This window comes from Crocodylus siamensis, chromosome 2 (assembly GCF_052110815.1).
Source record: "Crocodylus siamensis isolate JL-2025a chromosome 2, ASM5211081v1, whole genome shotgun sequence".
NCBI lineage: Eukaryota > Metazoa > Chordata > Crocodylia > Crocodylidae > Crocodylus > Crocodylus siamensis.
The window spans coordinates 121,429,072-121,501,160 of NC_143396.1; positions in this window are offsets into that span (position 1 = coordinate 121,429,072).

Consider the following 72,089-nt stretch of genomic DNA (forward strand, 5'->3'; position numbering starts at 1 on the left):
ACTTTCAGCACATTTTGAGAAGGGCATTTGTTGGAAGCTTAACTAGGTTGATACAGCACTGAAATGACCTTTTCACTACTGCTTGGTGCTGCATCAGTGATGCCAATTAACAGAAATAGGGAATATTTTGGGATACTAGCCAACTGCCTGTCAAGAATGTCCAAATGCTTCTTCACACTCTGATTGGCTGTTTGTCAGCCAATCAGAGCACAAATAAAGCATTATGGACAAACAGACAGATTAAGGCTTTTATAATATTAGATATATTCTGAAATGGAATTCAGAGCCCATCTTTCCTCTTCTTAGAGGGTTAAGACCTGATAATTTTGCCATCTAAACCTCCCAGCAAAAACTTGACTGTATCCAGACGTACAGCTCCCCCTTGTTCTGCCAGCAGAGCAATGTCTGCTGTGTGAGCAACAGAAGGATTCTCCACCTAAAGGAAGCTGCAGACTGCATGTATAGACATGTCCACACTTCTTGTTAGCAGATCTGGCCCTTGCAGGCACACTGGCTGTATTGGAGCCATGCGCAACCACCGGAAGCCGTGTGGGTGGGAACACGCTTTGCCAGCTTCCCTGTGGCAGTAGTTATTTGCTGTCAAATCTTGTAATGCACACAGGCTCCAAATCAGTGCCAGGTGAGGCAGTGGCTGCAGATTACCATAATATGAAGGCTGTGATGGTTTGTATGAAGTGTGCTGGGCAACCTCAGAGGAGTTTTGAGGGAATGGGTATTCCCACCGTACTGATCACTGCCCTTGTTGGTTGTCACTGGAAAAGAGACAAAGAATGGGATGAGCCCAGAGTTAAATCACTTCTTTACCCTGGACAAACCTCTCTCTTGAATGAGGCTGAAGCATATTGGCAGGGATTGCTTTTTCTGCTGCTGTCTGTGCCCGACCTGTTCAATACAAAAGATAATTTGTTTTCAGCAGCTTGATATGCGTCAACAACTGCATGTTACAAGTCCTAAATTTACTTTATCACCACATGCAGTTGTGCAAAGTGTGTACAAGTCAGCACTTTCAAAGCTGTTTATACTGCCTTTCTGCATTGGAAAGTGACTGTATAAAAATAGTAACTTCCTTACTCAAGAAGACTTGCTTCCATCAGGCATAATTATTTTCTTTCTTATGCCAGCCTTATACTACAATAATGTCCATCTACTGATTTAGGGTGAGTCCACACAGCAAAATGAAGCTGTCACTGTGGCATGTGTTTGCATAGCTCACTGGTATCAAAGATCCACATTGCAGGCTAGATCCAGCCCTTGAAGCTGTTTCATTGAGCCCACAGGTTTCCAAAAGGGGCTTCAGATTCAGGCAATTTTCCAGCTATAGAGCCTCATTGGGAATACATATAGGGGGAGGGGGGAGGGGGAGGGCCACCACCACTATTTGCCCCAGTGCCGCTGATCCTGCTGCTGGTCTGAGTCTGCCCTATAAGGCTCGTTCTTCATGGTCCAGATATGGCCCACAAGAAACCCTGCAGTGCACATGTGGTCAGGTCCAGGTAAGTTTGACACTACTGGCATAGCAGTGCCAGCTAGTATGGGCAATGGTAGCAGTGAAGACCTGGCCTTACAGGTTGAGTATTCATTATCAACCCAAGTACACATCCCCCAGGGAATCTGGGCTGTGAGGTTGGGGTATATGTTGTTGCATCTTCACTGTTGCTGTTACCTATGCTAGCTAAATTAAGCTGGTACTAGTATGCCAGCATATGCTATAATAATACCTTCATTTTACAGTGAACACATACCATTAGTCTGGTATAAGGGAAAAGGGGAAAAAAACCAACGTGTGGGCATTGCTACCTTGATACTTTGTTGAGTTTTTGCTTGTTAGTCCCCCAGAAACTCAAGAAGTTTTGGGAGAATGAACAGGGTTCTGTTCTGCTTCATGAATCATATAAAGCTAGGGTAATAAAATACAGTCTGTGGGCTGGGTCCAGCCCAGGGGGTTGGGTTACTCAGCCCATGGGCCCCTCACAGGCTGGACCACCAACCTCTGCAGGCTGGATTTGGCTGCAGGGCTCATTGCCCTGGTTGCTGGAGTTCCTGCAGCAGTGGCAATATTATTGGCTGTTTTGGCACAGCGTTGGTACCCATGGGTTAATGCTGCTTGCTTCCTTTGTCCCCCTTACCTGCCATCCAAATCAGGGTTTTTAGTGTCTTTTGATGATTAAAAGTGGGAAGCAAGCAGTAGCAGTGTTAACTCCCTAGGTTTCATAGCTTCACTGAAAAAGCATCTGCTTACTTATCATCCCACCCACAGGAAGCCCTGCAATCCAGATGCAGCCTGTGGGATTACATGAGCTAGACACCCCTAGTTTACCATTTTTAATGTAGATCTAAGATTGTATCCCTCCACTGGCTTCTTTGTTGGACCAAACATAACTCAGTGGCCTTCCCTTACAAGGCCCTTTAGAGCCTAACTCCATCCTGATACTCATAACTTATACACTACCGAGCTCCTGACTCCTTGTCTCTGCTCTGACAGCAGTGTATGGCTTTTTTTTTAACATAAATTTATGTGAAAAAATTATACATTTATCTTGTTTTCATTGTAAGCCATCCTGTACCTTTTTGGGGGAGGGTGGTATATAAATCCAGTAAATAAAATACTTGCCAGCTGTTATGATCATTAGTTCAACTTCCTTTCAATTCCCCTTTGTGCCTCCTCCCATGTTCATAGATTCATAGATTCATAGATGCTAGGGTCGGAAGGGACCTCAATAGATCATCGAGTCCGACCCCCTGCATAAGCAGGAAAGAGTGCTGGGCCTACATTACCCCAGCTAGATACACATCCAACCTTCTCTTGAATACCCCCAGGGTAGGGGAGAGCACCACCTCCCTTGGGAGCCCGTTCCAGAGCTTGGCCACTCGAACTGTGAAGAAGTTCCTCCTAATATCTAATCTAAATCTGCTCTCCTCCAGCTTGTGGCCATTATTTCTTGTAACCCCTGGGGGCGCCTTGGTGAATAAATACTCACCAATTCCCTTCTGTGCCCCCCTGACGAACTTATAGGCAGCCACCAGGTCGCCTCTCAACCTTCTCTTGCGGAGGCTGAAAAGGTCCAGTTTCTCTAGTCTCTCCTCGTAGGGCTTGGCCTGCAGGCCCTTAACCATACGAGTGGCCCTTCTCTGGACCCTCTCCAGGTTATCCGCATCTTTCTTGAAGTGCGGCGCCCAGAATTGCACGCAGTACTCCAGCTGCGGTCTGACCAGCGCCCGATAGAGGGGAAGTATCACCTCCTTGGACTTATTTGTCATGCATCTGCTGATGCACGATAAAGTGCCATTGGCTTTTCTGATGGTTTCGTCACACTGCCGACTCATGTTCATCTTGGAGTCTACTAGGACTCCAAGATCCCTTTCCACTTCCGTGCCACCCAGCAGGTCATTTCCTAGGCTGTAGGTGTGCTGGACATTTTTCCTCCCTAGATGCAGCACTTTGCATTTCTCCTTGTTGAACTGCATTCTGTTGTTTTCTGCCCACTTGTCTAACCTGTCCAGGTCTGCTTGCAGCTGTTCCCTGCCCTCCGGCGTGTCCACTTCGCCCCATAGCTTAGTGTCATCTGCAAACTTGGACAGAGTACATTTCACCCCCTTGTCCAAGTCGCTGATGAAGACATTAAAGAGTATCGGTCCAAGGACCGAGCCCTGCGGGACCCCACTGCCCACACTCTTCCAGGTCGAAACCGACCCATCCACCACAACTCTCTGGGTGCGACCCTCCAGCCAATTCTCCACCCACCGGACTGTGCAGTCATCCAAGTCACAGCCCCTTAACTTGTTCACCAGTATGGGGTGGGATACCGTGTCAAAGGCCTTCCTGAAGTCCAAGTATACGACATCCACCCCTCCTCCTGCGTCGAGACGTTTTGTGACCTGGTCATAAAAAGAGACTAGATTGGTCAGGCACGATCTACCTGCCACGAACCCGTGCTGGTTTCCCCTCAGCATAATTTGTCCTGCCAGGCTCTCACAAATGTGAGCCTTGATGATTTTCTCAAAGATTTTGCCAAGGATGGAGGTGAGACTGACTGGCCTATAGTTACCCGGGTCCTCCTTCCTCCCCTTCTTGAAAATGGGAACCACATTGGCCCTTTTCCAGTCCTCCGGGACTTGACCCGTGCGCCACGAGCGTTCAAATATTCCCGCCAGTGGCTCTGCAATGATGTCGGCCAGTGCCTTCAGTACCCTCGGATGGAGCTCATCCGGGCCTGCCGACTTAAAGGCATCCAGTTCCTCCAAGTGACCCTGCACCACCTCAGGCTGGGAAGTGTTTTCAGTAATGATTTGCCAAGCCAGGAATAAGGCTATGGAGGAAGCCTAAAGAGAAAAACAAATGGAGCTGGCGGGAGGCTGTGCCGACCTGGAAGTGTGGTGGGAGCGGAGCCACAGCCAGGAAAAATGCTGCACTGGAAGAAGAAAAAAAAGAAGAGAACAACTGGTCCGCTCCTGTGCCAGCATGGGCATGTTTTATGGCAGTGTGCTGGTGCCGATTCACTGGCTAGCCCCTTGAAAAGGGAATAAAAACCCCAATGGACAGTGGGCAGGAAGAACTGAAAGTAGGTTCTCTGGTGGGCCCAGAGCGGCCCAAAGCAGAGCAAAGCCCCACTGAGAGAAAGTGGTGGCAGCCCCAGGAAGGGGCCTCCAGAAATAATATAAGCCCAAGAGGGCTAAAATACTCATCTGAAACAGAGCTGTGGACTCCCAATGTTTTCGGAAAGGATTGGATACACCAGGAACCTGAGGAGAGAAGAAGTGATGGCCATCTGAACCATGGTGAATACAAACCAGTGAGAGAGGAAATGGCTCCGAGAAGCAAGGTAACCCGGGGTCAGGAAAGAGTCTAGGCAGTCCCACTATGGCCCAAGCAAACCAGGATGAACTGACGTCCAAACGCATGTACCACAATTTGAAAGGCCAAGATAAATATAACCATACCGAAACCAAACCCAGAAGATTGGAGTTCAACATTCTTTGTTGGCGTTAAGTGAGTTGTAGGGGAGGTGGAGCCCCAAAAGGGAAGACGAATGGGAAGACTGAAGGAGGGGACCAGGAAGAATGGGACATATCATCTTCCTCCCAATGAAACAAATTTATTCCAGAAGACATGGTAGGTGAGAACCCGCAAGGACCCTCTGGACTCTAACCCAGCAACAGGCTGTCCTTTCCCCAAGCAATGGCAAAGTCTGAAAAACCCATATGGACAAGATGCCATACTGAATGGCACAGGAAATTACACCATCCATTAAAACTTTGTCAGGTTTATGACACAGGAGGTTCTCATAGTTTCAAGCTCAAACTCATAATTTGAGGGCAAAACTCAGCAAAATATCAAATTGTATTCCAGATTTAAGCTTGCAAGACATTCAAAATTTGAGGAGTAGAATGTGGGGCCTGATCCTGTAATCAGTTACATTTATAAGGACTATTCCTGTGAGTACATGTGCTTCTGTATATAAGTACTTGTAGGATCAGAAACACTCTTTCTTCTGGAGACCATAAACAGCTTCTAGGCAATTAAAACACTATTCCAGTTTGCTACAATGTGGCCAGGGTTTTGAGTATATAACAAAACATACTTGGCCTAGTTTCTAGTTTGTTATGGTCTATGTTCAACTCTGCAAAAAAAATCTCCCTGGGGTCTGAATATATATTTTTTCATACCAGAACATGACACAAATATTGGGAGTAACCGTATTTTTCTCATTTCAGGTTTCATAACACAATCAAAAGCCAGACAGGGAATGTGTGAGTTTTAGGATTTGCAATTTACAACTTGTTCATGAGAATTATAAATGGGATTGTGTTGTACTAAATTTAGTTAAGGGGCGGGGTAAATGAAAATGAAATGATCAGAGAAACTATTCCAGTCTCAAATCCTAATTTATTGAACACATAAGCATTACCAACTTTTTAAGCAAGGCTTGAACTATAACACCTAACTTCTAAGCAAGTCCTAACAGTCAATATAGATATTATGTGAGGCTTCCAATGGATACAGTGATTTCAGCTGGCCAGGTGTCCGTCATGGCACTAGGGTTTGAGTAGTTTTTGTTAGGGCCACCCAGAGGGGTTATGGGGCCTGGGGCAGGTGTGAGTTGGGGGGCCCCACCGCTGCCCCGTACAAGGACCCATGTGTGTATGTACAAACCTGGGAGACCATGTGCGAAAATTCTTGCATGCACGCATCACATGTGAGAATTCTCACATGCGGCTCCTCCTTCCCTTGCCCTGGCTTTCTGCTTGTATGCCCTTTTCAAGAGCTTTATCAATGGCTCTTTTTCCACTAAGAGTATTTGCAAGAACTTTCCACTGTAAATAATGTTGAAGATGACCAGAATTGGCCTCATGACACTTCACTTTGTCATACAGTTTTCTTCAGTTATCATTCATACTCCCATGGCAGAATCTGGAATGGTACAGGGCTTGATTTTTGTTCTGGTCTCAGAAGAGACAGCATGGAAAACATAACAGGCCAGCTGCCTTGTGGCTCCAAATGAGTGAGTCCCTTTTCATACTCTCGTCATTGGACAGAGTCTTTCAGAAAACATGTAGGGAATGACCGTTTGCAGGAATCATGTAGGAAGCTTGCAGGTTTGGGTGGTGGGGCCTTGGACACAATTAGATCCTTTTGTAACCTATTGAGATGCCCCCAGGTGGCTGGGTCATTAGAGAACATTTCCTGGTGAAGCTCAGGTGCAGAACCAGAAACCAGATCAATTGTCTTGTTTTTCTCATTTGATGCTATGTCTCCTTCAGCTTGCACCACTAAACTTGACTGATTTTCACATTCTCCCGATACATCACTCCTTACTTCCTTTGTGATGTTTTGATGATCAGAATATTCTTCATCCCCTGCAAGTGATGTGCCACCTGCATCATCTGTTCCATTTCCAACTTCCTTATTTCCTTTCACCACCCATCCAAACTGAAGCAATGTCTGCTTCCCCTTTTCATCCCGAGCTTTTTTCTTCATCTCCTTTCTTTTTGATGCCCCAGATTGATAGGTACACTTCATTTTTTCTTACACGGGGATAAGGGGATAGGAATAGGGTTGTAACTCTCCTGAGCACCTCCAAATTCCCAACCCCTTCTGGCAGAGCTTTTCTTTCCTTCCAGTTTCCCGGCACCCGGCTCAGTCTCACAGGTCTTCTGGTTGTGGCCTGCTGGCTGGCCTCCTCTACTACTCAGGAAGGAACAAAGGAATCCTCCCTTAAGGCCTGGCTTCACGCCACTTCTAGGCTTTTCTCCTGTGGTAACTGCCACAGAAAATTACTCTCCAGTGGGACCTTACCTGGCAACCTTAGCTGGTGCTCATGTAACCCCCATAAGCTGAGTTGTACTTGGCTCAGGCTTGAGGGTGTGGCAGAGGATAAGCAGGCCCTGCACCGGCTTAAGGAAAAAGAAAGTAACTGCAGAGAGAGCAGACAGAGGAAGGAGGCTTGTCTTTGTGCTGTTGCTGGAGAATAAACTTGTATATTTAGCCTTTAACCCCTTGATTAAGGGCACTGTGAGACTGTTCATATTCTTAAGCAACCACTGCTGTTTGAAGGACCAGATAAGAGCAAGTCATCTCTGCAATACTGAAAGCAAGATTTGCAGTTTGGAGCACAGGCTTCTTCAATCAAGAAGGACTTTAATATTTTTAGAGTTATCTAGACACTTTGCATTTAAGTATGTTTTGAAGTGGGAAAATAGGTGAACCTGAATATGTGTTATGTCTAATGTTGTTATTTTCCTTGACAAATCTAAAGAAAACAATATATAACATTTTAATTATTATTTTCTTGCAAATTTCTGACTTCGGCCCTTAAGAACCAGAGAGCTGACATTCACTCACAACTTGAACTCTTTCCCCTGAGGTCTTCCTGTGACAACAGGCCAGCTCTGCCACAGATCCCTCCTTAAACCTACCCTGTTCCTCCTCTCACCACAACAGACTCGGTAACCAGGGCTACTTGGCCTACGGCCTAGGCTAGGCCAATCATAAGTCTGCCTGATCAATCTCATCTCTATTGCTGCCCAGAGATAAAGAAATGTTACCTCACCGTGATTGGTTTAGACTTGCCCTTGGACATCAGTGCAACAATCACTTAAGCCTCAAATTCCTGTTTCACACACAACGATGTATAATATTTACTTCATGGTTGGGGACAGGTCCCATAATGTCACAGTGACATGTTGAGAATGATTCAGTGTCATCTTACACTTTAATACACCAATTTCCTCTTTTTTATGAAAACAAAATACCAAGAATTATGGTAAGCAATGTTGCAGGGCAGGGCCCAACGGTACACACAGGAGCTGAGGCAGGAGGCCCTTGCTTTGTAGGGGCCTGGGACAAATTGCCCCAGTGGGCAGTCCTGGTTGTTGTTTCTTTTCCTATATATTGCTGTCCCCCAAATTTAAGATTTTGTTAGGTTTTTATATTCTTTTCCCCAGTTTTCTTTTGTATGTCCCATGTACAGTTATGTCATACAGTGGTCATCTTTCTGTCAGGCTGCATCCTGTTATCTCAGACAGGTAAACTGCATTCTCTTTTAACTTTTTTGCTGACATGGGTTATAAAGAGGTGACCCAAGCTGTGATCTACTTGCTTTGCTTTTAGTTAGGGGTGTTAATTATGTCAAGGCACAAAATGCTGCTGCTCATGCTAAGCATTTTGCTAAGACAGCTTTCAGCCCTAACTTGAGTCAAAACTTCAGAGTCAAAATCCCCAGAATATGAACCTGGATCTGAATCCGAATTCTGTGCCTGTATGGTACACCAAATAAAAGGTCTATTAACCTCAAACTTTGAAATGTTCAAACCCCCTTCCCTTGCTGCCCCCCCAAATTCCTGGCCTGCAGTGATCAGTTACATAGAGAAATTCAGCTGTAACAATCCTACAGACCTCAGTCAGATCAAGATTTGGACCCTACAGAAGGGAAAAACTAGTAACCTCACACTTGGTATTATCCATTTCAGTCTAAATCAATAGATTCTTCGAAGCTAAGGAATAGTAAAACACATTTTGATTTTTACTTTATTTTAACAGTAAAACTATTTTAGCCAACTGAAGAGCAATAAAGAATCATCTTTTCGATAAAAAGATCCTTTATAAACATTGTTTTGTACATCATTAATTATCCTAACAATGGCATCCTGTCCACAATATTGTTAATGCTATAAAATAATCTCTGTAAATTGGATATTTGAGGACAAGCAGCTTCCAAGCTAGACAGATAACTGGTTAATTATAATTTACTCTATGATAAGAACATAAAATAGGACAAGTATATTTAGTGATATCTTTTGGGCTTGTATTTATGTGCAAGCTCAATGACCAAGTGCCATCTGGTGGTCAAAACTCATTCTGCTTTGTTTGTTTCAAACACCCACCTGACAAATGGATATTTGTCCTTTGTTTCTGATCTAGTGCTCAGATATTTAGATTTCTCAATAGAAATGTTGGGCTATATCCTCACAAGCAGGGGCATGTAGTTGCTGTGGGGAAAAAAGAAGCAGCACAAATTCATGCTACTGCTTTTTGTCCTGGTGCACACCCTTGCATATAGGGTTAGCCCATGGAAAATGCACCTGGGCTGGCCCCAGCAGCCTTACATAGGGTCCTGGGGGCCTCCCAGGGCTCCATCAGCAGCAAGCAAACAAATTTGCAGTGTGGTGAATGCCTACATGTGAGGTGTGTGTGTGGCTTGTGGTGTCGTAGACACGTTTGTGGCACTGCAAACCACTCATCTGGACATGTCCTTACTGTCTTTTTAAACTAGCCTTTTCTTACTGGGGGAAGTCTCTTTGTGAGTAGGGAGTTTGCAAGGCTTTTCACTCCTGCTGGAAAAAGGACTGCAGGCACTTCTTTCAGGATTCTCAAGTTATTCAGTATTTAAGGTTAGCTCAAGCCCTTGCCTTATTTTTTTAACCATGATCACCCTAACAGTCATGTAGGAGAATGACTACAGGTGCAGCATACGATTAGTTCTGGTGCGGAGTTGTGGAAGTGTGAATTTGTTGACAATTAAGAGTAGAGCAGTGGTGGATAGTTAAAAAATTCTCTCTGAGGGTCCGTCTCCACCAAAGTAGTTCTGCCATTGCTAGTTACAAAAGTGATTTACATTATTAAACCTTTTCCTATAAGGATTTTGCAGGAATCTGATTTTTTGCTGGATAGCCAGTGTCTGTGGCTTTCAGGACTTTTATAAAGTGAAAAATGTTTTTTCAGGGATTGGAGTAAAGGGGAGTATATCACATCTAGGCACCTAATTCCACTTAGGCATGTAATAGATGGAACAGGATCTTATGTTTTATGGTCATTAGGGCCCTTGATATATACAATATCTGCAAATGCCCTTGCTCTTATAAATCTTTTCAATATAGGAAGCAGAGAAACTTAATTTAATTTTAAAATGAAATTATTTCAACCAACTGAAGAACAATAACAAATAATGTTTTTCAGTGAAAAGATCCTTTAGCTCATATAAACATCCTGCTTATTGTACAAAGCTGATTATTCTAATAATTCCATGCAGTCCCTGCTATTGCTGATTCTGTTAATCTGTCTTTATAATGGAGTTGGATAATTTGAGAGCTGCTGAATTAGATAGATAACTTCTTACTATTACTAGTAATAAATCTTAATAACTACAGCTCGGTGATAGGAGTTGGGGCCTGGGCTTGCGACAGTGGACCAGCAGTCCCTCTAGCCCACCCTCCTATGAATGGCCAGTATTGAAAGCTTCAGAGGAAGGCCCAAGAATTCTTTATGGACTAAGCAACCATAAAAGGAAGTTTCAGCCTAACTTCTTACTGATAAGCATTGGCCTTAAAGATAAATAAAAAAATAAATACAAGAACAATCCCATTTTAAGCATTTCTACCCGTGCTAGAGCTTCTGCTTGCTGAGTTTAATTTTTAATACAGTTACTAATTCAACTCAACTTCAGCTATCCAAACTCCAGCTACCTAGAAACCTAAAGCAAGATACAATCTAGAACTTCGTCATTAAAAACTTCTAATAGGGGAAAAAAAAGAGGACAAGTTAAATGGAGCATACGGTTAGTCCTTTAAGATTTGTCATGCCCCTGTCTTTGGCATAATGAGAGGAATTAATGCATGCACAAAGAATAAAAGTTTGGCATGAACACACAGAAGGCCAAATGTACTGTTCCATACAAAATGGCAACAAACCTATTACAGTATTAAATACAAATAGTTGTACAGGTTGAATACACGTGAGATAATTTCTCAGCTTCACAAGAGCTTTTGGTTCTACTGATAAATTAAAAAAATGAATGTTGAGCTGTTAGAGTCCATTGTATCCAGGATATGTATTCATACAATAATTTAACATGGTTTATTGTTCTGATGATTATTGAAGGATAGCAACTCTTGTATCATATTAGTTATCATAATTGGATTACAAGCCAGATGCAGTTAACAACCACTGTAACATTTAGAACACGGAGACAGAACATCATACTGATTATAGTTAGGGGACTCTGTAAGTTATGCTGGAAGTGCCTTCTGCAGTAGCTTCTTCAATGTTTTTCATTTTGCTGCTTGCTCCCACCTTCTCTGCCCGATTGGTGGAGGTTTTAAATATTCCATGATTTTCACTTTCCTGGTAATCAGTGGCAAATAACTCGGTCGGTAAGGCCCTCCACCAATCTGGGGCAGAGGACAAGTGGCAAAATGAAAAACATTAAAGAAGCCACTACAGGGCGCACTTTTGGCATGATTTACAGAGCTCCCTAATTATAGTTTATGTATTATTCATGGTGTAGTCTAGGCCTCAGTGATCTAAAAACAATCAATAATATTTTATTCTCTCATTGCGTGGCCCCTTTTACATCCTAAAATGGATAGCCCTGCTCTAACCATCCCTATAAAACATTTTTTGTATTTGTTCATCCCATTAACAAGAGATAGGAAAGAAAAATAAAGGTTTTAATGTTTCTTTTGTGCTTGGATACCTGGAAGCTACTTAAAGGTATCCACCCACAGGAAAGCTACACTATGTTTTATGGCCATATCAGTTTCCCCAGATTGCCCCGCTCATGGGGCAAATTCTAGGATAACTTACTAAAGGTGGTCATTCAGTTTTCTCTTCTCTTCTGAATTATCAATAACAATTACAAAGGATAACCACTGACAGCCATTGTTTCTAAGTCATGACCATTTTTCCAATGGGACCTGGATTGAGATCACCTACTTGATTTCACATAGGCCTTGAAATAGCAGCAGCTTTCAGGGATATAGGTTGGATTTGAAATAGAAACTCAGGCAATGACCCCTTCTGTAGTTTGTCACCAATTCCCTGCACCCTCCAGATCCAAATGTACAATGTGATTTTGTGGCTGTCAAGCCACGTCATAGGCAGTTAGGTCTGAAGAAGCACCCAAAGTTCAAGGGGAGCATGCCGAATCAGAGTGTAAGGAAGAGAGTAGCCAGAAGATCAATTGTCCAGACACTTCCTCTTTTGTATCAGCAGTTAATACTGCATGAGGGACCAGCTTATCCTGCCTGGCCATTTCAGTGCCAGGGAGTGGGTGTGTGGCTAGGCTCAGCTAGAGGGTTCTGGCCACCTTTGTCCACCTAATGTTCTGCTGCAGGAGACCTGGGTAAGTGGATATGGCAGGCAGGCAGGCTGAGGCTTCAGGTTCAAGGCCAAACCCCGACAGCGGTTATTTTAGGTTTGTCTCTTAAAATGGGAAAAATGACCCCTAATATTCTCATAAATACCTAATCAGATCTCTGAGATAATTGGTAATGGAAAGCATGGAATATGAAATAAAAAAATATGTCCTAAGACCCTTACTCAGGCAAAACTCTTGTTCCTAAAACTAGGAGTTTAGATTGAGTGCAAGAGCCTCAGGTTTGGCTCTAGTAAGATTTTTTTTTACAGGGTTAGTAGCATAGAAAGGGAAGATGCTTAAAATTGCACCTCTGAGTAACAATGCATAGTTCTAGGTAAACGTCCTTCAACTTGCTTGAAATGCAAAAATCTAGAACTCTGGTATCTAAATGATACCTTATATTAGACCAACTAGGAAACGGCAAAAAAATAAATCATTTTCTGCAAGCTAAAGATGCACTGATACATTGGTCTGATATTGGATCAGTACCAATATAAAGAAAATTGGCTGTACTGGGTTGGCCTGATGCAGGCAATTTCATAGATTTCATAGACATTAGAGCTGGAAGGGACCTCGGGAGATCATCGAGTCCAGCCCCCTGCCCAAAGGGCAGGAAGTCAGCTGGGGTCATAGGATCCCAGCAAGATAAGCATCCAATTTACTCTTGAAGGTGTTTAGCAGATAAATGCCCATGCATGCATGGGAGGAGCATAGGCTAGCAATGTGGGGAGCTGCGTGCAACTGTTAAGTCTATTGTGGTGGAAGGGGAGGGGAGAGGGAAGGGGCATGGGGGTGGGCAGATCAATGCTCCGCACAGTGAGGCAGGGAAGGGACAGGGGCAGGGGCAGGCACTGCTCAGCTGGGGTAGGGCAGAGCACAGGATGGAGCCATGGCTCATGTGGGGGGGGACTCCTACTGGATCCAGTGCACACCACTGGAGGGCATGGAGGGGTGCCCCTGGATCTGCGCAAGGTGGGGTGGGTGGGCTGGAGCTGTGGGCTAGAGCTGAGGCTGCGCCGGGCTCTTCTCGGCGGGACTATAAAGGGGGCTGCAGCCACCCCAAATTTTGCCATAGCCCCACTCCCAGAGCTGCCATCACACACCTGGTACAGTCTCAGCTCTTCCCAATGCATGGGGGGAGGTGGGGGTTGAGGTGGAAAGAGCCGCCCATAGCCACCTGCCAAAAGCTGCTCGCCTGTAGCCGCCCGCTCTGAGTCCAGCTCCCACTGAGAAGAGCTCAGTGTAGTCCCAGCTCCAGCTGGCAGCTGCAGCCTGCCTGCCCCACCCCATGCAGATCTGAGGGACACATGCCCCTCCCTGCCCTCACGGGGTGCATGCAGCAGTGGAAGCTGCTGCCCCCCCACATTGCCCCAATAAGCCACGGCTCCATCCCATGCCCTTCCCTGCCCATCCCCTGCCCCAGCTCCTCCCTCACCGCAGGGGCCATTGATCTACTCCCCTCATGCTCCTTCCCTCTCCCCTCCCCTTCCACCACAAGAGACTTACCAGCTGTATGCAGCTCTCCATGCTGTATCAGAAATCAGACTGGTATTGACCAATATGTCTCCTTAAAAATTGGCTATCAGTTTCCGCCCCCAATATCTCTATCGGTGCACCCCTACTGCAAGCTTTTGGGCTCAAATGCCTTTCATCAGGCTCTTGGAAAATTAAAGATGGTAAAAAGTCCCCATAGGTAGGACATTCTTTTCATTTTCGCACAGAGGAAGCTGGAGATGGAAAATCTGTCCCTCTGGGTCCATGAGATTATCTCTGTGAATTGTTCTGAGTTGCTCTTTGTTGTGTAGATCAAGTAGTATTCCTTCCCTGGAGGTGTCAGATGGCGAACAAGGAGGTTAAAAAAAATCTTTCTTGTTGTTCTGCCATGAAGTTTAAAATCCAAAATTGGATAATTTTGGCATCTCCCATGTTTAAGGGATGTATTTGGTATCCGTGTAATTCCCTCTCTGCAAAAATTTAGCTGAATTTTAGCTGATTTTGAATTTTAAACTTCATGGGAAAACAACAAGAAGATTTTTAAATATTCCTGCTTGCCATCTGACACCTCCAGGGAAGGAATCCTGCCTGATCTACACAACAAAGAGCAACTCAGAACAACTCACAGAGACACTCTCATGGACCAGAGGGACAGATTTTCCACCTCCAGCTCCCTCTGTGCAAAAATAAAGTTTATTTCCTACCCATGGGGACTTTTTACCAATTTTAATTTTTCCAGAGCCTGATGAAGGGTGTTTGAGCCTGAAAGCTTGCAGACAAAGAAATTTTTTTTGCAATTTCCTAGTTGGTCTAATAAAAGGTAGCATTTCTGAACCAAGAGTTCTAGATTTTTGCATTTCTTTTTTGTCTCAGACCAACACGGCTACCAAATACATCCGTGCAACTGCTTGTTACTGTCTGCTTGCTGTAACTGTACCATACTGTAAAGAGGAAGTCAAACCAACCTTGTTTCCCTTCCCATGTACCTCCAGATAGTTAAGTGCAGCTGTGCTACTGCAGAGGCTACATACAGCTATTATTTGTCTTCTATTATGCCCTTTTCCATGGGTTGTGGTCAAAAAGATGAAGCTCCTGGTGGACCTCCTCCATTCCAGTCATTGTTTTATAGACTCATCACCATATCTCTTCTCTACAGGAACAAGCCTGAGTAGTTTTGATCCCATTAACAGAGATTCACCAACCCCCACACGATGCAGTTATGCCAGTGTCAGTTCTGAATAAACACTACAAGAATGAGGCATACGATATTTACTTTTTCTTTCTTTACCTTGCTACTTTCTCTCTAAGGTTGAAAAAATGATCTCTGAAACAGCATGTGCCTTGCACTGCACCAAAACATGTGTAGAAGCTTGCTAAGACTTTATAGATGCAGTTGAGATTTCTGTTTTGTTTCACACAAAAAGATCTGAAGCTGAGCTCTGAAGTAGGTTACTAGGGGTAAAATCCGGTTAACCTAAAAAGAATGTGACAGGAAAATCCCAAAGTATTAGGTTTTGCTCCATTTTTCATTTTTTTGTATAGAGTTATAAAGCTTTCTCTGTGGTGCATGTTAGACCCAGTTCCTGTTAGGGCTAACACCAGAGTTGCAAAGTGCCATAGTTACTGTATTAAATGGCCAGGTTAAACTGAATGTCTTTTAACTCATCTACATAAATGTATTTTGAAACTTTGTTACATTATGCTTTTTTACGTATGCCAGTAATGCCAGAGTAGGCTGACACAATTATAAGCACCCTCTAATGAAGGTGGTCCTAAGCCTAGAGGACAATGGGATAAATTCTAGCATCAGAGAATGCTGTGGGCTTGGTCTTCTCCCTATGCACCTCCAATAATTTTGCTCACCCGATCACAAGAAGCAAGGAAAGACCCTTTTAAAATATGCATGGCTGCCCTTCTGATGTGACATGGGGCTGGACTACCTAAGGTTTTCCCTTGGACAGTCCAGAAATTTGGGGTCTTTGTTCTGAGTCCAGTTGGACACATGACCCCAATGCCCAGTGTCTGGGAACTGGACCTTCCAGTAGAAAAGACTGGTTTCCAAAACAACATAGAATGACTTGAGCAAAAGGTGGCAAACCTAGGAGAATACTGAGCCACTGCAGCTGTTGTAGGCAGGTGCCAGTCTGTGTGGAGGCTGAGTGGGGAATTCACTGGTTTCAAGGGGGTTTCCAATGAGCGGACCCAGACTGGTTCCCACTCTCGCCTCCTGACTTGCATTGTAGTAAGACCATTTTCAGCTCGGATGTCAGGAAATTACTTAAGCAAAAGGTAGCAACCCTAGGAATATCTTATCTGGATTCCATCTTTTATTGACAGGAAGTCTTCATATACATTTCCACTGAAAACTGTGATGGAAGAAATGGAAATCTGGCCTGTAGTTACAGATTACAGGCCTTCAAGATTTTCACAATATGAATCTGTTTTGAAGGGAGAGAAGACTACTGTCCTTAGATGCTCTTGTAACAAGAGTCTGGTTTCACTTCCAGACCTGAATCTCTTATAATTGTTGTTATTTATAGACTCCTATTTCTTTTTGGCTCCTCCCTCTTTCTGAGGCTGGATGAATTATCTATACAGGAGAATGAAAAAATCAGAGGGACAGATTTCCAGCTTCAGCTTCCTCCATGCAAAAATGAAGCTTATTTCCTACATATGGCGACTTTTTACCATCTTGAACTTTCCCTGAGCCTGATGAAGAGAGTGTGAGCTTGAAAGATTGCAGAAAAATATAATATTTTTTGCAATTTCTTAGTTGGTCTAATAAAAGGTATAATCTCTGAACCAAGAGTTCTAGGTTTTTGCATTTCTTCTTGTCTCAGACCAACAAGGCTACCAAATACATCCCTGTACCTGAGAGGCGTTTAGGGGACTTTCCTATGTCTATAAGAAGCCAAAAAAGTACCCTTTTTTTCATTCTAGACTACTGGAGAGTTTTATGTAAAAAGTTAGCAATATTGCACGTATGTGTGCTGTCAGTTTTACTGGTTTGCTACTTATAAGCGCTGCTGACAGCATCTGATGAAGTGTGCTTCAGTTCATCAAAGCTTGTTATACATATATATGTCTACTTTGACTAGTCTATAAGGTACAAATCTGTCCTGCCATCATCTTGACATCAGACTGACACAGCTAACTATGTCTCCGTGCTCATGAAAAATGCCTCAGACAAACTTGCTTCTGAAATACTGCAATTAGCAGATGGTTGTATTGGACAGAAAATAAGCAACTGTAGGGCAAAATTCATCTCTGATTTGCAGTGCAGCTAAGAGAGGATCATTGACCCACAGTTTGTCAACTGCCAATATCTTGATCAAACTGCATTTTATAGTGCAATAAACTGAGAGCTGACTGATTTGAGTTAAAGATGGACACAAGTTACAAAATTCAGACTTGGATTTGAATCCTACAGAGAATACATATATAAATCTCTGGGTTTAATTCAGCCTGTTTTAAAGATAGGAGGCAAATATAAAATTAGAATAAGATTCACACGTAATAAAAATACCAAATTTTGGAAGCTTTTGGATTCAAAGTGTTGCTTGAACTCTGTCCTTTTTATATAAATAAGAATCCCTGCCCTGACACTTCATGCAGTTGGATTCTGTCTCCCTCTGTGTGTATTTGTGTGTGTGTGTGTGTGTGTGTGCTCTGCATGGCAAACCAAGCATGTGTGAGTGTGTGTTGCTGCTGTATGCTATTGACAACTCTACAAGTCCTGCAAAACATTTCCCAGACCAGGTTTTTCTTGTTTTCCATTAATTTAATATAGAACCTGATGAAAGTTTACAAAACCAACCCAAATTCTACCCAATTTGTCCTTAATGTAGACTTAATATGGACCTGATCTAGACCCATTGAAGGCCACGTACAATCAGTTGCTACTGGTAGAATCACCACTTCCCAGTAGAAACTACGACTGTATAGATGTTCCAGCTTTTTTCCCATACAGAAAGGGGTGGTTCTAGGGAAAAAATAACCCAACTCCAACCAGGTAGATGTCACTCCCAAGAGAGCTTTTCTTGGGAGAATGAATGTTTGTACACTTTCCCATGATTTGACTCCTCCTAGGGACCAGGAGGAATGGAGCTGTAGGGAAAGGCTCCCATGCTTTCTTGAGACTGGGGTCACTAGTCTGGAAAAAGTGCGGGGGAGCCTCTCCTACATGTCCTACGGACTGGGAAGGGAGGGCAGAGTCCCAGGTTTGGAGGGGGCAGTGCTGTTAACCCCTGCTAAGGAAGTATGGCCTGTTTCTCACACCAGAGTCCCACAGTGTGAGAAGGGGCCAGGGAGCTTTGCCCTGCTGATCTAGTCCCCTTCCCACTCCCCCTTCCTCCTGTCTCAGGGAATGGGAGGACTGGAGCAGCTTGTGTTTTCCATAACTGGGGTCACCCTAGAGTCCACCTAGAATCTGTTAGAAATGAACACTTGTACGCAGCTGAAGACAATTGCAAAGCTTCTATTGATTTAAATGGTGCAGGACCAGGCCATGTGTGCATTTGCAATAATAAATACTTCCCCTTGAGCATCTTTTACTGCCTGACCAAAATGTGAATCATCATGAAAAGCTCTCTCTGTCTGGTTTTTCCATTCATATATTTCTGGGAACTCTACCTTCCTCCTCCTCTTTCTCTCTGTCTGTTGAACTCTAATGTACAGACAAGACAGATGTGTGATAACTGCAAACAGGGGAAATTCTTTTTCAGTGGTCCTTCTTTGAAGTTTGCTTTCTTTTTTTCCTTGAAGACATTTTAATTAACAAAGAGTCATCATACTGCCTTCAAATGTACAAATCTGGAATTCGCTTTACCATGCGATAATATAGTTAATTCCTTGTTTGTGCCTGTGCTGACATATTACATGAGAAGGCTTGAGGTACTTTCAGTAAAATGGTTACATTAATCCCTTGCATCTTAATATATTGCTCTGAAAATTCAAATAGTCAATAGTTGTCGTAGGAGGCTATCCAAAGGTTAACCTGATAAATCTAAGATTATACTCATAAATAATCCAAACAATGACCAGCCACAGAAACAGATGGTGCTTCTGGAAAGGCCCAAAACATTTCCACTGTTAATTCAACATAAGGCTGCATCTGTCAGGAGTTCTGCAATCGTATGGATTGGTGTGCATGCAGTGCCTTTAGAGATGGAATTTGTTACAATACTTTTGAAGAGTATTTAGGCAGAGACCAGATAGGCATCGTTTCTGGAAATGCTTGTCTGCATGCTTATCTTTAAGAATGTGAATAGTCTTCTTGAAGAACACAGGACAATTTATGTGGCAAAAGTTAAGCATTGTACATCACTGTTTATAGGATCAGGCTCATAGATGGCAACTGAACCTAGTCATCTGTAGTTTCTATTGCTTTTCTTTTACTTTTGTGGTAAATTACCCATATTGTTTGTTTAATGACAACAGCCATTCCTAGTTTAATTAATTTCCTGTGATATCTTCTCATTAAACACACAGACACATGCAAAGTATGAGACTCTATTCTGATCTCACTGTTCTGCCAGCGTAACTTCTTTTACATTGATGGAATAAATCCCAATATAAGCAATAACAATCAACAGCACAGTGTTAAAAATAACCAACTGGCTTAGATGAACTGTCTGGAGGAATTGCCTAAATAATTATGTTAAAACAATACAGACCTATCTTGCAGTCCCAAGACAATACTCACATTACCATGGGAGGGTTACCTGAGGAACAACTGCAGGACCAAAGGAGAGGAAAACAGATATTAGACAATGGTGTCTTCCTTCTACAGGCCTGCTCCCAGGTACCATCTTATAGTTGTTGTTTTTTTGAGAAGGGGGGCAATTTCTGTAAGAAAAAAAATGGGGGTACAGGTTTATTCACTCAGTGAGATCTTGCCAAAAACCTTATTTATGGAAAAAGTTATTACATCATTATATTTTTAAAGAATTATATGAAAGAAGTGCAGGATATGCTTTTTCCATGCATTTTGTTAGCTTCTGTGCTTTGTCAGTCTTTCAGGCTCTTCTGCAACTGGTTATTCTTCATTTCAATAGTAATGAAGTCTGCCATTCCAAAAGGAGCTGGAGTTATCCAAAATGCAGAACAAAGTTTCCTGAGAATTTATGGCCTGTCTGTCTGTCTGTCTGTCTATTGTCACATACATTATATACGTACAGACTTACACACACAGACAGAGAGATCTATATAGAGAGATCTATAGGCAGATATCTATAGATATATAAATGTGTATGTGTATTGCTATATCTATATATAATTATAGTTATATGTATATGTATAGATAAACTTATATGCATAGTCATAAAAAATGACAACCCAAACTAAAAGCTGCATATTAAGTTAAAGCCTTGTGGCAGGATGAGATAGGCACTAATAATTTGTCACTCACTTCTCTGTTGGCCAAGAAGCTAATTAAGTGGAGTACTAGTAATACAGAAGTCATTTTGCAATGGGACTGTCCTGGAGATGTAGAGTGAGATTTTCAAAAATTCTTATCCTTGGTTTAACTCTTTACCAACTGGAATCTATAGTAAAATGTCAGGTGATTCAGCGGAGCAGAGTTTGACCAATATAGAGCTATTTTGAAAATCCTAGGTTTGCAATTAGATCCTTAAAAGGCATCCATCCCTGCAGGATCAGAATGTTAAACAAACATACGTAGCTTCATAATGCCCCTCTGAAGTAGGAAAGAATTACTATAGCCAACAAAGGGATGGGGAACTGATCTATAGAAAGAATGAAGGCCTGCTCTTTCTCTCCTTGCCTTTAGTTCTTCAGTGCAACCCCATTGTTTGTAGTGGAAGTGCTACCCCCTTCCACAGCTGTGAGTGAGAGTCACTCAAATCCTCAGGTGACTTGCCTGAGGTCACACAAGGAGCAGGAAGAGCCAACAATGAAAGCCAGACTGCCAACTCACTTTACAAACCACAAATCATGAAAGCATCTTTTTTCAGAGAAGGGAACCCCGCCCCCCATGAATCGCACACCACTGGTTATGACATATCACTTCTCCCTTGAATCTATACGGAAACTCCTCAAACAGTTGCAACCCATACTAGAAAGAGACCCTATTCTTAAAGAGATCTTCCCAGAGCCACCCATCCTAGCCTTCAAACAAGCACTGAACCTCACTAACCTTATCACCAGAAGCAAACTTCCTCAAGCCCAGAACACACCGAATGGATCCAGACCATGCCATGACAAGAAATGCAAATCCTGCCAACACATCTCCACCACCCACACAATCACTACACCCCACAACGTAACCATCAGGATTCCTGCATCTTACAGCCTCACCTCCAGAAATGTAATATAACTCATCCAATGCACCAAATGCCCTGATGGAAAATACATAGGGGAGACCAAACAATAACTGCACACCAGAATGAACGTACACCGGAAGTCTATCAAAGACAAGAACACCCAATTACCTGTGGGAGCACATTTCTCACAAGAAAACCACTCTCTCTCCAATCTCTGAGTCCTGATCCTCAAAGGAAACTTATAAAACACTTTGCAGAGACGAGCCGATGAACTCCATTTCATCAGCCTCCTGGATACAAAAAATCATGGACTCAGTACAGAAGCTGGATTTATGACACATTATAACCTGGCTGACATCTGACTCCCCAGGTACCTCTTCACTTTTTACCTACTACATTCATCTCCCTTCTTTCCCCCATCCCACCCAACCTGCCTCTCACCTACTGACTCCTCAATTTACATCTTCACTGCCTGCCTATCTCACATGCATACCAGCCCAGCCTCTGGCTGCTTTACTATTCATTCCACCTAGGAAGAGCACACATCAACTGCAGAGACTTCTTCCACCTGACGAAGGGTTTTTAAACCCGAAAGCTTGCTATAAATTTTTCTCCAACTATTTAAGTTGGTCTAGTAAAAGATATCAGATTTACCCAAAGAACCTTGTCTGCCTATGTCCTTAGACCAACATGGCTAGAACCTACACCCCTGTACCAGTATCAGTCTGTAATTTGGAGTATTTTATAAATTATGTCAAATACCTCAGGTTCCAAAATGTACAGGTTACCCTCACTTTATACTGCACATGCGTTCCTGGAAAACGGCGCATAACTTGAATTCGCATAAAGGGAACCCACTTTACAATGTAACAAATAGGGATACGTTCCAAGACCTTGACTGTACTGACCCCCAGACCCATTTCTACCACTTTTACAAGACAATTTTGGTACTTGCCAACAGCAAACAGTACACACAAGCACAGGGCACTATAATAGTGGGGATGGCAACTATAGAAACACGTGTCACAGAAAATGAGTGAGGAGCACAGACTATATTTTGGTGCACATCACTCCCACAATGCACCACACAAAGCAGCTGACTGTGGGCTTCCACCACACCAATCGCATAGGAATGAGTTTACCTTGCATATAACGAAGTTTTGGTATAAATAGGGTCATCGCATAAGAGCGAATTTGCACATACAGAACCTGCATAAAGCGAGGGAAACCTGAATAGGCATATTTTATTTTTATTCTAATTGTACAACCCATGTCTTAGATTTCTCTCCAAATGCAGAATGATTTCTAAAATCAAGGTTGTGAACTGGTATCCATTTTAACACTTCTTTTCACTTGCTCCTACTTTTCAAAACTATGATAATTGCTGGCTGAGATTTTCCATGTTTGGACCTGGCTTGATGGCTAGGAGGCCAAATGAATGCAGGTTTCTATAAAGATGTCTTGACTTGAGCCCTAAAAAAGCTACACAAGCAAACTGCATTGTCTGTGTTTTAAAATCTACAAGTTCAGGACACATTCAGAATTCACAACTGAATTGCTATAGTGCAAAATTCCAAAGAAAATATATATTCCACATTGGTTTATACGTGCCCTTGTTACTACATCTTCTGGAAGTACTAAATGATGGCACAGCAACAGCCCATACTGCACTGTGCCGGCAGTGCACAGTTGTTTTTAGCCACTATATTGCTGTAGCAATGTGCTATATAAAGGCGTGCATTCCTATGGTGACATAGCTGCAGCATCACAGTTTGTGCTGCTGATGATACGGCAATGTAGTGTCACATGCAGATGCACCCAGTATGGCTTGAAAATAAAGGAGATACCATTCTTTTGAAGTATAAGCTACTAAAGCTAAGTTTCCCTGTCCTCCATAAAATGCTTATGTATAGGAAGTTATCAGTTTGGCAGGGGTCAAATGTGATCAGTTATTGTAGTTATTGTTATTCATATTCATATCTGTATTCATTATCCAGTTTCAAGTCAGTAATGGGCTAAATTACATTCAAGCCCACAAAATTAATTAAATGACCTTTTAAAACAACCCCTCTAACTATAGCAGTGCGCTGGTATAGTGAATTTTGAGAGCTGGATGAAAAGGATGTTCTGCACATTCATCATAAGGTTAAAATCCAAGCATTTGAGGACAACAAGGGATTTTGTTCCTTATCCCACTCTTCAAAGCTCTTTTTTTCCATACACGATGACCTTTTGGCATGGAGGCAACACAAGGCATCTCTGTGTGGTGGCTATTTTTGTGCCATTCCCACCTCCCCAGAAGGCAGCACCTGTGTAATGCTGCCCTAGTTGTCCCTGCTCAGTTATGCTACTGATACAGTGCTTGGGCTCCTCTTGGGGGTGTGGGCCTCCGATCTGCCTGCCAGATGATAAGAAGCTGATGCTGCCGACTGAGGCCAGTGGTAGCATCGATCTTCCCGGCACTGAGTGTGCAATAGCCTACGGGTGAAATGCCGAAACAGCATTGAAACAGTTTTGACGAAACAAAATGGAATGGTGCTTTCGAAACGAAATGAAACAAAACTCGAAATGAAACACTGTTCCACTGAAATATCAAAACAGAAGTCAAAGCAGAAGGGTGCTGTTTCATGCAGCCCTAATTTTAATTGGAACAGCAACAATCTAAAAAAATGCAAGCATGAATGTTTCTGCCTAAAAACAATACATTTAAACAGATATCAGTGGAAGTGACTGAATATTACAGGAATATTTGTGAATGTTTGTTCCAAACAAACCAACCCTGAACTAGCTTCCATGTTACTTACAACAATAGTTATTCATTCTCTACAAACAGCTGCATGAACAACGTTTTCAGGAAGTGACCAGTTCATTCATATTTCTACAAATAGGTTAATATAAAGGTTCATCACAGAAGTTCAATCATATAAGGAGCAAGAGGAGAAAAGTATAGTGTAACTTCAGAAGTCAGTGAATAATCAAAACAAATAGTTTGCAAACAACCATTGGGTTCGATTATGCCTGTATAAGTCTTTTGAACAATTCTGAACAACATTAAAAATGTGAAGTATGTGTGATAGTTTGCAAGGCAGAAAATAGATTTAAAAATATTAATTGTTACAAATAGGCTGTCCAGCTCCATTTACAATAGTGTAAAATGAAGGGGTCATAGAAGTGAAGGGGTCATAATACAAACAGCTTAACAATCTCAACTGTCACAGAAACGACCATTGACTTCAATGGAATTCCTTACATGCCTAAAGTTAAGCATATGCTTAAATACGCAGCTGGTTTTGGAAGAAGAAACTCTCTGCATATAGCATGCATGCAAAGTAAACAGGTAATTGAAGGCTCAATTCACAATCCACCAAAGTAACTCTTGGTCATTTCAGTGGGTTTGGGATCTGCTTTATAAAACACAGTTCCACTGCTTTAGCCATGCATGTTCAGTAGGCATTTACCCCAAACCCAGTAGCTAAATGAGACTATGGTAAAACTAAACATCTGACTCTAAATCAGTCAATGAACTAAATTCCTTTTTAGTATAAATCCATTAATTTCACTGGACTTACATCAGGGATTAATTTGTTTTAATGATTTTATGGTATAAATAGAAGGCACAGCCACATTCATGCCTAGTTCTTTTGCTACTGAGTTAAAATACTTGTAGCTGAGGGAATTACTGCTCATGAAGATGGTTTTAGCTCTGGCAGAGGTATGCTTACTGACTCAGCATTACATTTTAAGTTTACAAACCTAGTGTCAGAAATCAATGGCATAATGTTCTTCCAGTAATCTGGAGAAAAGCCTTCTCTAAACCTAATGTACATTGTACTTATTCATAAAATCTCATCAGCTAATCCCTTAGAAATAAACTGCTGCACTATAAATGTCATGTATTTTCCTGTCTGTGTGTTCAAATCAAGTGAATACTTCCTTTGCAGCACTTCTCTCACAGGGTATTTTCTACTTCTTCTGAGCCAAAGGAAAATTGTTAGCGTTCCAAGAAAATCGGACACAGTAGTGGTTCATAATTAAAAGCATGAGTGTGGCCTTGTCTACGCAAGCAGCAGACCGTGCAGTAATCAGCATTATTGTGCAGTAGCATCCCTGCAGAGTTTTTTTCAGATGGTACTGTGTGTAGTAGCAATGCTACTGAGCAGTAGCATCTTGTGTAGATGCACTGTGTGTGTGTGTGCGTGTGTGAACATGTACATATTTGGGGCAAATCCTTAGCTAGGTGTAAATGGGTTTAAATGGATTTTTGGGGTTGATCATTTGGCCAATGGAAGCTACTAAGTTGGGACAAATGCTCACAGGAACCCATCATAGAAGGCTATGCATAATCCTTCTGATTTTAGGTTTTCCTGTATCATTTGTTTACAGTTTCTTTTGAAAAATTAAAAACTTTGACTGGGGAGAGGGGTTGTAGGCAAGTCCACAATGAGCTCAAATCCAAACCAGCTACAACATTTTTTAGTGGTTTACTCCACTAAGTGTCATTTGTATTAATTTCCAGGTGTTTTTTGAAGGTGTGCAGGTATTAGAGTGTTTCAGTAAAATTTGCCTGGAGTTATTATGAACTGTTAGACAAAAAAATGTAACCCTGTATTTATGGACTCTGCAAGGCAGTATTTCAACTGTATTCCATGCTCCTGGAGAAATACATTTGCAAATATTGCCTCTCTTGCTTAGATCTTTGGAGTACATTTTAACAATCTTAGCACAGCAGGACATTGGAAGCCATTGTCTTCATCTTGGCCTGTGGCATATTCGAATAGTATGTCTTATGGCTGCGTCAGGGTTGACTGTGTAGTTTTGCAAATAGGCTAGGGCAGGAGTGTCAAACACATAGGCGGCAGAAGGCTAATGGGGTTTAGCCCCCAGAAACTAATTTTGTAGTGGGTGGTGACAGCAGCAGCACCACAGTGCTGCCATCCCAGAGCGTCTGGTGCTGCCGCACTCGGTGCCCCTGCCATGTGCTCCTCTGCCACTGCATACAGCACCAGTGGGCACTGGCCCTGCAATGGCAGGGAGGGGCTGGGCTCAGCCCCCCCCCATATAATATTTTCTCCTCTTGCCTATGGTCAAACATATAATCTGTGGACTGGATTCAACCCATAGAGCCATATGATCGAGATTGTGGGTCTGAGACTAGCCCCCCTCATGCTGCATGGGGTATGCAGTGCTAATCTGGTGTTGGACCCAGTACTGCACCCACTGGACTAGTCCTTCTCTGCAGCTGGTCTGGATCAGGCCACGCTGGAGTCAGTATGTGGGGCCAGTCTGGCAGGGCACAGCATGCAATATGCACTCTGTGCTGGCCCCCCAGGTTGCATACAGCACGTGTGGCTGGTTCAGCCCATGCGCTGCGTGCCATATGTGCCAGCCTCACTCTGGGATTTGAAGTAGTGGTCAGCACATAGTGCTTCAAAGAAAGATGATACCTGTCTTGTTCACACTCATGTGCTATGCTGTACACAGTAGCGGTTGAAGAAAAAAAACAGGTTTACACATGAAATTTGAGTATCTATGTTAGTGTGCCTTACCATATGGCAACTGGCCACTTCTCTCTTAAATCCAGCTCTATTGTTTAGCCTCTGACTGTGTGTGGGAGTAACTGCACAAAATGTTCCCTCTCATATGGAAGAGGTGGAAGAATGAATTTACAGAGCACCTACCAACACAGGAGGGTCTAAACAATAGTACACAAAACTGCATTTCAGACACTCCCAAATATAAAGGTTTGGGAGTCCAGGTCTTTGGACTAGGTTTTTATGATGATAGGGACTACAGACAACTCCCACTTAAACGTGATTTTGCTTACTGTGGTTTCACTATAGTGCTTATTTAAAATACCTACCTGGTTCCACTTAGCGCTCAGTGCGTTTTTTTACAATGATGAGTTCAGAGGTGGGGAGAACTAGCAGTGGTGTCAAGCAGTGCTGGGTCCGCTCTGGCACGTGGTGCTGGAGCAGGCAGGGAGGAGTGGCAGTGGCGGTGGGGAGAAGGGGTGGGTGGGAGGGTGGACGGGGGAAGTGAGCGTTGAGCCTGGGACTGGCAGGGTCCAGGGCAGGGCAGCAGGAGCATGGAGTCTGCTCTGGCATGCGGTCCTGGAGTGGCTGGTGGGTGGGTGGGGAGGAGTGGTGGCAGCAATGAGAAGGGGCAGGCAGGGGGTGTGAGCAAGGAGCCCAGGCCGGCACCTAGGGTCAGGACTGGTGGGGTGGCAGGAGTGTGGGGCCAGGGCCAGCGGGGTCCAGGGCAGGGTGGCAGGAGCACAGGGTCCAGGCAGGCAGGTGGTGCCAGGGCAGCCGGTGGGCAGGAGGGCGGGGAGGGGCAGCGAGAAGCAGCGGAACCAATTACATTTATTTACATTCATTCCTATAGAAAAATGTGTTTCACCTAACACAGTTCTGCTTAATGCTTGTTTTTTTTCAGAACCAATTAAGAGCGCTAATTGGGGTATCCTGTATAGGGATATATGTATGGGTGCTTTCAAAGTGGCACAGAAGTCAGTAGGAGCAGACTGGGAAGGACTCTGAACAGCTTTCCCCTTAAGACTCTAACATGCCTGCCCAATGATGATGATGATTTTGAGATTCTCTGTCACATGGCAACTGGAAGTAGAAATCTGGATTCAGGTTCCAAACCTCCACATCCCACCTAATGTTTAGGGTTTTCATACCTGGAGATATGGTTTGGTGCCAACCCTATAAAAAGGGTTAATCAAATAGATAATTCTTTCCCTAGGAGTCATCAGTTAAAGATGCTATTCCCCTGCTGAGTACTGATGTTTCACAGAGCTGCTTTGCTATCCAGGATCAGCTAGGAGAGCTTGATTTAGAAAAATGGCTTTACCTACTGATATACAGTCTACTCAAAGAAGCCAATGGGAGTTGATAATTTAGTGAAAAAAATAATCTTTTTTGTTTGACAGTAAAAGGGCATTTGGCTCTAATAATTTTCCTAATGGCTTAACTTGCCAGTTGCAGTGTGTTATAAAACTAAACTAACCACAATGTGGCTGCCAGAATTAACAAACTATGAGATTGTTCACCTTTTAAGAGTGAATTGAAACTCTGCTTGCAGTAAAAGTTCAGACAATTAAAATGTATGTTCCAGATAGGAAAGCAATGTTAGCTAACTTACAAGCATATCTTTTAAAATAAATTATGTAGCCATCAAGAGTAGGTTCTGAACCTTATTCCATTTCTAAATTCCTTATTATCAGATGGCTCAGAGCCTGATTTTAGATTTGGCCAAAATAATGGAAGTCTAACAGATAAAATAAAGCTTAGCGGTGTACTTGAAACTGGGACGGCCTCCTATCAAAGGAGGTTAAATTGACTTATGTTACACATGCTACATAAGTTAATATGTAGAATTTTTCTTAGTTATTTCTTTGTGCATGCTGTACTTTATAGTATGAGAGATTTTATGATATATATTGTCATTTCAGTCTTTCCTGCCAGGCAATTTCTTTGTCTTTTCATAAATTTAAAGGAGATATATAACAGTTCGGCACATTTAATAAACAGACTTTATATGGAAATAATTTCTTGAATTGCAGCAAGCTAAAGTTTATCTTAAGAAGTTCTGCTTTAGGTTTGCAAAAGCAGATTGATTATTATATGATTTAAGACCTCACGCTAATGATAATTTAAATGGAAATGCAAACATGAACTATTTGCTCTGATATTCTGTTACCATAATTCAAGGATCAGAAATACATTTGGAACATGTTCAGAGATGATGTTTTTGTAAGATTAACAGAGACTGTATAAAATATACATATGAAAGTAAAGTAGTATGAAAGTAAAAAAATATATTCCACATACACACATATATATATACACATATGAGTGTATATAGACAAAATATATATATATATATATATATATTACTTTCATTCTATTTATCTATCTGTCTCTTTCTTTCTTTCATACTAATGATGGGATTAAAAATATGCTGTTGTAGCACAAAGGAATATAGAAGATTTTAGGATAGACAGAAGGAGATATGGCCTTATGGTTACAAAAGGTATAGGGATGAAAGTGAAGAGATTTTGATTCTTTTCCTGGCTCAGTAATGGTCCTCCTTGGTAACCACAGACCCGCATCCCGAGAGATACTTCAGTGCATAACACCTGTTCTGCTGCATAACTCTCATTGATTTTAATAGGAGGTACCTTTGATAAGAGGTATCTTTGAGGACCTTGGCCCCTGTGACTTAATTCCTTATTTTCAGAAGTTTCAGTAATTTTGTCATCCTCACTGTGGCCCTAATTTCATAGATTTCATAGATTTCATAGACATTAGGGCTGGAAGGGACCTCGGGAGATCATCGAGTCCAGCCCCCTGCCCAAAGGGCAGGAAGTCAGCTGGGGTCATAGGATCCCAGCAAGATAAGCATCCAATTTACTCTTGAAGGTGTTCAATGTAGGTGCTTGAACCACCTCCGCTGGCAGACTGTTCCAGACCTTGGGGGCTCGGACAGTAAAGAAATTCTTCCTTATGTCCAGCCTGAAATGGTCTTGCAGGAGTTTGTGACCGTTCAACCTCGTCATCCCCTGGGGCGCTCTGGTGAACAAACGTTCCCCCAGATCCTGGTGGTCACCCTTGATAAATTTATAGGTGGCCATCAGATCACCCCTGAGCCTACGCTTTTCCAGGCTAAAGAGTCCCATGGCTCTCAGCCTGTCATCGTAAGATCTGTTTTCCTGACCTCTGATCATGTGCGTGGCTCTCCTCTGGACTCTCTCAAGCTTCTCCACATCCTTTTTGAATTGTGGAGCCCAAAACTGGGTGCAGTACTCCAGCTGCGGCCTCACCAAGGCCGAGTACAAGGGGAGAATGACGTCCCGGGATTTGCTCGAGAGGCATCTATGGATGCAAGCCAGCATTTTGGTCGCTTTACTAGCTGCAGCATCGCATTGCAGGCTCATGTTCATCTTGTGGTCAATGATGACCCCCAAGTCTCTTTCTTCTGTAGTGCTAACCAACATAGCACTGCCAAGCCTATAAGGGTGCTGCACGTTTTTCCTCCCAAGGTGGAGAACCTTGCATTTTTCAGTGTTAAACACCATGAGGTTCTTGTCTGCCCATTTGCTGAGCTTGTCCAGGTCAGCCTGGATCATCCGCCTATCTTCTGGCGTGGATGCTTTGCCCCAAAGTTTGGTGTCGTCGGCAAACTTGGCCAGTCCACTCCTGACTCCAATGTCCACATCGTTAATGAAGATGTTGAACAGTATGGGTCCCAGGACAGAGCCTTGAGGGACCCCACTGGTCACAGCGCACCACAATGAGTGACTGCCATCAATCACAACCCTCTGGGTCCGACCACGGAGCCAGTTTCCCAGCCAGCGGATCGTGGTGGAGCCAAGGCCACAACTGGTCAGTCTGGCCAAGAGGTGATCATGGGATACCAGATCAAAAGCTTTTTTGAAGTCAAGATATATGACATCAATCTCTTCTCCCTTGTCCAGGTGATAGGTCACCTGGTCATAGAAGGAAATGAGATTGGTCAAACAAGACCTACCTGCAACAAACCCGTGCTGGCTATCCCTTAGGATGTTAGCCTGGGCCAGTCCCTCAAGGATTTGGGAAAGCACAGAAATAAATACATCATTAAATACTGAAGAAATTAACGGGAGTTAAAAATTGGGTTAATGTTAAGCACCTGCTTGACAATTTTCCCAAATTCCCAAGGTGTGGCCCAATTTTCAGAGTTGCTGAGCAGCCACAAAACAGGATGAAAGAAATGGCAACTCTTCAAGGCTTCCAGAAAATGTTTCAAGATAAGCAGCCCAGAATGGAGACACCCAAAATTTGGACACAGTATGCTAGTGATTCTCAACCAGGGTGCCACAGCAACCTGGGGTGCCTTGAGTTCCTTTCAAGGGTGCGTTGGGGTGCCACACAATGTTAGCACAATATTTAGGTGTGCAAACATGATCACAGGATAAACCCAGAGACTTAGGAACCCATGGTATTAAATAAATTTTGACCTATTGTGGTCTTTGAGTTTTTTGCAGCAGAAGAAGTGATTTACAATTTTTTTGTAGTCAAAAAACAAGTGAAAAGAGAGCCGGCATTTTCTGAAGTGCGCCTTGAGCCTAGGGAGGTTGTAAACCCCTGTGTTAGGATTTATAGATCTGAATTTTTTCCCCTATCTGGGGACAACAATCATGACCAACAACAACGATTACGTCCCCAAAATCACCACCAGTAATAGTTGGGACATAATTCCATCATGTTTATAGAATATTTTCAAATCCTTATAATAAGGCCTTATGGAAGTGCAAAACATGATTTGTTGCCAGTTCCAGCATTTGTTTTCTTCTAAATATTAAGGTAAAGTCATTTTCTCTCTCTCTTTAGGTATTAATATCAACTACCAAGGGCCTGTAGGACCATCAGCTCAAAGTGTACTTATCAGTACTCTATTCAGTCACCATTATGGCATCAAAAGGGCTCCCTTTTAAGGAGAAAGGATCTTTTTTATTCTTTATACACTGAACTGAAAATAGCCTAAGGATCCTCTCTTGGTTTTGTTGTTGCTGTTTCTTGTTTTTGGGTTTTAATTCTTTAAGCTCTGTCATTTTCATTTATTGGCTTTCAGGCTGGATTCTTGTGCAGTACCTACTCAAAGTCCAGGTACATACTAACCTAGTCAGCTGCTGAGGTGATATTTCTGGCTTTGGTCCTAATGTGGTATCAGAGGTGTAAATAATGATACATACCCATGCAGAGTCATTTTCATTTTAAATGATTTGGAGGTGCTCTTCCACTAATTACTGTGTCTAGTCGAGGAAATATGAAAAGACTGATATTTCCAAAAGATATATTTTCAACTAGTTGCTTCACACAGTTGTTCTCAGCTAATTGGCCTAGTCCCTTTTTTCCAAGATGTTTTTCGAATGCCTTTAAAAACCCATCTCTCTTTTTTTTTCCAGCCTCTTTCAGAATCCTGCTCTGGATTCCTTCCACCCTGGAGCTTGTCAGACTCGAAACATTCCAGCGTTGTCATCACTTGCTCTGGTGTGATTCTGATTTTCTTCACAAGTTTTTATTTCTCCCCTGGAAAATATATGCTTGTGGCCTGTGTCTGGATCCAAAAAAAGGTCAAGAATTCATGGAAAAAATGTTTTAGCCACTCTCCCTCTTCTTGTCAATTAAGTGACCTTTCCCATCCCTTAGAAATCTCATAGGAATTTTATTGTCTCTTTAACTAATCTCATTTCCCCAAGCATTTGAAAAAAAATGGTATTGCTTCTTGAGTAATCTTCTAGGACTGCTGGAAGTTTGTGATGGGGGGACTCGGTGCAGCTGGGTAGGAGGGCCAGCGAGGCTGAAACTCTCTGGTTGTTGGCTATTTCAGTCACCTTCTTGATACTAGTTCCTGGTTGACATCCATCAACCTGCAAGGACACAAGAGATAGAGGGGCTGCTTACTCAGTGGGTGCTGCTGTAGCCCATGTAGCCAAGAGATATACCTGCAAAAAGGAGCCAAGCCGAAAGAGCTAATAACTTTATGCTCAGCTGCATGGGTGCAAGAATGCATGATGGGGTGGCAAGTGCCAGGTATGCTTCCCACATCCACAATCAGCAACATGTGGATGTGGAGGGATTTCCCCGTACAATATATTCTGAGCTGCATCATTATCAAAATAAGAGTGACAGAAGGGACAAGTGGACATAAACAGTAGCAAAAGGACTAGAACCATCTTGCTGTTGCTGGAAGGTTGGGCACAGAATAAGACAGGATTTCAACTGAATACCCAGTCTGTCCATTTCATTATTGCTTATTATTTATATAATGCCCTTAAATGTAATTGGAGGTCTGGACCCTATATAGGACATTTTTTTTATATACTTTCCTTTCAGTCTAGTTCGGGTCAGCATTTCAGAGTCCTGTCCAAATAGTCACTTTGTCAAATCACTGCCTATTTCCACTGCCTGATGAGGGAGATGGTTATTTTTTTTAATGTTCCCACTTTATACTTCTGATCTGCCACTTTGAACAGTTTCCTTTTAATATTTGTTTTAGAATTAACTTCTTAAGTATGATTATTATGTCCTGCTCTGCACAAAAGCAGTCATTGTTTCTTCCTCAGATCCTCCCCCAGATCTTTTTCAAAAACAAGATAATCATCTGGAAAAATGACATTGATCTGGGGTTCTTTAATAAGATCAAATTGAAATATGTGTTTCAAGACCAACACCTTGCTGTGAAACTGAAAAAATTAGAACCAAAATACCAAAGAGTGATTGCTGCTACAGAACTCTTACAATAGTTGAAAATAAATTATGTGGTTCTGTGTGTGAAAACCAAAGGCTATGGAATAAGTAAAACTTTGTGGATTGCTGGATTTCCATTATTCCATTTTACCACCTTGTTTTCTTATCTGTAGGAGATTCTCTTCTGAGATTCATAGAAACAGCCACCAGATGTCACATTTGCTCCACAAAAATGATGATGAAAGACTATTTAACTGGCAGTTTAAGTTCCTCAGTAGTAAGCTGGCTCTTCTTCCTATCACTGTAATCCTTCCTACTGCACTTGCACTTTCATATACACATTAGTTGACTTTATGAGCTATGCATCAATATTCACTTCACATCAGGAAGTATCACTGAGCCCTGAAGATATCAGATTGACTAGTTTTAGCTAGTTACACCTGTACTGCTGCATAACTGATAGAGCTGGAAGCAAATAAAAATGATAAAAGTGCATGCAGCCCAGTGGGACATGCTTCATTCATTTTATTTTCAATGTCTTTGCTTTGTGTTAGTAAATAAATGTTGCAGACTCCTGAGAATAAATGTTGAAAAAAGGATATTTACAATTGGGTTTTTTCCAAAAATCCAATTCAAAGAAGAAATTATAAAAACTTAGCAGCAGAGTTAAGCTCTTTGAATTTCTAAAGCATTAGCATCTGGAATATTTGCCTTCTGTTGTAGTAGTTGCCTTCTGGGTGCTAACTTATCTGAAGAGAGATTTTAAGATGAACCCCCAAAATGGGCATTACTCCTACTTCATCCTTTTGCTAGAGGAAAGTTGGGTTCCACAACTTAACTTCCACACATAAAGGGACATTGCAGAAATGGGAGAAATATAGATTAAGGACGGGGGAGCTAAAGTTAGAGAGAAGTGCAGAAGTTTTCCACAGATATATTAGGAGAATAAAATGCTTTGCTTATATATAGAGATTGGCATGAGACGGGAAACGCTCACTGAAGGACTCTCATATAAACAATCTAATTTTTGAGCTTTTCTATGTCCATTATGACTTGTAATGGGGCCTGAAAAATTTTGGTCACATTTTATGGCCAGATTTAATTTCATCCAGGCTTCAGTGATCAGAATCAAACTGTTTTAAGATATAGCCATCCTTTCTGTTGCATACACCTGTTTCCACTCATTCTGACAGTTCCATATTTAATGTGAAAAGGGCAGCAGGGCATGATCATAAGATCATACTTTACATTCCAGAGAGTCTGAGCCAAACAGAGGAGATGATTCCATGACACCTATTTCATAATACACATGGAATAATGTGATATTCCAGGTGCTGGGCTTTTAGACATTGACAATTACATGTGATCTGAAAGATCAGGGCATTTATTTTGCACTTGCCAAAGAAATGGTGTGGTCATATGCAGTGAATTTATTTATCTGATACTGTTTCATGTTGTGAGCCACTGGTAGGAAGGGGTTTTAAAAGTTGGTTTAGAAGAATTTAGATCCCAAAGAAACCTTTTTTTCTGTATTTAGAAATGAACCCTTTCCTGTATTTAGAAACAAAAGACTATGTGTGGGCCCAAAGGAGTTGGGAAACTTATTTCCTTTCTTCTATACAAATAGAAAAGTGCGTTTCAGCTGACAGCAGAATTGGAAAAGACTAAGTTACCATAAAATCAAGAGCTTGGATACAAAGAAATAACACACCTAGGTGTCTCAATTTCCTGTCTGCAAAATGGGAACTATATTTTCTCATTCCACTCTTTGTTTGGCTTTTCTATTTGTATGGTCAGCTTTCAGGGCTTAGGTCTATCCTCTTACTAGGTATCTTTTACTAGGCATAAAGCACCAAGCACAATGGGAACCCATCTGACTCCGGGATTTTAAGTGTAACTGTGTACTTATGTGCAATCAATAGTTAAAAATGGTAAACAGTTGGGAAGCTAGGAACAATGTATACATTTGAAAGCTTCTCAAAGTCAATCCTATCCATGCAGTTGGTTTAATTAAAGATATCAACCACAAAAATCCTTACGTCTCATATATTTCCTGGATCATCATGGCCACAGCATCACTGCAGCACTCCCAGGACAGCTTGTTTACAGTTTATGCACGTTGGGCACAATTCTTGCAAGGGGTTTAGTTGCCACAGTAATGAATGGGGGTAGAGAGGTGTTGATGATATTTAGTGTTCCAGCTTTTCAGTTTATTTAAAAAAAAAAATCCAGGAATTTTTCAGGGTTTATTTTTAAACGTAAAAACCAGGTTGAAATTAGGATAAAAGGAAGAAAAGAAAAAGAGTTGGTTTAAATTGGGGGAAAATAATAAAACATTCCCATGGCAGTGACGGGGGGAGGGACTAAGGCTGGGACTAAAGAAGGGGTGGAGGAGGGGTTCGGCGCAGCCCATCAGCCTCTCCTGGGACTTTATAGGTCCATAGTTGGTAGGGTCAGAAGGGACCTGAGCAGATCATCAAGTCCGACCCCCTGCCATGGCAGGAAAGAGTACTGGGGTCAAACAACCCTGGCAAGGTGCTCATCTAGCCTCCTCTTAAAGACCCCCAGGGTAGGAGCCAGCACCACTTTGCTTGGAAGTTGGTTCCAGATCCTAGCCACCCTGACTGTGAAGTAACGCCTCCTGATGTCTAGTCTGAATCTACCCTCTGCCAACTTGTGACCATTATTTCTAGTCACTCCCGGTAGTGCTTGGGGGAACAGGGACTCCCCCAGTGCCTGCTGGTCCTCTCTGACTAGTTTGTAACAGGCCACTAGATCCCCCCTCAGCCTTCTCTTGTGGAGGCTGAACAGGTTCAGGTCCTGTAGCCTCTCCTCATAGGGCCTGCCCTGCTGCCCCCTGATCATGCGAGTGGCCCTCCTCTGGACCCTCTCCATGTTGTCCACATCCTTCCTGAAGTGCAGTGCCCAGAACTGCATGCAGTACTCCAGCTGTGGCCTGACCAGTGTCGCACAGAGGGAGAGGATCACCTCCTTGGACCTGACTGAGATGCATCTGTGGATGCATGACAAGATACGGTTGGCAGGGAGCAAAGCAGAGGGAACTGTCAGTGGATGCACGGTGGGAGGGCTGCAAGATGGGGGCTGGGCCAAGTTATTCTTGTGGGGGTACGTGCCCCAGAATCTGTGTGCAGGACAAGAGCAGGCTGCCACTCCAGGCTGGGACTGATGGGGGTACTGGGCTCTTCCTGGTGCTTGGGGCAGGCAGCAGCCTGCCCTCGTCCAGTACATAGATCTGGGGGACACGCAGCCCCCCAGCCCATAGCCCTCCCGGGGTGCACATAGCAGCAAGAGCCATGCTCCCCCACTCCGCACCCACTAACTTACAGTTCCCTCTGTGGCTGGTGCTGGCCATTTCCAGGGCAGCTATAGCAGGGGCTGGTCTGAGTGGAAATAAGCGGCGCCCTAGGGGGTACAGGGCATGGTGCAGCTTGTTCCTGTTCATCCCAGCCCCTGCTGCAGTGGCCCCAGGAGTAACCAACACCACCTGCCTATACCACAGCATGGTGCAGCCCAGGGTCTGGGGGGGTATGGCGCGGGGCTGGATGTGGAAGGGGGGGACGTACCCGATTCCAACCCCAGCATCAACACTGGCACCTCCTACCCCACCCAGGGTCAGAGCTGGGAGCCCTGCAGTCCCAGGCAGTGGCTCTAGCCCTGCGTGGAGTCACTGGGTGCAGTGCCTGCCACAGGGACTGGGGCCAGGCTCTCCCACCTGCCCCCCAGCAGGGCTCCCAGCTCCCAGAGCAGGGCTGCAGGTGGAGCTGCCAGGGTGCCCGCCTGCCCTGGGAGTGATTCTTGTGGTCCCTCCCACCCCACCCAAGGTCAGAACTGGGAGCCTCATGCCCCCAGGCAGTGGTTCCAGCCACCCTTCCCCAGCTTCCACATGGTCACAGCCCCTCTCTCTGTGTGTGGCCGCTACCACCCCCTTCCCTGGAAACCTGCATCTGGCCAGAAACCTGTGTCTCAGGTAACCCATACTTTTAGCTTAGTGGTACCCCCCAGCCATTCCCCACTCATGCTGGTTAACAGGGATTTTACTGTATCTGGTAAAATTGAGTGAACTGAAAAACAGGTGTAAATCAGTAAAAACTGAATAACTTCAATAAAAAAAATCAGAGAATTTATCGGTGACTATCAGTAGAAACTGAAAACGCGAAACTGATGATATTTTACATGCTTAGCTCTCTCTGTTCACTGTAAATATGAGAATTCAGTGGTATAAAATATGAATGCATTTAACAGTTTATAAAGGATATAAGGGGGAAATGTAGTTAATATAGTGGTTTATTTCAGGAAATAAAAATATTCTGAAAACCTTCAGTGGCAGTGAAATGGACATTTGAAATACTTTAAGATAGAAAATGTCTCAGCCATAGCACTAATGATTACAATATGAGATTGTGATCCACATAAAAAGCAGCATAATGACTATGAATATCCTACTGGATTTTGAAATGAGGAAAGAAAGAATTTAGTGCTTTCTAAGTTAAGGATAAACATAATTGATTTATGATTAATATGGAGGTCTAGGCTTACCTTGCAAATATATTATATTTCACACAGAAATGAGGATAAGGACATTTTTCTCATTTCTATATGAAACACAATATTTGCATGCCAGAGGAGCTCACAGGAATATTGGCTAGAGCTACTGCTAGATGGATACTTGACATCATTCATGCGGAGTCAAGTCCATCTGTTGCATGGCAGCAGAAAGATGAATGTGAGGTCGAAAGTCTAAAGAACAACATGAAGAAGGCTTTTTTCAAAGGAAATATGTATTAAGTAACACAATTATGATAAAGTAGGTCTTCCCGTCAGCTCATTACAAATTAATTAAGCAACATAAAGACATTTCCTGGGAATTAAGGAGAGTCAAAGGTTAATGGCTCAGGCAGTGCCAAGGACCACCAATTCGTGCCAGCTGCTAACTATGCCAAGAAAGTGCCCTGCACCAAGATTGTTATTGCTCCTACAGTTTAAGAGAATAAATGGATGGACATGTTACATATGTCTACAGGAGCTTCTTGAAGGTTCACTTGGTGACCACTGGAACTTACTCAAGAATTAGGGTCTAAAGGATCTGTGAGATCATTTCTCAGTGATTTCATTTGGAGCTTGGTGCACTTAGCTATTTGAAGGGATGGGTATGGCAGCCTCCTGAGATCTAACTCTTTTTTTTTGTTTTTCTATTTAAGTATTACTACTGCTGCTGCTGTTGCTGTTACTGCCAAAGAAGATACCTGTGTAAGGTTCTAGATACCCTAGGACAGAGGCGGGCAATTAGAGGGCCACTTACTGAGTTTTGGCAAGCCACTGAGGGCCGAATGAAAGGCAGCCCAGGGCAAATATTCATTTCCTAAATTTTTGGGGGCCCCATGGGCTGGATAGAAAGGCTTGGCGGGCTGCATCTGGCCCGCAGGCCGCATTTTGCCCACCCCTGCCCTAGGCCGTCATTAATCAATCCACCAGGAACTCTGTTACCCAGCTACCTACAGAATCTTCTTTCTAACCCTTCATGCTGTGTGAATACACCATCAACCCTTTCTAAAACCAGTTTGAAAAGTTGTTTTTTGAAAAGATGCCTAGAATATCACCAAATCTGGGTTACTGTAGATCAACTCAGGGAACAAGTGCTGAAGTCCTGAAGCCCTCCCAGAGAATGCCCCATAATCCTCCCATTCTTTCTTCTCAAAGGGGTCCCTGTTGCACCACCCCCTTTTGACTGCAGTGTTAGAAATCAATTCTACATTCATCTCTACCTTGGCAAAAGGAGCATGCTATGGAGAACTACAGCAAAACAAGGCTTTCCCACTTTGTGCATGCTACACCTCAAAAGAGACATAATGTAATGTGGGAATGAATGGTGCTGGGCACACACCAGTAAACTGTCTCATGCAGGCATGGTCATGGATAAGTAACCAGCACCACAGAAAGATATGTCACATCCATTTGGAGTGGGCATGATTTGCCTTGTGTGGTTATTTGGCAGTAAAGATGTTGCCTTCAGCAACCTGAAGATTTTGTCAAGCTTCCACTGAATTTATTACTGGTATTTTGTAGGCTTGATTAATTTTTTTAAAAGGTAAGTTAAAAATGCAGGTGCATTCAGTGCAAGAGTAGGATAGTTATGTTGTACGTTGCAAAATGACAAACAGATACTCTATTGAAACTGATCCTTTGCCAGGTTACCTTCCCAGGAAGTAAAAGATAAGCATCATGAGCTGCCATTTCCACAAACATATTACATGCTGCTCAGAAGGTTTGATCTAGCAGAGATGGCAGGAGGAGCACTCCTTACTCTGTACTGCTTGTTGGAGTAGCTGGAAGCTGGTACAAGTGACTTCTGTTCATGAGCAGAAATCAAATAGCAAACAGTGGGCTCATCTACACATGCATTAATGTGCTTTTCCTAATGTACATTTAATTTACTACCTCCCAATGTGAGATACTAAATGTGCATTAGGCTGCCTTAATATGCAGTAGTGCAAATGCATGCTTTTTAGGTGACACTTTATGTGCAGTAGCCTATTTTACTGTGCATAAGCGTAATTGCATTTTTTTTACATAATGCTTTAATGTACAGTAATAGGCTACTACGCATTAAAGTGAACAGGTAGACACACCCAGTTTGACCCTAACTAGGCATCCAGTCTCACTCCCATTGAAGTTGATGATAAAACTGATTGTGGCAAATTCCTGCAAGATGCTGCTTCAAGGCCTAGATTCTAATGGCTCTCTTGTGCTAACTGGAACCTTACTTCACTACTTCGCTAATGGTCTAAGGTGAAAGGATATCAGATACTAGCTTTGAAAGTTTACCTGGAAGTGCTGGAATTGGGATTAACCATAACTGTGGACCTGCAAGAAAAGGCCACAGGGTGCCTGGCCTTTATGGGATACCAGCCATACATGGAGTTAGGGAGCATAGGGAAGGCTTGTGCCTCACAATGGTAGAATCCAAGCCTGGACTTTTGTAGGGTATAGGAGCTCTGTTGCTCCCTTCCCAAGAGGCAATGCTTGGGAAAGAATAGAAACCTGCAGTTTCATGAATCTGCTAAACTCTATCCTTTTGGTCTATAAATTATCTTCTAAAAGATGTCCCACTGTAGTACTAGGTGTTTTCTAGCTTGCCCTCAATATGCTGTGCACTTAAAGGGCAGACATAAAAAGGGCAAACTGAACACATACATCATATATCTTTTAAAGACATATACATTAAAAAGCAGAAGCATAATCTCTGGAATTCTTCAGTATAAATAACCGGGACAGTTTATTGAATGCATGAGAATCTCTTCCACACTCTTAAATAAAATCCTTTCCTATATTTAACTTTAAAAAAAAAGCACACCCAACTTTTCATACCATAATTTTTTTTCAGTTTTCAATTTATCAAGGGAAAACTTAGCTTAGCAAGAACAGTTATTTTACTAAATATCTTTTTAAAAATGTACTAGGAGGCATAGGACAGATGTTGGGAGAACAATCTGTTCACTGGAGAAAGTTTGATAAAATTTACTTTATCCTTAGGCTTCATTTTTTATCTACAGTGACTTTCCTTATCATGTCTCTAGGTTGATTAACCTAATATTATATATGACAATAGAACAAAACAACAATGATAGGCTGTTCTATCTGTTCCTTACTTCAGGAAGGTTACTTCCTAACTTTATATGTTAAATTCTCTGGAAGAATTTCAGCAACTGGGTAATACCAACATCCCACACCAGGATGGCATCCAAGCCTGTTTTACATATCCACAAGAGCAAGATTACAACTTGGAGTACAGACCTAAAGATATAATTGAGCTTATACACTTCATCCTCACACACAACAACTTCACATTCAATAACCAATATTTCTTCCAGGCCATGGGCACAGCTACAGGAAATAAAATGGCCCCACAAAATGCCAAACTTTTTATGAGCCACCTGGATGAAGAATTCCTTAAGGACTGCACCATCAAACCCTTTCTATACTTAAGATATATCAATGACATCGTCATAATTTGGATTGAAAACCTGCAATCTCTGACTGATTTCCATCAGAAATTTAATTATCATTACTCTTTCATCAGACCATCTCTTGAATACTCCAACACCAACATTTCCTTTTATGATCACTATCTGGAGTGGTAAAATACAAACCACCATATACAAAAAACCCACGAACCAACATACATATTTTCACAGAGCCAGAAATCACCCTAAACACACCAAGAAAGCTGTAACATACAGCCAAGCCCTCCACTACCACTGAATTTGAACTGAAGAGAATACCTGTGATCGTCACCTCACAAATCTCAAAAGGGCATTCATTCAACAAGGACACATCTCCAGAGAGATAGTTCACACTTTTGAAAGAGCCACCCAGATACCATTTAAAGAATTGCTGCAGTACGGAAAGAAAAATCACACACCACTAATGATGACATATTATCTCTCCCTGAAACCTATACAGAAAATCCTCAAACAATTGCAACCCATACTAAAAGAAGACCCAATTCTTAAAGAGATCTTCCCAGAACCACCCATCATAGCCTTTAAACAAGCACTGAAACTTGCCAACCTCATCACCAGAAGCAAAATTCCTATGGCCCAAACACACTGAATGGATCCAGACCATGCCATTACAAGAAATGGAAAACCTGCCAACACATCTCCACCACTCCCACAATAACTACACCCCACGGTAGAACCATCAGCATTCCTGGATCTTATACCTACACCTCCGGAAATGTAAATGTATCTCATTCAGTGCACTAAATGTCCTGATAGAAAATATGTAGGAGAAATCAAACAACAACTGCATACCAGAATGAATGCACACCGAAAATCTATCAAAGACAAGAATGCCCAATTAGCTGTGGGGACACATTTCTCACAAGATAACCAATCTCTCAGTTCTAATCCTCAAAGAGAATTTACAAAACACTTTTTACAGACAAGCCTACAAACTTCACTTCATCAATCTACTGGATATGAAAAATCATGGACTAAATACAGACATTGGATGTATGGCACATTTTAACTTGCCTAACATCTGATACCTCAGGTAACCTCTCTGCTATTTACCAGCTACACCTTATCACCCAGTCTACATTCCCCTCCCCTGCATGTTTCTTACCCACTGACTGCCTCAATTTGCATTTTCACTGATTGGCATTCTTGCATATTAGCCTCTGGCTTCTATTCTATCACATCCTGGAAGAGCACAAAACAAATGTAGATGTTTCCTTAGCCTGAAGAAGGGTGTTTGTACCCAAAAGCTTGCAACAAAGATTTTTTCCAACTATTTTAGTTGGTCCAATAAAAGCTATCAGATTTACTCAAAGAACCTTGTCTAACAACTGGGTAATTAAATTTGGTTTTGTCTAATACAATGGAATGTAAATAAGTGTAGGTAGTTGTATCCTAAATTGAAGGAGGTGTTAAAACAAACATTGAGGCTAGGGACAAAAATTATACATATATCCGTACAAGTGATCAGAAACTGGTTCAAATCAGTAACACAACAGAAGTTTGAGGCACACAAACTGCTTTAAAAATGGCTGAAACTGGTTCAAGATAAACCTGGATGGATATAGTATCAGACTTAACTGATTTAGGTTAAATTGCTTTATTGAACTTCTGTCCCAGATCTGGGTGAATGTAGTCTGAAATATTCAATATTTCATGATTTCAATGCATGTGCTTGCTACTAAAACATACTAAATTTTATTCACTTTTTATTAAGACAGAAAAACAGAATTGCTCAGATCTGCCTTCTATCTTCCTTTGAAAAGGAAGCACTGATGTTGCTGCTTTTAGCTTAATAAATGCAGTGCCATCCAAAGTCTGCATGACAGGAATGCATTACACATTCTCATGTATAAAGAATGAGCATTCTTTAAAGCATTCAACAAATATCTGACATGATTTTCCCTAGGGAAAGAGACAAGGATTGACAAGAATCAAAAGGCTCCAACACCTCCCTCCTCCTCTCTCCTCTCCCACAAAACAAAAACAGCAAGAATTCTGGAATGTACTACACCTGTAAAATCTGAGTTTGTATCTTGTACTTTTTTCTGTGTCAATGTATTTGATGGAATGTTACTAATATTACCATGTCATATTTTAGCACAAACCAAAGATTTCTCTAATATGGTTCATCGTTTTGTTTTTGGGTGAAATTTCCTTTATTCCTTGAAGTAGGGACTAGGTTCTTTTTGAGCAGAGGACTAGGTTCCAAGAACTGAATTATAATCATGTTTCTTAGCTATGGCTTTTTTCCCCTCTATCTGTTCCTTTAGACAAATCTTTCCCAGGTGTAGTGACATTGAATACAGTATGAGGCATAGATTATATACACCAGGATACAGGGTGGCAGGACAGAGTCAAGAGCATGCATATCATATTCGTCTTACTCAAAATTAAACCATTCACAAGAAGTCCTGAGACAGATTTCTAAGGTTAAGAGAAGTGTAACTTCTAATTTAGTGTATTCTCAAATCATAGATTTGAGGCAGGTGAAAGAAACATTCGAAGAACCACAGAGCTAACTTTACAGATGACTGTTAAAAGAATTCAAATAAGGCAGCCTGATGCAACTTTGGGGCCCATTACAATTTTCATGGACCATAACTTATTTGTGTGTATTTCTGTCATTTTTTCTCCAGCTTAGGAGAGAACTTTTTCCACTTTCCCCCTAAAGCTGTTAATATGTTGAAGAAACTGCTGGGAACAGTTACTTCCTCAAAAGAAAAAGTCTACTACACATTTTGCTTATCTCATGGTTTCAAACATAGTGGGCCAGAATCTAGGCCCTGTACAATACCAGATTAACTTCACTGAACTCAGTAGCATTCATTACTCCTATTTTTTAGCTAATGTAAGAGAGAGCGATATAGGATTCAGTAACTGAAAAATAAAACAGGAGACCTGTATCTTTCATCATTGATGCAGTAACATGTGATGGCACATTCTCACAAGTTCTATTGTTTTGTTGATGTTCCAACCATGTTGAATTAATTGATTTTGGCAGTTTCTTGATTGCTCCACTCTCTATTTATTTGAAATAGAAACCAAGCCATGTTGTCTGCTCCCGCTTTTGGCACATGATTATACAGCACATCTTCCTTTTTTGTAATCAATCACTATCAGTGTTATTTCTCATTGTGAAACATAGCTTTTACAAGGTTTTTGAAAAGTGTTCCATCTGAACATCAGGCACTGTACAAACCCTACCCCCCCAACCAACAAAAAAAAACAATGGGGAGAAAAAGTATATGTAAGCAAGTATGTGGAAAATGTCTGTATTCCCAGCTTAGTTCTGTAAAGACATTGGAGTTGGAGCCTTTGATTCTTAGATTCCAATGTACAAAGGGCAAACTTCGCAGTGTTGGGTGCCTCAAGTTAGACATCCAAGTCCTAATCAGCGTGATTTTCAGAACTGCTCAGCAGCCATATCTCCTATGGACATTATTAAGGTCTCTGGATGCTCATCACCACAAATCAGCCCATGAACATTTGTATACTTGGTAGATCTTATGCAAAATGCTGGGCATTTAAAAAAAAAACAAAATACAGTTGATCCAGCAGTTTCTAAGTTTAATTAAACAAGGATGTAACACCACTAAAAATGGATTTGGAAATGTACTTTTATATTAGTAAAGATAAACATAGCTTAATTCAGGCTAACTTGGTCCTACTGTTCAGAGCTTCCATTTGCAGGTTTGTGAATTCTACATTTGCACTAAATTATCACTAGCAACATCTTGTTTAACTTGGATGGACTGACTGTTTCTGGGTGCTTTATACTGTTTCCTTCACCTGACGAGATAGAATTGAACCCCTGTGTTGCTTACAGACTCACTGTGCAAGCAACAGCAGTAGAGTCTTAGTGTATTAATACCAAGCTCTTTTGAAGAGGCGTTCATCTTTAGATCTCTTCTAAAAGGAAGCAAACATAATTATCTCTGTCTTACAAGTGGGGAAACCTGCAGGGAATAGATGAAGTGAATTGTCTGAGGCCATGCAGTCAGGAAAAGTCTTTCCCAAGTCTCAGGCCTGTGATCTATTCATCAGGTCACAGTGCTTTCAGAATTGAAAAGATCTACACTTGAAAAACTGAAAAAAAGGATTGGATACCAGAACTATAGGTGGCAGAAAAACATTCGAAGAGTGAACCCTTTTACTGTAGTACAGCTTTCTGTGGCTCTTGGAGCCAGGTGGTGCCTAATAGCATCCCCATACTTGAGAGGGGTACTATGTATGGGGGGCATTGTTTTATTTCCTTTCTTCCTGTGTTGTGACTGGTTCCCTAAAACAAGGGATTTATATGCTTAGGATTTATATGCCTAGACCCTGGCAAATTAAAGAGATGGCAATGAGTGGAGTTCCTTACACCTCTCTTCTCCTTTTCTACTCTGGGCAGGGGTAGCCACAACTTGACACATGGCTTACAGCTTCTGAGTTGATCCTCGGCTGTGGAGCCTGCATCTTTTTAGTTCCAACAAGTCAGAATTTTCTATATCCAATTTTTCTGAAGTTGGGCACATGATGAACAATTTTTTTATTTGACAGTTACAATCATTGTGATTGCACACATGCATGCACACACACCCATGCATGCACACTTTGTTCATGGGTACAATGGTACTACAAAAAGAACAATAAGATCATCTTACAACACACATATGCTACATATTAAAACAGAGTGGCTTGGCAAACAACCAACTCTTTCACACCAGCATTCTGATTGTGACCAGAAAACAAGGGACTGGAATGCATGGATGCCTGAATTTTCAAAAAGTAAGAAGCAGATGCTCATCAGGTATAGCACTGAATAGGTAAAATCCCTTCCTCGAGAGCTGAACTTGGCTTGTAGGTAAAATAGATATTGCATAAGAAAAATGGTCCAGCGGAATGGCAAGGGTTAATTGGTTTCGAAAAGCCTGTTTGTGACAGTTTCCTTCAAGGTCCGCTGTGTCAGGAAACAGCAGACATACAGGCTGGGAAATTGAAGACATGCACCACAGTGTTCCATAACATGAACAGTGTACCCAGATATAAGGGACTCTGCTACAGTGGCCAGGTTACAGTGCCCAACTGCAGAGCCCTTGGAATTTCTGGTTTTGGTGAAGAGATCAAATTAGGAGACCAATAATGTAAATAACCAATATTTGTAAATAACCAAATTGAGATGTGTGCATGTGATGGGTTTGCCAGAACAAAGCAATATGCTGACAGGGCACAATGGGGGCAGTATGATGACCACAGGGAGAACAATCAACGATACCCAGAACTAAAGAGTCATTGGGTGGGGAGGGGGGAGAAAGAATACAAAAGGAAGGATTTCTGAGCAGCAAAGAGTCCCTGATGGAGGAACCCAAAGCCACCAGAGACAGAGGGCACACCACCAGCCTGTCTCACCCACCACACTGGGTGGGGGTAGAGGGGTGGGGCTTAGCCTTTGGCCTCCAGGCTGCTGATATCTGACATTCAAGAAAGAACCACAGGGTGAAGCTTGCCTACTGGCTAGACGTACTTTCCCTCTGTGACAGCGCTAGGACTGGTAGATATAGAATTGGGGAGGTTATTTTTTTTGTCTTGCCTGCATTATTCTTATCTGCTATCACTGTGTATCAATAAAATTAGCCTATTATTGAATGGAGAAGTCGTGGTCTGTCTAAAAGTTTGGGTCCACCTGGAACATGGTATACAGTGCCAACAGTCAGGCAAGGTCATGGAATAAAAGACCTCAGAGCTAGAAGCAGCCAGTAGAAGTCACATGTAGCATGCCTTCAGAGGGTACTCAGAGAGACTGGGCAAGGTCACAGAAATCCCAAAGAACTGTTCCCCTGGGGGACTCCGTGACATAAGAACCTAACTATATAGATTCAGTGAGGAGCATTAAATCAGAACAGCAAATTTAAAAAAAAAAACTTTTAAGAGGTTTTCTTTTTTGTTATTTTTAATGGAGAGAGAGAGAGGTGAATTGGTATACAGTATGTTTATGAATAATCCTTCTTACACTGTGTCATTCAAGACCACCTCAGAAGCAAGGTATGTAAATCCTAGTTTCACTTACTAAGGATGTACATTTGAGGGGTGAAACCTCCATTGAACTAGCATCTAAATTATGTCTCATTAAATGAAATGGTGACACATGCACAGAATGTATGAGTTGGGGCTTGCTTTTCCCAGTATCAGAACATTCATTTGTAAAACTGTTTCTCTTGTTATTGTGTCAGAATGAGAGACTTCCAGCAGGGTGGCTGACAGGTTAGACAAAGGGCCCTGTTCAGTAATAAAATTGTTATGCAGGTGTTCTACAGTTTTCCCTGCAGCATTTGTACACACCAGATGAACTATACTTAGGCTGACATACTCCCACCCCTTCCAAAAGTGGGTAATAATTGTCACAGAAGTCCCAGGAGAAGAGCAGAGCTGGCTATTGTTTTCAAGGAGCAACAAGGGAAAGATCATTTTTGCTCCTGAAAGAGGCTGACCACATATTTACTATTACCTATTTGTTATGATAAAAGCTGATTTTATTTTTTTACAGTGACACTGAGAACACGGGCAGCACAAACATATGCTGATATAATTTACAGGGACAGATACTGTGGCACGGTTATACCTGATGGCTAAAAAAATGATATTTAATGATTTGCTTTTAGGAACTGGCTTGTAGGTAGAGTAGATATTGCATTAGAACAATGGTCCAGGGGAATGGCAAGGGTAAATTAGTTTCGAGAAGTCTGTTTTTGACCAAGTTTCATGTTCTCGGTCTTTGTGTTAGAAGCTAGCAGGCAAATAGGGTGGGGAAATTAAAAACATATAGTATTCTATGACAAAGATAAGGGGCCTGTAGAACTAACATGAGGCCACAGTGACCAGCTGCGAAGCCCCTGGGATTTTCAGTTTTGGGGGGAATGCCAAAATAAGGTACCAGTAACTGACCAAATTAAGATGTATGCATCTAATGGGTTTGTGGGAACACAGAATGATGCTGACAGAACAGAACATGTACAGTATAACAACCACAGTGAAACCAATCAATGGTACCCAGAAATGAAGAGTCATCAGGAGAAAAAGAATGCAACAAGAGGAGTTTCAGAGCAGCATGGGGGCATCCCAAGGCCACCATGGGCAGAAGGTACATCACTGGCCCATCTCACCCACTCTACTGAGGGGTTGGGCATCATCCCTCAACCTCCAGGCTATTGACATCTGACATTCAAGCAAAGAACCACAAGGTGGTGCTTACATACTGGCTGGATGCACCACTTTCCTTGTGAACCCACCCTGGGACTGGAAAATAATTGGTATTATATTATTTAATCATCTTGATAGCTTTGCTTGCATTACTCTTATTTTGTATCAATGTGTATAAATAAAATTTGTCTATTATGGAATGGAAGAAGTGGTGTTCAGTCTGAGGGTTTGGGTCCTCGTGAAACAAGGTATCAGGACTGGGTCATACATCCAGTGCCAACAGCACTCTTCGTTCAGACCATGCCACAGGAGCAGGAGCTAAGGACTTCTAAAAGCAGATAACAATTCTGCCATGCCTTCCCCTCTATGATTAGTGGCACATTTCCTCCTTTCCCATTCCACCCTCTGCATAGCCTGGCACTGACACTGTCTCTGCTTTCTCCCAGTGGCCTCAGGCTCAGGGGGGTCCTGCCCTTTTCCAGCTGCTCAGGTGCCCAGGCTTAGCCTGGGACAGAGGCAGTAGACAGGTTTCCCCTCCCTTTGTGATCCCTCTGGATGTTCCCGGCCAGCCTGAGAACAGGCTCAGGGAGGGGGATCCTGCCTACCACTGTTGCCAGTGCTTCTGTCACTGGCTCTCTGTACAGGTTGGTTGGGGCAGGACAGGAGAGACTTTGGAATTCACCTAGCTTAGCTGGGGACCATGGCAATGGCAGGTGGGGAGTTGGGGAACAGGAGAGGAGGGGAGGTGTCTCTGAGCCTGGAGAGGAAGTGGGGGATACTTACCTACTTTGGGGACTTAAATAAAGCTGCTCTTGCAGTATGGTTTGCCTGCCTGGTAGGGGAAGGGAAGTTGGGAGCAGGGGTGCAGCCACCACTGCAGCCCTGGTTGCTTCCCTCTTTACATCCCTCACATCCCTCCCAGATACACCCAGGGTAATTTATATTGATTTTGTATACCAATGTGAATTATGCTGGAAGAGAAAAAAGCTGTGTGGCATTTGTCTTTAACAAATGGATGTGCTCAGAGAGACATAGATGGGTAAACTGAAGACCAGTGTAATTAGGAGCAACTTTCCACCAGATTGGGTGAATTTACCTTTGTTTAGGAGTATTTGTTGTCCTTCTCCTACTGGTGTTACACTGGTGTAATGCTAGTTACAGCAGTCTAAATGTTTCATCTATTCACGTCCTGACTTCAGTGATCCGGTATTTGAGAAATCATCATAGTTTACCTTGAGAAATTTACTACTGCCAGGTACATGTCAAAACTGATCTAGCTGTGGCACCCCTGGCAATGAAGCTCTTCCTCTTCTTTCTGCTTTAAATTGATCTCTTACCCTTGTTTTCTTTCAAATGATGAAATCCCACAGTTGGCACAACAAAAAGACCTCTTGCACAGAGTGTATTGCAGTCAAGGCTGTAGGCTGCTGGAAGGTTGGGAAAATCCCATATGGCTGTGATCAGTATTTAGGGGATGTAAGGACACAGCTGATTGACATTTCCTAAGGCTTGTGAATGGCATGTTGTCACAGGTTCACTGAGGGCATGGCATGCTGTTATTATAAGTCACATGGCCCAATACTTCTCTCACAAAAATATAAATCTGGAGGAACACAGATGTCAGTGTTCACTGGTTGTACAGTGCAAGAGCTACACATCAGCAATACCCCTGGTATTGCCATGATTTGAGCACTGAAAGCTAGTACTGTGTTACTAAATCAAAATAGACCCCACTCATTCATAAGTTGATCTGTTGTGCTTATCCAGGATTGTGCTCATCTAATACATGCATACACATATACCCACTCTAAGAAATTAATTCTGAGATAACACCGTCCAGTTTTCTTGATGCATAACTTGGCACTGTCCCATCCCTTGCCACCTGTTCACAGGATTTAGTAATTATGTGGAAGGTAACACTGGGAAGCCCAACCAATAAAGAGGAAAATCCAGTTATGTTTAAATTCACCAGTGGGATCTTGTGATCTACTATGGGGAGGAGAGTAGAGCTGGGAACTTTCTTTTCCTTTACTACTCCCATCCAACAACTGCCTTCTTCTTCAACCTGTTAGACACTCATAATCTCTTACAGAATTCAAGCCATCTTTCCATTTCCTCCTTCTCACCCTAGCTGAAACCCAAAGATTCCAAAATTCATCCATTAACTGCTAAGCCTAAGAGATTGGCATGGCTTGTAAAGACTACTCCAAAGAGCAATCCTATGATCAGGCATAGTACTGGGATGCTAAACCTGCTGCTACTCCAGTGCTCTCAGCCCCAGTTGGTCCAGTATACATATGAGAGGTTAAGCCTATGAACTGAGTTGAAAACTTATGTATATTATTAAAGCAGAAAGGAGAGCATGCCTCATAGGTTACCTGTATAGTTGCTTCTAGGCATTGTTCTGTTAAAGGTGCAGTTTTCTAAGAAAGCAACCTCTTCTGGAATGTTAGTTCAGATACTGAAAAAAATACTTGTTAAGTATATCACATTTTTTTGACTTGTGCATATTTATTGACTTTTCTGCCACTCTGAGATTTGGATAGTTTCCAAAACTAGTTCATGTTTGAAGCCTTCTTTAATGAATCTTTCCTACCTAATAAAGTTCTGATAGCTACCACAAAGAAGAATTTTCAGGGGGATAGTACACAAACATTCCCAAATACATTTTTTTTAAAAAGGGAAGAGGCTTTTGTAGCTTTCAAAATTTATATTCAGATCCCACTTATATTTGAATCACTACATTCTTCAGACAGTAAACACAGCATGGAATAACTCTTCTCCTGTTTCCATTGAGTAAGTAGCATCAATACAGAAAGCTATTCAGCCTGTGACTACTGGAACTTACTTTTTCATTAAAATAGAATGCAAATAGCCTCTGACTGTCAGGAAAAAAAAAGAAACGAACCATACACGCCTCCTGGAGAAAGTGGAGCTTAATATAGAAATAGGCATGTATGATGACTCTCAACACTTTGACAAATCTTTAAAAGGAAATTTAGTGCTCAAGAGACCTTATGTGTATTATGACATAGTAGGAGAGGAAGTGCAATGTGCTTGACAATTCTGAGATTCATGCAGAAATGAAACAAAGCCTGTTCAGGACATACATCTAAGTCAATAGGAAATCAATTTGGCCCACATGCAAAGACTGGAAAGTGAGAAGTAGCAGAATGCAGGAGAGTTTGGACTGAATGGGGAGGTCAGCACTGAAGGAAATAATTTGTTGACTGAAAAAAATAAATATTAAAAAAAGCATGTTTGCTTTCTAATGTAAAGATAAACCTCTAGCCAAGCTACTGTTGACTCAGTTAATAAAAACTCCAGCAGGATGCTGAAGTGAAGCAACTGTTTAGCTAGTCTGAGGGCTACCTCGCTTTGCTGCCATCTATAGCATCTATATCAGAGGCAATAATTCAGGCCCACAGGCCACATAGGCAATTTTGAGCAGCTGCTGTGGGCCAATCAGCACCATCTCTGCACCCCCAGAACAGGTTGGAGCCCTGTGGCTCTTCCCTGCCACCAGCACCCAGCAGCAGCTGAGTGCACAGCCCCAGCCCTAGCCTTGGCTATGCACTCCAGACCCATGGGACCAGCCCCAACCCTGGACCAGCTCTGGACCAGTCAGGACCCACACACACAGCCCTGACCCTAGCCCAGTCTGTGCCTGTTCTGGATCACCTGCCCATGATGAGCAGTGGTGGTAGTGGTGGTGGTCAGGAAGAAGCTGCTGCTGGGTACAGGGAAAAAGCAGCTGCCTACCCATCACCATTTCCAGGCCTTCTTGCTGCAGCTGCCTGGAGCCCGCACCTGGGCTGCCCTGAGGCTCCTCATCACTGCCAATGCTGCCCTGCTGGGTGACTTGGAGGCAGTGCTGGTGGCGGTGGTGATGCCAGCAGAGAGGATCTGCAGGGCAGCCCAGGTACAGGCTCTGGGCAGCTGCAGCAAGAAGGGCCCAGCAGCGGTGAGGTGGAGTGGCCACTTTATCCCTGAACCCAGTGGTAGCTTCTGTCCAGCCACCATCACTGCTCATTGTGGGCAGGCGGTTCAGAGCAGGCACAGGGTGGGCTCGGGTCAAGGCTGTGTGTGTGGGTCCCTACCAGTCTCCATGAGGCTGGGGCCAGCGGCAGCAGCCACTGGAAGGAGCTGCCACTGACTGGACTGCCTAGATATGGAATCCAGCTGTAAGCTGCCCCAGCCCTGCTGTGTGCTTGGGGGCAGTGGGATATGGCATAGGCCAGACACCGCCTGGGTCAGGCAGGATCAAGGGACCCGCCACAGGCCAGACAAAATCCCTCCATGGGCCAGATCCAGCCCAAAGGCCATATTTTGCCCACCCCTCATCTATATGCATCTGGTGCAGGCAACTTCTAACCCTCTGACCACATATGATGTTGCAAGGCTAGCACTTTTGAACAGAAAGAGCAAAGAATAGATTTCTGAAGAGAAAGTACCCAAAGATAACAGTAGGTCAAAACTGCGCTGGCCTTCAGAACTGGTTGCCTGAATCTTACACAGAGGGGAGTCAGCATCACCAAAGAGAACAGAAGGATTTACTTATAGTAGATGGAGGTAGTGGAGACTGGCCAGCCTCTTCCCACAATGAGATGTGAATACACTTGTGAGACACAGATGATAAGCTATGCCCTTAGGGAATTTGATGATTATAGTAATGTTGATAGCTGGGTATGTGCTGACTTGTTATATGGGGGGAAAGGTGGCTAGCTTTTTCTCTTAGATGAACAAGTACGCAAATATGGGGTGGAAGCGGTGGTCATGTTTCATACTGGTACCAGTTACTAGGTGCATGACAGAGGTCCTAGAAGCAAAGTTTAGACTATTAGGCAAAAGGCATAAGTCCAGATTCATTGGAGTAAGCTTTTTCTGAAATGCTTCCTATTTGATAAGCAAGGACAGCTACTTAAAAGATGGAAGTGGAGGGATTTCATTAGATTTGGTACCTGGGAAATGTCGGTCCTACACTTTAACTGAAATGGAGTCAGACTCCTGATCCAGGCAACTAACAACTTGGGGGTAGGGAGGTGGTGGTATTTAACTAACAGCTGGTGGAAAGCCAACAAGATCTGAGAATTTGGGAGGAACAAAGATATTTGTTAGGGATGAATAATAATAGTAATACCTCAATTTGTTATAGAAAATAATAGGACATAAATTGCACCTGCACTGGAGGAGGGACCGATTGCTCTAGTAATATAATATGCTTCCTAGTGCAGTTTCTTAGGCATGCCCACAAATCAGTGGGCAATGGACTAGCTGAAGTAATTTAATTGGAATTTGACAAGGTCCTTTCAAAGAGCCTGTTGAAGCTTTCATAGTTACATAATAAGAGGTTAAATACAATTATGAAATGTAAAGGAGAAAAAAAAAAGAAATAAATTTATGATGAATTGTCCAAAGAGCAAAGAGTCAACAATAAGATGCACAAGGGATTATATGTCAGTAGAGACAGAGGACTAACATGCTTTAATATCTGTATTAGTAATGTGTTTTCTATTTGTTTGTGTCTGCGACTTTGTGGACACAAAGAACTGGATGTTGACATTTAGACCTCTGGTTAAGTGAGGTGCAATTAGGGCATAAGCAGATAGACCTGGAGTGGCATTTTCAAGGGTGCTCACTGCTCAGCAGTAGCTGGGCTCTTCACTCATTGTTGACAACTGACTTGAATGGAAGCAAATGCCAAGAGCTTTTGAAATGATACTGTGTTCACAAGTATTGCAAACACAAATTTGCATTTGCAAAAATTACTGGTACAAAACCAGACACTAGGTTAAGACCATGCTGAAAAATCTGACCCTCAATGTTTTCATACAAATAATTCAGCTATTTGATATTGTAATTTACAGAAATAGCCATAATTGTTTTAGGAGTCACTTGAATGTATAAAACTAAGAACACTTATCTTAATGTAAATACTGGCATCACTGTCAAGATACTATATAATTTTTGAATGACATTTATTGCATTTTTCAGGAATTAAATACTTCCCTGTTTCAAAATAATTTCCATATTGAGCTATAACACAAATCTCTATATGGGCACAAAACACAGTTCCCCAGCTTGATGGAAAATTAATAGGGTCATAAAATTCAGATATGGTTTGTTATTGCAGCTGTACTGTCTGTCTAAGGGAAAATTAATCTATTAAATAGCTTTCCATAGAATAGTCTCTATAAACCAGAATTGTTTGAAATAAGCCTGATCCAACAAAGATGTAAGGGAGGTGTTATTTTTAACATTAGAGGCAAATCATAGCTCCCAGTGTTTGACTTCCCAAATCCCCTTTAAGTTCCTCACTGAATCCCAGATTGGTCTGTTTACCAAAGCTTTTTCTCTGATAGGCCTGTCTTTTGGAAATTCCATGAATTAATTGCCTTTTATATATTTTCTCTATTTGGGATATAACTTTAGAATTTCTGCAGTAGTCTTTACTAATTCCAATCCAAACCATTGAGACATTTTAGCAGCTTGCAAATAAATTTAAGTTTTTCCTCCCTCCGTACATACATATTGTGAACACTTATTTAAGATCTGGTTAAGTAAAGCATTATATGTGAGCTTATATACTTAAACACATGTTCAATCCATGCTGATTCACAAAGCACTGAAGAAGATACTTAATATCCTATGGGCCTTATGCAGTTGCTTGGGTAGTATGCTAGAGTGGCCCTTTGCCTCTGTTGGCTCTTAGGTTGTACAAGAACAATGGAAGGTAAGCGTAGTGGGCAACCAGGTCACTGACCCTGGTCACTCACAGGGGGTGTAAGAAAGGTAGCTCCTGCCACAGCCGACCCTGCCTCTACCACTGTCCCTGCTGCCAGTGTCACCCAGGTACAAGTCCTACAAGTTATGCCTCTGAAAATTGCCAAACATTTATCGTGTCAAAAACTGCAGCACTTTGAATGAAGACAACAGCCCACATATCACATATAGCTATTTGGTACGCTATGCATTTGGAGGAGAAAGTCTTTACACATCAGTGCTACTTGGAACAAGAGTTGGAAGTGTTCACTGGAGAATGAGGGATTGGAGCTTACCTCCTCAGTGTGTCCCCAAGCTCCAGACCTGAACTTAGCTGAATAACCCAGTCATTTTTTATCTTCGTCCCACTTTTAGATTGTTATCAGTTTTAAAAAAGGATTTCTCATCTCCATCACACTAACCATTCTCATACCTCTCATTTTATGTTTGTACTAACTTGCTGCATGGCCTGGAGCTAGTCATGTCACCCCTCTACCTCACTTGGCTCGTATGCAAAATGAGACTAGTAATTACCTATCTGCCTCAGAGGTACATTGTGGGAATGTTAATGTTTGTATAGTTAGGATCTGCAAAGTCCTAATCTAACTCTCCTTAATGCCAGCAGAATCTATTTCTACTATTCTATCTGTGGGAGTTTGATCAGGTTAAGTACACAAGTTTAAAGGCCAGAGAACATTAAAAAGTTGCTATAGTTGAAATGATGACTAATGAAAAAATTAGTCTAAATTTTAAATTATGGCAATATTTAAAAATCTCAGACCCTCCCCCCCTTTTTTCTCATGAGCATTTTTTATTTAGTATATTTTTATATTAAGATTTTATTTGCAACAGAACAAATTAGAGTTAAACCCTATAGCATAACAACAGGCATGACAGAATAAAAAGGTCTGTTTTCAGACACATCAATGCAATTCCAGAGTAACTCTGTTTAAGTCTTTTCAGAAGCACTTTCACATTATGAGGGTAGTTAAGCCCTGGAACAGTATCCAGGGAGGTGGTGGAATCTCCATTCTTGGAAAGTTTTAAGAGCAGGTTAGACAACCAACTGACTTGGGAAATGGATTAAGGGAGGCTCCTGCCTTAATCAGCAGGTGGGACCTTCTCAGGTCCTTTCCAGTCTTACTCTTCTATGATTCTGTGATTCTACAAGTCAGTGGTATTACTCTGGATATAGACTGAATTGACTTGAGCAGGAAAGTATTATGCTCGTTAATAGCCTGAGCCTACATTCCCTATGCACCAAAAACTCCCATAAAATTCATGGGAGGGCATGATCTGACTGCATGTGTTATATTTAAAATAAAATGCGATTTTTAGTTGCATACAATTGCCAGATTCAACAGGAATATACAAACAATTGTCAAACAGGACTCAAACTTTCTGTTTCAGTTCAAACATAACCAAAGTTCATTACCTTTCAGCACAGACATAACGGAGAACTGTATCAGTCTTAACACAATATTTGGAGGATGGTAGCGTTCTTGCATGGCAGTAGTTTTGAGCCCTGCCTGCTTTCAAGTCCTTAATTGTACTGATTATTCTACTGTCAGTGGTATGTGCATAATGTTACATCCAACTTAGATCAGAACCCAGACCTATGGTTTGCAGAGCACAGAGATTTTGAAACTACACTGAACATTATTTAAAAACAAACAAACCCCAAGCCCCCAATGTCTTGCAAATTCAGGTCCACTTTTTCAAAGTGATACAAATGTTTTCTGGACAAATTGCCAAGTTTACAAATATGCATACACATTCCACATATGGATATGCTTTAGTAATCATCTTTACAAACCTTTTAGGACTACACATGGCTCCAATAAATAACCCATTCACCAACAATATATTATCATCATTAAAAAAAATCTTTTCAAATGCAGGCCAGCAACCCTAACCTTCACTTTCAGCCTGTAGCCTCATGATTAATCATTACGTCAGTGTTCATTTTTCATGGTTTGCTGTTCCACAATAAATTGAAAGGAAGATGACTGAAATAATTAATATTGCATCTGACAATGAGCATGGCTTGAAAAGAGTTGGCTCATGACAGCTGAGGACAGCCTGCCTTTTGGAAGTTGCAAAAGTAATAAAATCCAAAAGACTCCCCTCCCCCCAAACTTTTTTTCCCTTCTAAAGTTTACATGACAAAACTGCATGAATGGGATGGCTCACATGTCATTGTTTTTGCATAAATAGTAAACAGCTGCAGAGAAATGGTTTACCCCATGAAGGGTAATAATAGTTAGCTCAAGGTTAAGAACCTCATAGAAGGCCAGCTAGCTACTACAAAATTGTGAAACATCATCCTCTGGCTATCTGCTGGCACATAGTCAAGTGCGGAGTTATGCGATATTGACAAAGTAGGCTTCAGAGCTTAAAAGATGAAATTTGACTAATAAAGAGGAGGGGTTTTTTTTGGAAATTACTGTGTCAAATATTTTTTCTGACCAAGGAAGACCTGGTCTTTACTCACTCCAAATCTCATCCGCTTACTTGACCACTCACATTGAGCATATGCCATTCAGCATATGTAGGGATGCAAAATAAAGCCCTATGAGTTTTCATTTTGTTTAGTCTAGAAAGGGTATATGAAAATACTATGCTTTTATTAAAGGCCTGACCCTACATTCCTCTCTCTACATAGCTTCTCCCAGCACGGACCATTCCCTCCCCTTCCCCCTCTCCCTCTGCTTCTCTGCCCCCTTTTTCTTTCTGCTTTGTATTGAAATTTCTCTCTTTCTTAAATGCAGCTTTGCGCATGTCTGTTCACAGCATCTGATAAAGTGACCTTTAGCTCATAAAAGTTTGTGCTATATATATGTGCATGTGTGTGTGTGTATATGTGTGTGTGGAATACACTCTCACCCCTGCTTTGGTTAGTCTGTAAGATACAAATCTTTCATGCCTTCTACCTACATTACTTGAGCATACAAACTCCCATTAAATTAATGGGAGGGCACAATCTGGATAAATGTATTTTTATTCTGCCCGTTTAAAGTTAATAGGAGGCGGGATACATGTAGTTGCCAAAATCAACAAGAATATGCAAATAAGTGTCATGTAGGTCTCAAATTTTCTATTTCCAAACATGCCTAGTTTTTATGGTTTTCCAGCACAGACACATTACAGTTCTGCATCTGATATAATGAAACATTTAGGGGACAACAAAATCCTGGAACAGCAGCAATTTTGAGCTGCTGACTGACTGTTGCCAGGCCTCAAATGAACTGATTATTTCACTTTTAACTCTTTGACTAAAATGAAGGCCTCATTCATGCTAAATACCCACAGTATTATATTTAATATGACCACAGTATTGTCTGTCACAGTGGCAACCACCTTTGTCACTGAAATTCAAATTTTCTGCATAGATGCAATGTCAGTAGGTCACAGTATGTGCATCATTTGATTAGCAACTAACAGAACCATGGAAACATTACTTATAACAATGTCTGAAACAATCCTGTTAAGTATAATAATGTGGTTTGAGCTCCTATACACAGTTCTGAGTTAATTCACCCACTTGACATGAAAAGAAAATTCTATTTGATTTATAAAATACACCTAATTATAAAACATCAGGAGCATGTACACATTGTAATAGCAAATAAATAAGACTATTTTTAGAAAAACCCATGAATAGTAAAACTAAAAGCTTTTCTGTAACTTTCCCTACCTCAAATATTTTTGTACGTCCCACCCTATATGAAGTCAGAGAAAAGAATAGGATTCTGAACCTGCAATATGATGGGTGACATTTTGCCATGAGCCTCAGGGCCTTGTTGCACATTAATTTTCAACAGCTCAGGGAGCTTTTAACCCCTGGATTGTCCACATATAAAGATGCAGAAACTAGTTTTAAGCACCCTTTAGGTATCTTAAATTTATGCCACTCCAGGCCATGCTTATCTCCAATCCATATATCCCTATTTGTGTTCCATGAGTATGTGGCCACTCCCCAAAGATAAACTGCCCAAGTTGCAATCCTCCATCATCCCAGGATGCAGTGTCTTCTCCTACACTCTCCTGTTCTGGGTGGACAAACTTGCCACCCCCTGAACTTTACTGCCTAGAGGGTGGTACTGGCTCCAAGCCAGGGGTTTGACCTGGTCAGGTAGCTTGCAAGGGCACAGACCATTCTGGGAGAGAGAGCTAGAGGGAACGGAGTGGGGAGCAAGGTAGCGGGACAGAGCGAGGTTCTTGTGAGCTGCAGCTACCCAATCCCAAACTGAATCCCAATGTATTCAAACATGAGATTGCTTTAATTTACTTACTCTTTATTTCTTTTTACATTCTTTTTTTAATTCTTTTTATTTTATTCTTTAGTGGCTTCAGTGGCTGACTTCATTTCACCACCCAGCCTCTCCACCTCCCATTTCAGTACCCAGTCCCCATCATTAAACTCTCCCCTTCTAGCCTCATGCTCCTGCCCACATCAACTAATTTCTCCAAACCACACCCACTTAAAGTAGGGATAGAAGCCTGCCCTGGTTCACCAACCCTCTAGTGGCAACTCAGAGCTGTAGCTCCTAAACAGGCCCCTGCTCACCAGCCCTCTTGTGGCAAGTTATAGCTGTGTAGATCAGAAACAGTCAGAGAAGGCCTGAATGTGTGGCTGCTCTAAACTTGAGCTAATAATAACACTGATCAACATTTGAGAAGTTAAAAGTGTCATGTGTAACAAAGCCCTTAGTGCTAGGGACAGAAATTACACATAAACCAGTATAAGTGATCGGAAACCGGTTCAAACAGAACAGAACTTCAGTGCACATAAACTGCTTTCAGAATGGCTGAATCTAGTTTAAGATAAACCCAGATAGATGTATTATCAGGGTGCAGACAGAAGTGACAATTTTTGGCCAATCTGGCCACAGATAGCAGTTTATAGCTGTCACCAAACAAATGCACAACTGCAGACAACTTCAAAAATGGCCAGTTGTGTGAAAAAATCTGACCTGTAACTGCATGAGGTATCAGACAACGACATTTCAAAATGTAGTGTCTTTTATAACTTGTGTCTGCAGTAGCTCCCAGCCTGTTGCTGTTTTCAGAATGGGAGCGGGGAAGGGAGTGGAGGGAGTCCAGTCTGGGTTTTTTTCACCCTCCTCTTGGAGGGTGAGATAGGTGTATTGGAGCCCCTCTGAGGTGGGAGGAGGGCTCCAATTCACCCACCCCACCCTTCAGTACCAGCTGGGGAGCCCCAAGAATGAGCTCCCTCTGCTACCTTTCCCCCCTCCCATTCTGAAAATAGCAAGCACTGGCAGAGATCCTTGGTCATTGCTATGGGAACATGTCTGCAGGCTCCCAGCCCCAGCTAGATCCCCCTTCCCCCTGCAACCAACAGTGAACTTCTGTTTGATCTGGGGTAAGGTTGTAACTCAGAGCACGTTGCAAAAATCATTCCGAGTTACAGCTGGGAGCTTTACTTCTGTCTGCACCCTCAGATTTGACTAATTTAGGTTAAATAGATTTATTGAACTTCTGTCCCAGATCCCCTCCACATTCAGTCCCCCAGCACCCCAGGATGCTTTGCACCTCCCTCACAAACCACCCTTGCAGGGTGGGGGTGGCAGGGCTAGCCTTGGTCCAAGCTGTCTGCTCCAGCTCAACAGGGAGGTGTGCTCTAGTGCCCCCTGACATCAGGTCTGGACCACTGCGGGGATGTGGCTGCTCTTCTGGAATCAAAAGTGAGTGTCCATTTGCTTGCTTATTGGCTCAGTCTACACAGCTTAGACTAACCTGTGAAGACTGAATTCATTCAGCCTTGGGCTTTTTGACTACCTGTCTATAGCCCAGATGTTTAAATCGCGCATTCTTTGCTTGACTGCCATAGATGGTTTCATCCATCTCCTGTACACAGGGAGAGCATCCATCTCATTTAGAAATTCAGAGGTGAAAGACAATCATGTGAGTTTCAGCTATAAGCAAACAGGAAAAGCAGCTTGTAGCATACTGGGTTTGCATTAATGAGTGAGTGACACTGACCTCTTGTGGCTGCCTACAGAGATTATAAAGGACCTATTACTACCAGTAGCTGCAGGGAACTCTTTTATCTCAAGGAACAGAGATTTGAAAGATTCTATTCCTAGTGTCTACTGTCTGTAATATTTACATACGTTATGCATATTCTTTTCTTAGTTGCATCAATTTAATTAAAAAAGAACTCCACTGAAGCCAGTAGTAGCGCACTAGTAGAAAACTAGGATGAGTCTAAAACTGGGCTTTGAGTCTGTTGTTTGCAACACATGAATTCAGTATGAACTAGAGAAATAGAATAATATGTTCTCAGTGGCTAATAACACCAAGCAGGTGGATAGCCACATGTCACACTAGCTTAAGCTTCCAAGTGACCTTCAACAGTAGCCCCATGCACAGCATATTGCATTAATCCTTTCTGGAAGTCACAAAAGCATGGATAACTGTTCTGCAGTCCAGATCCAAGAGAAACAGTTGCAAATGCCTAGCCAGATGCAGATGGAAAACTGCTTTCCATGTAGCCTGCTCAGAAGGCTGAATAATTTATTAGTGTATCAGAAGCTATTTTTTGAAACTCTGCCACTTTGAAGGAAATATTTTAAATTATAGGCAGGTCCTACTAACAGACTAGCTTACAAATGCCAAATCAACTATTGTGTTGGCCAATACTAAGTAGAGAGTGACCGGCAAATACAATGGCCATGTTCAGAGGACAGTACTATTGGAATAATGTTGTAGCCATGATGGTCTAGGAATTATGCAAAAGGCAAGGATTTTTCTAGGCAATATATTTTGTTGGATTTTATTTATTTTATTTGGTCAGATACATTTAGACCAGTTTTTGAATGCAAAGGTTTCTGATGAGGAATGCAACTTGATGAAGCTTGTCTAGATCTATCCCAGCCATGCAGTTGGTCCAATAAAAGATACCACCCACAAAAATCCTTGCCTCTTGCACATGTAGAGGACCACTTTCTGCTTCCCAAAACTGAGGAAACAACTAAAAGATATTTTTTTTTCTGACCAATATAAATGAACTAGTTGCAAACATTAAGGCGGCTAGAAACTTGTGAAGAAGCAATGGATGGAAGCAATGAGAACAATGAACAAAGGACCTTGGACTTTAAAAAGTCAACTTTCAACCAATTCAGAGAAATAGTATGTAGAGTTCCTTCAGAAGACAAAGTAAAGGAACAAGGAGTCCATAAGGATTGGCAGGTTATAAATAACATAATAATGGAGGTTCGTCATCAAGATACTCCAACACAGAAGAGAGATAAAAATGGAGAGAAACTCATCTGGCTCTTTTCAGCTTGAGAGAGAGTCATACAGGAAGGGGATGTTATTAAGCAAGTCTACACAGGGATAGCATAATTGTGTAGGGTTAATATCAGGAAAGCAAAGATACAGCTGGCAGGAGATATTAAAGGCAATGATAAGGAAAAGATAGATCAGGGTCTACTGCTCAAAATGATCTATTAACAGAAGACAACCAGTAAAATTGATATTAAAGAGAAAGAGCTGTTGCTCATAGGTGAAGAACTCAGAGTCTGACTTCAAAAATACTACATAAAACAATCAATTGGTAATTATCTGGAGAAGAATTTGAGAATGGAGCAAATGTTTTCTCTCTGTGAAATGATTTAGGCAAAACCAGAGAAGAGAACTTCATGACATTTTCTGCTTGGCCCTCCTCTCATAGGTTTTCCTTAGGGATTGCTGGCAGCCAACATGGATTTGTTAAGAATAAATCATGTCAAACCAACTTGGTTTCCTTCTTTTGACAGGTTTGGTTGTAGTAGCATAACTAGGGATGGGCGAGTGGCACTAGCCCCAGGCACCAACTTAGGAGGGGTGACAAAACCATTCTTCCAACCCACCCACAAGAAGTCCATACCTCCACAACAAGAGCAGCCCCATGGCATTGCTCTTGTAGCAGGAGCTAGTCCTGGGACACCCTGTTTCTGCTACTGCTACTGCTGCTACTGCTGTTGCTGCTGCTGCTTTAAGATTAAGAGCTGGGGTGGGCAGAGCATGCTGCAGTAGCAGCAGCAGTGCAGATGGTGACTGTTCTGGATTTCCTGGCATGGGAAATCCTGCACCCATCCCGGCTTGTTCCTGGAACTGTGGGCACTCCTCTACCCCCAGATCCCCTGCAGAGTCTCCCCAGGATGCAAGGCCTGTTTGTTATGCGTCTGTCTGTGGGTGGGTGGAGGTGGAAGAGGGTTAGGGAGAATACAGTGGACATATATCTGTGCTTTAGTGAGGTTTTGATAGTACCTCCTGTCATTCTCATAAGTAAGTTGAAGAAATTTGGGGTAGCTGGAATTACCATTACATGATGCATAATTTGTTGAATAACTGCCAGCAAAGAATAATGGATCAGTGTAAGATTGGCAGAGGGTGTCAAAGGCATCTGTTCTGGGTCCAAAGCTGTTTACCATTTTTATTAATGACTTTGATGCCAGGATAGAGATCAGACTTGCAGATATGACAGAACTGAAAGGGAGTGCAAATACTTTTGAAGAGAGGACAAAAATTCAAAAGGATCTTGCTAAATCGGAGAAGTGGGCTATGGACAACAAAATTAAATTCACCAAATATAAATGCAAGGAGCTAGACAAAGGGAAAAAAATGAGATACACAAACACAGAATGAGGAAGAACTGGCTTGCCAGTAGCACTACTGAAAAAGATCTCCCAGTCATGGTAGATCACAAATGCAACAGAATTCAACTATGTGAGTGCTCCACAAGAGAAAACATGAGTGGTTTTAGGGTGTGTTCAGATTAATGCAGACATTTGCTTCCCTGGGGACAAGTAGCAGTGGCACATCTTGTGCTACTGCTACTTGTCCCCAGGGAATGCCCATGCCATGTGTGCTCCAGTGTGTGGTAGGTTAGCCCAGGTGGGGTGGGAGAAGCTGCGGCCAGAAACTGTGCTGGGGCCAGATCCTGGGGGTCTCCGGGTGCTGCAGCCATAGCAGGAGGCCTGCCTGGCAGAGGGAGCATGGGTCTGGCTGGCCAGACTCTGGTTTTGGGTGCTGCCCTGTGTGCTGCCCTGCATGGGTTTTTTTGACCCCAGGATCTCCTGCAGTCAAACACCTCCCCTCTATCCCTCTGCACTGCAAGGTAGCAGTGTGGGGACTGCCTGCATGTCCAGTGTGTGGTGCTGCAGATGGGTGTGGGGCACCCCATATTGCACGTCTGCAATTGTCTGGATGCAACTTTAGGGTGAGAACATAGATCAAAAGGGCGTTCCAGGCCTATCATGTGCACTGTTCTGCATTTGCAGCAAACCAGATGTCTAAACAATCCTAAAAGTAATTCATTCTAGCTTCTGACAAACGTCAACCACAAAACATGATACAAATCCTCATTGCTGCATATTACAGAGGAAGGTAAATGACTTTACTGTCTCTGCCATTTGAAATCTGGGGGAATAGTTCACCTTGATACCAGTATTGGAGGTCACTTGGCCTTGAGTGGAAGAGCAAGACCTTGTAGGCAGGTACCTGAGAGGTTTCTAAGAATAAACAGGACAATCAGAGCATACCTGTCAACATCCCATCTTTAGCTGTTGACAATATCAACACTTAAAACAAAAAAAGGGAACATGCTGTTTCATAAAGCTATACAATATTAATGAAGATAAACCCCCATCCTTTTTGGCCTTTCTAGATAAGTAGCAGAAGCCCTGAAGCCTAGCATTTCCCAGGTACTTCCTACAGGTTGCATTCCTACAGAAGTATGTGTGTGCAAAGCCCAGGATGTAATAATACCTCTCTATTTGGCACTGGTTATACCTCAGCTGGGGTACAGTGTTCAGGTCTGGGGACCACATTTATAAAAAATGTAGAAATACTGGAGAGGATCTAGAGGTGGGTGACAAAAATGATAAATGGGTTGGAATACAAGCTGTATGAGGAAAGGCTGAAGGAACTAGATGTGTTTAATTTGGAGACAAGAAGATTAAGGGGGCATATGTATGTTTTCAAATATTTGAAAGGCTGCCACAAAGAATTTGGAGAAAAATTGTTTCTTATCACAGAGGGCAGGGAACAAGGCTTAAACAGCAGCAAAGCAGATCAATGCTCAAGAAAGAAAGTTTCCCAAGTAAAAGAACTATAGGACTATGGAAAATACCTGTAGAAGCAGTGGGATCTTCACTGGAGGCTTTCAGAAAGAGGCTGGATGTCCTGGATTTTTTATGGAAAACAAATCCTGCATCTGTTCAGGAAGTTGATCACTGATGTCCCATCCAACTAAATGATGCTACTGCTACATCCCAAGGGACTATGGAGAGAAAAAAAATCCTTGCAATGAAATAGAGTTCTGTCCAAATGCTGCAAGTTATGTTTAGATGAACACCTAGACACAAAGTCCTTTACAATACCTTATTCTGAGGATCTCAAGAATGCCCACTGCCAGCCTTTTGATACTAGCTTACCAAGCACATTCATTCCTGTGGCATTGCTGGGTTTAAACTGGGTTCAGTTTTACGAATGAAATACTTTTTCTTGGTTCAGTCTAGGCCCTACTGAACTGCCATATAACCCACTTGAAACCTCCTGTCAGCTTACACTGATCCATTTTTCCATAGTATTGCAGGATATGTACCATGGATCAGGAAAGAGAGTGACAGAATTGTGATATGAAAGCTAACAAGTCATGCCATGTGGAACTAGTAGATACATATGAGAGGAAGTCACACAGTGGGCTTCTGTGCTAGGAAGGGTATTTCCAGGAAGATTCACAACCAGATGATCTTCATGGCACTAATTTGTTCCATGTCAGGGGAAAAGAAAACTTGAGGGTAGGGGAAACATTTCCCTAAATCATTTCATAGGGAGAAAAATCAGAGAAGAGAACCTCATGACATCCCCTGCTGGGCCCTCCTGTCATACGTTTTCCGTAGGGACTGCAGCTGTGCCTGACTTTATGTAGGATACACAAAGGGCACCATGAAAATCTCTTTGTGCCCTCATCCTCAAGAGTTAATCTGAATAAAATCTAGGCACAATCTGGCCCAAAGTTGTAGTGAAAGAAGTTATAATTTAGAGGTGCTCCCTTACTAAGAAGGCTACAGAAGTGGGGAATTGGGAGATGGTCCCTCAGTTAGGGGAGTTAGTTAGAGAGATCAAGGCTAAGTACAGAGGTACAAAAAGCTTGAGGGAGAAATGCTTTACGTTTTGTACTTTGAGTGCCCTAGGTTAGTTGGAGAGGGGACAGAACAGACATTCGGTCTTCCACGGGATGCTGGAGGACAGCAGATTTCCACAGTGGGGGGAAGCAGGGTGCCTGCACTGGCCAAGACCAGCAGGCTGGGGGCATTCAAGTATGCCTCCCAGCAGCCATGCCACTCCTGATTAGCCAGCCCAGCCCTCTCATGAGCCCCCCTGCCCCTCAGTGGCCAGCTGTCAGTGGCAGTGGGCCCCCCCAGCTGTATTGGATTGGGAGGGGGGAGGCAGGGGGCATCTGCTCCCCTACCAGTGCACCATGCCCCGTGAAAAACCCCAGAGCCCTGGGGATCATGGCTGCTGCAATCCCTATGATTCAGGGGTGTGGGAAACCCCCAGGGCCATAGGATCTGCATAGGGTTGATCCCCTCCAGTTGGGGGGCCTGGTTGTTGTTAGTGCAGGGGGAGCCCTGATATCCCATGAGTCAACACTGGTGGGTGGGAGCTGTTGCTGCTGCCTGGCCCAGCTGATGACAGGTGTAGGCAAGAGCCTGTCAGTGGCACCAGGCAGTGGCTGGGAGGGGAGCAAATACTCATTCCATGTGAGTCTGGCCCCTTCAGACCCAGCCAGAACAGCATTTGGGGGGAGGGGGGCGGTACATGGCTGGGAACCTCCGCTTTCCCCCCCTCTCCCTGACAGCTAGTGCGGGGCAGGGCTGAGGAGAGATACCATGCTGGCCAGGCAGGCCAAGCAGGCCAGGCAGAGAGAAATGGGGGAAGCCCTCACCATGCGCCCCCCCCATCTCCCCAACTGTGCTCTCTGGGGCAGGGGCCTCTGTTCCTCCCCTGCCCTGTGGTGCAAGCAGGAGACAAAGACTTTTCTAGTTCCCATCTATGACAGCCCTGGGACTGGACTGGCCTGGAGCAGATGGTGCTTGACTGGAGCAGACAGGCACCAACCAAGCCTAGCATGCTGCCCTGCAAGGAACACTTGGGATGCTGGAGTTCAGCAAACTAACATTTTTCACTACAGGCTGTGCAATAGAAGTTAGACTGGTTGAACCTAAATTAGTTAAGTCTCATACTACATCCATCCAGGTCTCTCTTAGACTGGGTTCTGCCATTTTGAAACCAGCCTATCTGCCCTGAACTTCTGTTCTGTCACAAGCTTAGATTGGTTTTCAACCACCTAAACCAGAAACAGTGTAAAGTCTGCATCCAGCCAAAGGGTCTGCAGAGGTTGCCTACTGTTTTACAGTAAAGTTCACTGTTTGGTGCTTTTGCTTATTGAACCCAGTGATCACAGAGAAATAATGCATTTGTAATACTGCTTTAAACTGAAATCTTCTGGAGAATGCACAGAAGAAAGAGAATTGCTAATGTAAATGTGAGAACACCCTATGACATCTCACAAGGAAAAAGAACTTGCCTTTTTTTGTGTTAAGGCATTTAGTCTGGGTGGCACACCAGAGTGAAAATCCTTGCTTGCTCTATGTGAGTTTCTACACAGAGAGTTGTAAGAAATGTCATAATATTTTTCCAGTTAGGGCTTTGTATAATTTATGAGAAAAAGAGACAAATATAGGATGTATATTGTGTTTCAGTAAATTGCAAGGATCTGAGTTATTTACAGTGGAAGAGTTAGCAGGAAGCCTATTAAAGATTAGCTAGAATAAGCCACAGCCCAGGAAAAAAAAAACAAAGACAACCCTTCCCCACAAACAAAGCAAAAGAAAGCCCTAACTATCATGCTGTAGACATGGACGATCTGTTATCAGAAACATGGACATGGAAATTTGATCCACAGCCAGATTCTCATGCACATCTGCCAACACAAGCAAAGCAGTGTACAATTAATTAGGGCAGACATGCAGGCAGTGATTTGTACTTGGTGACTACACAGGTATAGATACGTTACTTTTTACCTATGCTTATATTATTGCAGACTACAAATACAATGCCTGATATTTGTTCACTAAAATTAGGAAACTGTATAAAATTACAGATGGAGATTCAGCTGTCTAATAAAATACCCATTAAAATTCCAAAGTGACTGTGGGTGTCAGTGTTAGGAAATTAGAAATTTCAGGTATGGGTACTTACCTAAATTATGTATAGACCTGCTGATTTTGACAAGTTGACAGGCATCTATTTTTGTCTGCGATTAACTTTGTGCAAATGGCTGGCTGTTTCTAGTTGCTTAGTTTTGATTGGCTTATCAAGAAGGCAATCCAAGTTGCCTTATTTTAGCAGATATTGAGAAATGCAGGTTAGATAAGCACTTCATGATTTGTCCCTTGCTAGGTTTGTGTTCTGATTTTGTTGTTGCATTTAATTTCTGTTACTGTTTGATCTTTGATCTTGCATAGCCATGCATCTCAAGGTAAATGCTGGGTTTTAAAAAAAAATGTTTGCCTGACTTGTCTATCACTCGGCTCAAGGATTGCAGCACATTACAGCTTCATATTGGGAGCATTTTCAAGTACTTTGGATTTATAATAGAGCCAGCATTCTACATTTTTTTAGGCCCAGTCCTGAGGAGACTTACCCAGAAGTCAATGGCATGATTCATATGCTTAGGTAAGCATATGTGTAAATCTTTATAAGATCCAGGTCCTAATTTACAGTAAATCTCAGGGCACTTGTCCAGTTTTTGTTATTCACTTGGTTTGTTTGAAGTCTTAGTGTCAGATCATCAGCTGGCACATACGGGTGGAGCATCTTTATAGTCATTGCAGCTGCGCCCATTTATACCAGCTGAGGACCAAGATCCTGTTTTGATATAAACATCCCTGTTTTAAGGGAAGACCAGCCACTTCACTGCTTCTGTAGGCTAACCTGATCTGTAAAACAGAAATTTGTACTCATCAAATTTAATTACCTCAGACATAACACATGGAATGAGGAGTACGATTCAGCTCTTTACATTTAATTAAAAAATCACCTTACTCATAAGAACGAAAATAGGTGCAACTTTTCAAAAGCATCATATGAACAAAAGAATTGTATAATTTTTATGTATCGTTTTGTTACAGGATCTAGAGTGTTAAAATTAACAAACTTTGGGAAAGAAACTTAAATCTAATTAGAATGACAAGCTTTCACATCGTGCCATAAACTATCACCTATTTCACTGCATAGATAATGGATGTGAAACTGGTTACATGGGGGTGGATGGATCTTTTTGGTAACCAGGTACTTCACTCCTGTTGAAGTCAACCTTTTAAAATCTGGACTGCTTTTCTCAAATGAAACAGGAAGATGACCGTGTTGGAGAAGTACCAAAGAAAAAATGAGACGTGCAGATATTTAGATCCTCTCAGGTGCCTCTGTGATTGTTGGCTTCTGCAGTGGAATGCAGAAGTACAACTCCAGCTCTAGAGCAGGCTATCAAAATGACTTGTGGCTCTGGGTTGGATCCAGACGGCAGATCCAGACTGCCTCACAGAATGGATCTGGAGTGCAAGGAGCCTTGTGGGCTGGATCCGGACCTGGACCCAGCAGTGATGGCAGTGGCAGTGTAGCGACAGCAGCAACAGCAACAGCAACAGCAACAGCAACAGCAACACAGGGGTTAACAGAGGTGTGTTGCCCTCCCCACTTCTGACGCATGTCCATTGGGGTCTGTGCCTCAGATTATGGTGGCAGGCTTCCACCCCATATTCCTGGATGTTCTGAGAGCTGGGCTGGATCTGGCTGCGGGCTGTAAATTTGATACCCTGCTTTAGAGGCCTTTCAAAAGTGTCCTAATTAGCAACATCTATCAGTTGCCAGAGCAAAAGTTGCATTTAATGCTTATTTCTGAACAGGCAAAATAGATACTTATACATGAGTGCATCAACGTGTAAGCGTCATCTTACGCCCAATTATTTTGCATTGATTTCACGTAGGAGTTAATTACACAGTATAAAATCAGGAGTAAGAGGGGAACCAAGCCTTTCATTTACACATACGTTGTGCATCTACTTAAGCAGTGGCTGATGAAAACTTGGCAAAGTAAAGTCTATGAAGTAGCTTCACTTTTATTTTTTATTTTCTTGCTTTCATTTGAAAATCATCCCATGCACTACACTCATCAGCAGGAATTCTTGCATGAATCAAACCAACATATGGCCCCTAAAACACAAATGTCATACTGCGGGACATGAGCAAAGTCAGCAGAATTCTGAATGCCTCACTGAGCTTCTTTTAGGACAAGAGAGCTGGTGTTCTTTTAAAGAAAGGGAATTTTAAAAAGTCATCTGGCATGAAACCAATAGGAGTGATATCAAAATTGGGCCCAATGAGTCATATGAAGAATCCTGGCTGTCCTTACTATGGAAAGAAAATGGGGAAAGATTTCCCCCCCCCGTGTGTCAGTGTAATGGGGAAAGATTTTTATTTCTCCCCTCTCCCATCCTTCAGTCTGTACTCATGTGTCCCCTGAGCCAGCTCTGCAGCTGCAGCTACAGGCCAGTTGCCTTGCTTTTAGCTTGTCCAAAGTGCAGCTGCATATTAGCTCATGAGGGATGAACAGCAATGACCATGTTGGGCCAACCTGCATTATTCACAATAGCAGCATACAAGGTGGGGAGTTGACTTCATGTGGCCCTTTTAGGTTTTAAAGCCTCGTATAAACATAAGCCCTGGCTGTATCTGACATGTCTTTACAAATATGTGTCCGTACTCTGACACTACTCATTCTTTCAGAACCTGCCACTACCAGTTAGAGCCTCTGCCAATCAAAACTTAGCTAAGGAACTTGTTGCACCTCATTGTTCATTCATAAAACATACTGAGACTTTTATTTTTGAAATGTTAAAAGGCAGCACAGTTCTTATTACCTACCTCTTTTCTTCTCTGCCTCCCTCCATTTACAGATGACCTTGCTTGTTTGTTAGAAATTTTAAGATTAATAATGTTAATTCTGTTACGTTAATTTTTAAAAAATGTGTTAATATGAATGCCTGGGCATTTTGATACATGAAGTTTTAATTAAAAAAATGATCCAATATGAAACAAATGCACTATGCTATTGAATCCTTTTCAATATACTTCTTTTTTCAGTTTCTTTGTATCAGAAAGTCCATTATTTAATAACAGAAAATGTATAAAAGTACTATGGTTTTTGTGAAGTATTGGTGAGCTTCTTAGATGGACCATTGAAACCTTTTGAAACTCAAGAGTCCCATCTTTGCTGTTTATAAGCAAAGATATAATCAGGATGTATAAAGAAATACAAACTAGAAGTGTGCCCATTTATTAGTAAGATCAGTGAACAGAACA